The sequence below is a fragment of the Pinus tabuliformis genome, chromosome J (genome assembly GCF_031772625.1).
Source record: "Pinus tabuliformis cultivar Carrire ecotype Pingquan chromosome J, CPIR1, whole genome shotgun sequence".
Taxonomy (NCBI): Eukaryota; Viridiplantae; Streptophyta; class Pinopsida; order Pinales; family Pinaceae; genus Pinus; species Pinus tabuliformis.
The window spans coordinates 284,891,683-284,963,771 of record NC_142295.1 but is presented as its reverse complement, the minus strand read 5'-3'; the positions used below and the strand labels follow the sequence as shown (position 1 = coordinate 284,963,771).

General features: G+C 38.8%; 1 protein-coding gene across 1 annotated transcript; it reads left to right on the top strand.

Annotated features, from left to right (window-relative positions):
* The first annotated feature begins 17,731 nt into the window (after positions 1–17,731).
* On the top strand, positions 17,732–20,437 carry LOC149226889 (ethylene-responsive nuclear protein / ethylene-regulated nuclear protein (ERT2)). The gene is made up of 2 exons (XM_089377630.1): positions 17,732–17,894; positions 17,942–20,437. The coding sequence occupies exon 2, from the start codon at positions 18,213–18,215 to the stop codon at positions 19,794–19,796; it is 1,584 nt and encodes a 527-aa protein (XP_089233756.1). The 5' UTR covers positions 17,732–17,894; positions 17,942–18,212; the 3' UTR covers positions 19,797–20,437.
* The last annotated feature ends 51,652 nt before the right edge of the window (positions 20,438–72,089 follow it).

Genomic DNA, 72,089 nt, shown 5'->3' with positions numbered 1-72,089 from the left:
ATGAGACGAATCTGCTTGAGTAGCTGCAAATGGCATGGCCACATCAATGGGACATAGTGGCTAGAATCCCAAGCAAACCTGAAAACAGTTGTGGCCAGTCGAGTTGTGGAGAGCTCGGTTATATTTATGTTGGACATAGGGGAGGCTCTCATGCCATGTACGTGGATGCTTTGAGTTGTACATGGGGCAGAATGTGTACAATCATCATGTTGATGACCTCTGTTTGGCCATCAGTTTGGGGATGGAAAGTTGTGGACTTAGTGAGCTTGGTTTCCATCATCGACTAGAGACTACACCAAAATGTACTGAGGAACCTGTTGTCCTGATATGAGATGATAGACTGTGGGATCCCAAAGTGTACCCACACTCATTCAAAGAAGAGTTTAGCAGTGGCTTCCACTGTGATATTCTTCTTGCAGGCAACCATAATGGCCATCTTCGAGAATCTGTCGATGACCACAAAAACACAGTCGTTTCCATGCTTAGTAGAAGGAAGGCCCGACATGTAATCCATAGAGATGGATTCCTAAGGTTGACTAGGGGTAGGTAGCGGAGTATAGAGCCCTTGCTTCTTGATGGTCGGTTTGGCAATGGCGTAGGTAGTGCAGGACTTGATGTACTTCCCGACATGCTGACGAAGATTCAGCCAATAGAAATACTTCTACAGTACTGCCACCATTTTCTCGACCCTGAAATGCTTAGCGGTCCGACTGTAGTGTGCTTTCCAAATCATCTTGGCCTACTCGCTTGAAGGAACACAAAGGTGTCCCAGGTGGCATAATAGGGCATCCTGGAGGTGAAAATATGGAACTTCTGACCCTCCAAGAGCGTTTGGTATGTGTGGCCAAATTCTGGGTCGCTTTTGTAGAGAAGTGGCCAATCAGAAGTCTCATGCCGACAAGAGTTGAGCACGGTGGTTAACGCCATGATCATTGGTTGGCTGAGGCAGTCTGAAACATTATTGATGTTGTCCTTCTTATACTTGATATTCAAATGGAACTATTGCAGGTATGTGACCACTTCTGATGGTGATCATTCTGCAACTTCCCTTGTGTCTGTATGAACTGCAGGGGTTGGTGGTCTATGTGGATGACCATTTCCTTCCCTAAAATGTAATGTTTCCATTATCGGTAGGCCTGCACAATGGAATACATATCTTTGTCATAAGTGGGATACTTTCGAACTGTGTATGAAAGTGTCTCACTGTGATATGCCACTGGATGCCCCTGTGAGTAAGGACTACCCCAATAGCATAGTCAGAGGCATCTGTCTTGATCTCAAATGGTTGTTTCAACTCTAGTAATGTGAGCACTGGTGCAAAGCAGAGGCGATGTTTCAACTCTATGAATGCCTTCTTTTGAGATTCAGACCAAAAGAATTTTTCTTTCGCTCCTCCCTTGGTGACTTGACTCAAGGGCCAAGTGATATGAGAGAATCCCAACATGAACCTGCAGTAGAAATTGGTAAGACCCAGAAAGATGCAGAGCTTTCTCAGAGTGGTTGGAGTTGGCCAATCCCGAATGACTTGGATCTTGGATGGATCCACATGCACCCCTTGTTCTTCAATAATGTATCCCAAATACTGAACCTGGGTCATGCCAAAAGTGTATTTCTCTAAATTGTCACATAGCTTGTATTGCTGCAGTGTTTGGAGAACCTGTCGGATGTGGTGGAGGTGCTCTTCCCAACTCTGGCTGAAGATCAGGATGTCATCCAAGTATACCAATACAAATGAGTTGATGAATAGCCGCAAGATGTCATCCATCAACCTCATGAAGGTTGCAGGAATGTTCATCAACCTGAAAGTCTTAACCAACCATTAGAAAAGGCCCTCCTTGGATTTGAAGGCAGTCTTCCACACATCGGAGGGTTCGATTGGTACTTGGTGATATGCTGATTTCAAGTCAATCTTGTTGAAATATTTTTCCCCCTTTAGTTGGTCCAGAAGGTCATCAATCCATGGGATCAAATACCTATTCTAGACAGTGATGTTTTTCAATGACTGATAGTCAATACAGAGTCTCCAAGTCCCATCCTTCTTCTATACCAACACGATCGGGCTCCCACAGGGCGATGAACTCGGACAGATGTGACTTTTCTGCAGCAGCTCCTAAATTTACTTCTTGATTTTGTCGTTCTCCATAATGGAGCATCGATAGATTGGTCCATTTGGCAGCAACGCACTTGGGGTCAGATCGATGGAGTGCTTGACCTAATAATGCAGAGGCACCCCTACGGGGGAGGTGAAGATGTCTTCATACTCCTCCATGACCTTGTCCATATGTTGTTGTAGTGAAGAGGGGCCCTATCTGGAGGTCGCGGCCACTGTCTTCTTCTTTCCTGAGGGTGTATCATCAGGAAAACAAATTTCCCGGTTTTGGAAATGAGCTTACTGCATTGTTTTGCAGTAATCAAAGAGATGGCGGTAGGCGGTGCTACCTTCGGTATCCTGTACAACTTATTTCCCGAAGTAACGATAACAACACAAGGCCTTGACTCATACACAACATGTTGCTTCCATAAGTATGGTTAGCCTAACACTACATCATAACCATCAAGAGGAGCAACATCACATAATACCTCATCCGTAAAGGGCTTGATGTTGTATGGAAGGTGGCACTACTGGCTCACGTGAAGATCTCATCCTTGGTGAAGCTACCCGATGGTGTACATTGTGGATGTGTTGTGGTCGGTAAGCCCAACCGCTTCACGACCTCTATCGAAATGAGGTTCTTTTGGCTCCCACTGTCGATAATGAACTGTAGTGGGGAACCCTTTACCCACATTTGGGAGTGGAAGAAGTGCTTCTCCTCCTCTGGATCTTCGGGTTCCTCCTTCTAGATCTTCATGGTGGCAACAGTGGTGTTGGGCTCCGCATCGATAATATTCTTCCCTTTGTCATTTCCCTTGTTAGGTTCTGACTCAGAGTCGAAACATGCATCTGATTCTGAAGCCTTTAACTCGGCCACCAGTGACTGCTTGGCCCAACACTCACTTGTGTTGTGAGTGGAGCTCTTATGGAATTCACACCACTTTCCCGTGTCCTTATTTAGCTTTATGACATTGTTCTTTACTTGTGGCTTTAGCGAGTTGTCCTGGGTTACCCCGCCTTAGCTTTGTCCTTTGTTCTATCGTTTGGGGGGTCCTTTCCCTTGCCTTGAATTCACAAATCCAAAGTCTCACTTCTTCTGTTTAAACTTTTGCTCGATCTTGATGGCATATCGGTATGCCATGCTGAGCAAGGAGATGTCGAGGAATTCCATCTCGTCCTGAATGTACCTGTGTAGGCAGCTGTGGTACTTGAGAACCAAATGCTTCTCACAATCCTTGATACCAAACTTTGTGTGAAGGAGGAATGATAGGGGATATTTGTCGAATGAGTTCAAGAAGGAAAAACCACCTACCTTTGATGGAGAGATGAAGAAATCATAGGATGTGGAGGCTTGGTTGCTTGGCATGCGGAAATTCTTTAGATTGCATGATTACTCAAAAAACATGAAAGCAAGGATAGCCCTTTTCAGTCTCAAAGGTAAAGCGAATATTTGGTGGGAAGATGTGAAGAATGTCAAGGACATACATGAGGATGAGTTGACTTGGCATGCATTTGAAAGGCTCTTCAAGAAGAAGTACTTGTCTGAGAGGTATTATGATGACAGAGCTAAGGAGTTTTATGAGTTGCGGATGGGTTCTATGACAGATGAGGAGTATACTAGCAGATTTTTGGAGTTGTTGAGATATGTTCCTTACCTCAAAGAGGAGAAGGCCAAGGTTCAGAGATTCATCAGTGGATTTCCAATTGCATACAGAGACCAGATTGAGTTCAATGAGCCTAGATCATTGGAGGAGGCCATCCAAAATTTGAAGCATTGTTATGAGCAGTCGAAGTGCAAATTTGAGCCTAAACATGACTTGAAAAGAAACGACAAAGCTAAAGGAAAATGGCCACCAAAGAGAGGAAGACCTTAAGATGCAAGTGAGAAAGATAATGCAGTTCCTTACAAGAGATTCAATGCAATTGAGAAGTGACAAGGACAGCAGCAGGCTAGAGGCGGTGGTAGGTAACCATTGCAGTGTTGGATATGTGGTAAGGATCATCGTAAGAGGGATTGTCCACAGTATTAGAGTGGTGGTAGACCCCAGATCTACAGTTCCCAGGAGGCACATATAGTTGGTGATGTTGGTCATAGTATTCCTCGAATTTATGAAGTTATGGACAACAGGCACGCGGATCATTAAGCATCGATCATTGAGATGGACGGTAAGTTTTGTGATCAAGTTGCTTCTATTTTGATTGATCCTAGATATCACTATAGTTATGTTAATCCTGACCTGGTGAATAAGTGTGGTTTGAGAAAATAAGTGCATGAAGAATCTTGGTTGGTACAGCTGGCTACTGGTACAAATAAGCGAGCTCACCATTGGGTAAGAGCTTGCGCATTTGAGTTAAATGGTATGCCTACAATAGCGCATTTGAATGTACTTCTATTGGGATCGTATAGTATGCTTTTGGGTATGGATTGGCTATACCTTCACAGAGCCAAAGTGAATTTCTTCGATAAGGCAGTTGAGTGTGTGGATGATAGTGGGGAAAGAGGACCTTGCAGGGAAAGAATAAGCCTGCATTAGTAAGGATGGTTACTACTATGCAGGCTAAGTGTAGTTGCAGAAAAGGTTGTATGATGTTTGCAGTACACATTTCCAGTGACAAGAGTAAGGAGGTTGAGGGTGCTGATGTGTTGAGTAGGTACCCAATATTGCAGTAGTTTCGGGATGTATTTTCTGAGGACATTTTAGAGTTGCCACCTCACAGGGAGGTAGAATTTTCTATTGAGTTAGTGCCAAGGGAAAATCCAACATCGAAAGAACCTTACAGGATGAGCACACCAGAGTTGGTAGATTTGAAGTTGCAGCTAAAGGAAATGTTGGACAAAGGATACATCAGACCCAGTGTATCAACTTAGGGCGCACCAGTGTTGTTCGTAAAGAATAAAGATGGTACTCTTAGATTGTGCATTGATTACATGTAGCTGAATAATGTAACGATCAAGAACAGATACCATTTGCTAAGGATTGATGATTTGTTTGGCCAACTAAAGGGAGCAGTAGTGTTCTCTAAGATCGACTTGAGATCGGGATACCATCAGGTACGCATCAAGGAAGAGGATATCTTCAAGACCGTGTTCAAGACTAGGTATGGGAATTATGAGTTTATTGTTGTTCCATTCGGTTTGACTAATGCTCCAGTTACATTCATGTGTTTGATGAATAGTGTGTTGCATCCTTATTTGGAAAAGTTTGTTATTGTATTCATTGATGACATACTGGTATATTCTAAGAATGAGGAAGAACATGTCGAACATTTAGCAACAGTTTTGATATTTCTAAGAGAGCATCAGTTGTATGCGAAACTTAGCAAGTGCAACTTCTTTTAGAATGAGGTACATTACTTAGGACATGTTTTCTCTAGGGAAATCATAGCAGTAGATCCAGAAAATATAAGGGCCATCATGGAATGGGTAGCTCCTAAGAATGTAGATGAGGTGAGATCATTTATGGGATTGGCAAGTTACTATAGGAGGTTCATCAAGAAATTCTCATGCATTGCATATCCTATCACATCATTGCAGTGGAAAGGTAACAAGTTTGAATGGATAGTGGATTGTGAAGATAGTTTTGATCAACTTAAGCAATTGTTGACACATGCACCAGTGCTAAAGATTGTGGATACAGACTAGGAGTTTGTTATGTGTATAGATGCTTGCAAAAGGGAACTTGGTGGAGTTCTCATGCAAGAAGGACAAGTAGTTTGCTATGATTCACGGAAACTAAATGAGCATGAGAAGAACTATCTAATGCATGATCTTGAGCTGGCAACAATTACTCATGCATTGAAGATGTGGAAACATTTTCTTATGGGCAGGAGGTTCACATGGATGAGCGATCATAGTGGGTTGAGGTATTTGTTTGACCAGATGAATCTAAATGCCAGGCAAGCTAGATGGTTGGACACCCTTAGTGAGTTTGACTTCGAGATCAGATACATCAAAGGGAAGGAGAACTAGGTTGCAAATGCTCTTAGTAGGAAGGTACAAGTAAATCATATAGCAGCTATAAGCTCTTATGGGACAGAGTTACATGAAAGGATTTTGCAGGCACGTCAACGAGATGAAAAATACATGGAGATCATGCACATGTTACAGTAGAGTACAGGTACAGGTACAAGTGATCAGGATGCAGTCTATTGTCTCATGGTAGATGGCTTGGTGAAGTTTCGAGACAAGATCTATGTGCTAAATTGCAGTGAGCTCAAGAAGCTTATATTGAGGGAGTTTCATGTGAAACCGTATTCGTGCCATCCAGGATATCAAAAGAAATTGAAGGTGGTAAAGAAGTTATATTGGTAGAATCTGAAGAAAGAAGTGGCTGAGTTCATGGCTAGATGCTTAGATTTTCAGTAGGTAAAGGTGGAGTGCAAGCATCCAGGCGATCTACTACAACCTATAATGATTCTGGAATGGAAATGGGAGGTCATTTCCATGGATTTCATCACAGGGCTTCCAAGGACAGTGAAACAACATGATTCTATTATGGTCGTGGTTGACAGGTTGATCAAGGTAGCTCACTTCATTCCGATAAAGACTACATATTCAACTAGTGAGGTAGCACGTGTGTTCATCAGAGAGATAGTGAGACTACATGGTGTTTCAAAGAAGATTGTATCATACAAGTATGAAAAGTTCACTTCCAAGTTTTGGAAGGAGCTATTTGCAGGCTTGGGTATAGAGTTGGCCTTCAGCACAACTTATCCTCCGCAGAAAGATGGTTAGACAGAGAGGGTCAACATGATATTGTAAGATATGTTGAGGATGTATGTGATGCACCAACAAAGGAAATGGGAAGAGTATCTACCATTGGTTGAGTTTGCATACAACAATGGTTATCAGGAGTCATTGAGGATGGGTCCTTTTGAGGCATTGTATGGGTAGAGTTGTAACACTCCCATCAGCTAGAGTGATCCAGTGAACAAGTTGCTTATTCGACCGGACATGTTGGCAGACATGGAGTAGGAAATGTAGGTTACAAAAAAGAATCTAAAGGCAGCACAGGATAGAGATAAGAGTTATATAGATCAACACAGGGTGTTCAAAGAGTTTTAGGTTGGGGAGCATGTGTATTTGTGCATCAAGCCCAATAAAATCTCTTTGAGGATTGGTTCATGTGCCAAGTTGGCACCACGACATTGCGGGCCTTTCGAGATCCTTGAGAGGATTGGACCAATGGCATATCGAATTTCACTACCTCCAACATTGAACTTCCATGATGTTTTCCATATTTCATTGCTTAAGAAGTATATAAAGGATGTTGATCATGTTATTAATTGGTATGTATTGCAGGTGGAGCAAGAAGGAAAGTTCCAGTCGGAGCCTCAGTGCATATTGTAGCAGAAACATCTCATGCTTAGGAACAAAACCATAGAGAAAGTTAAAGTGTAGTGGAAGCACTTTGGGTCTGAAGAAGCTACCTGGGAGATGGCGGATTAGATGCAGGCCCTATATCCTTCATTGTTTTCCAGTTGAGGCAAAGTAGTTTTGGTTTGATGTTGGTTTATGTTTGGCATATGTTTTTCTCATGTTTTGATATTTGTATATGTATATGTATATGTATATGGATGTAAATACCGCCATGAGCTAAGTTATAAAACTCTAATAAGTAGTATGTGTGTCATGTTATTATGGTTATTATCTTGTCATGTTGTCATGATGTTTTTCTTTTGAGCAGGATCTTCATTGTAAATACTGCAACAAACTAAGTTATAAAGCTCCATAGGCAGTATGTTTACTTTTCAGCTGTTTTGTTGAAGTCTTGGTGTGGTTTAACACCGAGGATGGTGTTCCCCAAGGGGGAGGATTCTGAAACAACCCTGGTGAAAAGTTCATGTAATAAAAGTTAATAAAGGCAAAATAAGACCACAGTTAAGGGACACTTATTCCAAGCTGAATATTGGGAAAATATATCCTAGTGGGCATCATTGGATGTGTGTTTTGGCTAAGGAAAATTGGCAAAGGCTAAGGCAAAGGAATTAAAAGGCAAAAAGGCATTTTTGGCACATTTATTTACGAAAATAAAGGAAATTAGGAGAAAAGGAAGGTAAAAGGTCACAGGTTGCATGTGAGGAGGAAATTAAAGGAAAATAATGGTAAATGAAGAAATTAGAGGCCTCATGCATAAAAAGGCTTTTGAAGATCAGTTCATGGCTTTTGTTAGTTCAAGTTTGGAGCTCTCTCATTGTTCTCTCTCTCTCTCACTCTTGGTTACTTAGAGTTTTCTTGGATCACTCTAGTTTGGAGCAAAGGAAAGGGAAGGCAAGGAAAGGAAAGGAAAAGCAAGCAAGGAACAAGGAAAGGAAAGTAGGATCAAGCAACTTCAACTGGAACACTTGCAGGTAACCTTTTGCATGTGTGATTTCCTAGCTGGTTTGGAAATGCATGGCTTTGCATGTTGGTATATGGTTCTCTTGCTGTCGGTGGCATAGTATTTCTGAGTTATGACAATGGTTTTCAGCCTAACCTAGCCTTTTTCTGGATGGTATGTTTGGATGCTTATTTCGGTTTTGGAACTTTGGAATTGTTGGATGGATTTTGGAATCTGAGGCAGAGGTGGTCTCAAGGTTCATTCCCAAAGGCCTAGGAATCCCCTGACTAGTTTTGGCAAGCTACATGGTAAAGCCTAAGGGAGCAATATCGGTTTAGGGCCTAGTGATCTGGGTTTGGATTGTGGTAAAGTCTGAGAGACAAGGAAACAAAAAATTCCTCAAGGACAGTGACAGATTCTGGATGTCATTCAAAGTTCTGTTCGGTTGTGATCGGAGCACCAGTTTTGGTGTGATCATGATTGGATGAGGGTGGAGGTGGTTTAACCTCTGGATTCGCTTGATTGTTCTTGGATTGGTTGTTTAATGAGATCCCACATTAATGCTTGGAATATGGCATGGTGGTGACTGGGTGAAAGAGAGATTTGTTTCAACCATGTTTATGGTCGAGTGGTACGTGGAAGTCCCGAACCGGGTCGGATTTGCCTATGATTAATAAAAGCTAAGTTCACTTACTTTTGAATTAATTTATATGTGGATTTAATGGTTGTCATATCTCTGAGATTTATATGGTTTTATGCTAGTTATAAGCATGGTTGAATGACCGGTTCATGTCATGGTTATTTCATATATTTACTTGTAACTATTAAATGGATGGATGCAAGACCTAATTGATGATGTAGTAGTTCAATGGAGAAGGAGGTGATCCTTTTGGTTATGTTTCATAAGTTGTTTAAGTCATTTATGCTCTGTCTTGTATCCTAGACTTATAGGTTGCATTGATGTCAAGTGTTTGAAAAAATGTCAGACCCGGTTGGGGATGCTCATGCATAATCTGAGGGTGATTTTTGATTGATCGACATGGTTATCATGTTTTTAATGATTTCTAAAAGTTACAACAAGTTCTGGGCAGAGGCCAGGATTCTCAGCTAGAAAAGTGACTCAAATTTCAGGGTCATTGACACAGAACTAGCAATTATGGACCACAGTCACTGGTAGGTAGGCCTGTGAGTGTGACTTTAGGTTTTTGGTTTCTCCCTTTCCCATATCATGAGAGCGACTGAGGCCTAAGAGCTACAAAATAACAAGGGGACCCAGGGACAGGCTATCTGAGTGGCTAACTTGTCTCCTAAGAGTTTTGTTAATGATGTTGGATGACTGTATGTGATGTTTCGTCGATTACACTTCCTTAAGGTGACATAGGAGGTTGAATTGGATCATAGTAACCTCTCTTCTCATGTTTACCCTGGTTGGCATGGTTACTTTGGGTAGACCTAGGAGGGGGTGTTACAAGAAGCAGGACTAGGATTTCTTGAAAAGGGAATTTTCGAAAAAAAATAAAAAATAAAAAATAAAATAAAATAAAATAAAATTGGTACTTACATGGCATGGATGTCTTTATTACAGTCTACAGGGCACCAACTAGGAGTTTTTGATCAAAGGGCAGCCATCTATGCGGCCAGAGAAGGAATAGTCAGGTGATGTGCATAGATACATTCAACTTTTTTGGACCAAATTTTTACCTCAGCGTTGGCAAATGAAAGTTTAAATCATGTCATTATTTATGTTTTATCATGTAAAAAAATCTCTCATGATGTTTTGTACAAGTTCAATGTATTAGGAGTGTAAGCAAGTCTTTGAGTAATAGTCAAAGATGCTTTCCTAGTTTCCAGAATAGTGGTTTTTCCTTTCCTATCTTCATGAAATTAGTTCCATCTATTGGGGATAGGTCGGTTTAGACCTCCTTTGATCTAGAAATAATATTTTGTATTTAGTGCATGATCTTGAATGTAGAAAGGGTTGATTGTGGAGTAAAAGAAGATCTTTCCTTTGATATTGTAAGCTGTGGAGTTTCAATACAAGTAATCAATTCAACAATACAGGGACAATTTTGTTTCAGGATTCTTGTGTTAGACAAATGGTGATGTTTCTCTTTTCGTAAATTTTTCTTTCCTTCTAGTTTTTACATGGATTCTCCTTCTTAATTGTTTACAAGAAGATTATGAGTGGAATTTACTCACAATACTCTGCTCTGGCTTGTCAAGCAATTTTAATGTTTTTCTTCTAAAATTAAATATAAAATTCATCTTTGTATGCTTTATATTTAACAGATCCTTACCCTCATTCATCTCACCCATACTACAACAACTTTGTAAGATCCAGGAGTTTTCCTACCTCACCCTGTTTCAAGCTGCTTTGTTCATTTGTGATTGATTGCTGAACATTATTATGAATCCATGCCCAATGGACCTCTCCTTTACTCTGCAACCACAACTTTAAAACCTATCTTTTGATCTTCATAACTAGCCTCAAATCTGAAACATTCAGTCATCTAATTGACTGTAAATTCAAATAGAGAGAGCCCTCTCTAGGCCAGAAGGGCTAGATTATGGTCCAAAAGAGGTTTGTGGTTACCTCTGCAATTTTCCTCCTCAAACTAGGAAAATTGCAAAGTGCTAACACCCTGCAACTATTCACACATGTTAGTCACTTGTTCCAAAGACAAAGATATCATATGTATTAACTTGAAATCAGCCCATAACAAGACTAACAACCATTTCCTAATTAACCATCAACTCAAAATCATTAGTCATAATACTACAACTAGCACCCACTTATACTCAAGCACATATCAACTGTCTCAACACATATTGAGTTAGCTCAACCATCTTAAAACAAGACCATTCCTTCATGCAATCTTATAGACGCATGCTCATATCATGCACTTAATCAAACAATAAAACAACTTGTAAACATACCATGTTAAATAAACCAAATAGATGACATAATCAAACTCATGCCTCAATATATCTCAAGGGAGGCTATCATATTTACACAAGTCAGTCCAAATTAGTACAACATAATATCATAAGTATATCAACTCATACCTAAATATCATAACTATAGCCATCTACACAGGCCACTCTAGATTAACACGATACACATAACATCAAGATCTTAGCTGCAATGACCATAGTCTTCATGTGTATGACCGCAATGCATATAGCAACAAGTTACTATCATGCATGGTTATCTGACGCATGTACATATGACCACACTAAACAACTAGCTTCTATCATGCATGTAACCATGACAACAATAGAATGCCATGAATGTACATAACCATAGTTATTATAAACACCATTAACCAACATAACTAGTTACCCAACATACAAACATGTATGAGTATCTACTCTTACCCTGAGGTCCAGTGGTGCGACCTCACTCTGATGATCTGCATCTCCTACTCTATCTCGGAAAAGAAAAAAATGTCAGCCTCATAACATACCAACAACATCATTAATTGTGTAATGACCACCATGATGCATGTCTGACCTACCATGCATGCATAACCATATACATGACAATGAATGCATAACCACATGCATCTAGCCCATTCAATCCAAGTGTTGAACCATTCTCTGATACCACCCTATAACCGCTTCTTCCCACATTTACCCACTTTCACCAGTTTCCCGGGGTAAACATGCGCTTAGGGTCACTATGATAAGACTCAACCTCCCCTATGACCTTAAGGAAATGGAATCGACAACTTTTTACTTTACTGACTTCCCTCAGGTGCCACAGGACCTCTAGGAGCTACCCAACCCCTCCAGGTGTCCAACTCCTAAGCTAACTCTCTTTTTCATTGACCTGGGATCTAAGTCACTCCCTTGAAAAGGCCTCAAAGCGACTGTAGGCCTCCAACTGCTCCCATAGGCCTGCTTCCCAACAACTATGGACATTTCCAGTCAGTTCTATGCCAGGGACCCTAAATTTAGAGCCACTTTTTCAAGTCTAGGACTTAGACCTTTGCCCAGAACTCAATGAAACTTCCAGAAATGATGAATAACATGGAAACAAAGCTTTTAAACCAAGAACTTGAACAAGGACTTGACTTGACCCCTCCCAACCCGGACATGCATTCTATTAAACACATGTTAGACATCCAACCTACAGGTCATGAATGCATATCTGAACATAGGGATTTGAAAATTATTTGAGGCTTACCAAGAAGGACTAATTCCTTCTCACAATAGTTGTCATATCACCAATTAGGTCATGCATTCATTAACCATACATTCATTAATTAAAATATGATAAGAGCCATACTTAAATTTGTCCTATAACCATGGTTATAACTAACATATAATCAGGTAGATAACAAATATAAAACAACCATTAAAGCCACAAAATAACAAGTATAATTACTCCTCAAAGGAAAGAGAAACTTAGCTCTTATTAACCATATGCAAAAGTCAACCAATTCAGGGACTTCCACGTACCACCCGACCATAGATTGGGTTGAACCAAATCTTTCTTTTAGCCAATCACCCCCGTGCCATATTCCAAGCACAAATGTGGGATCTCATGAGATAAACCAATCCATAAACAATGAAGGGAATCTAGAGATTAAACCTTCTCCACCCTCACCATACCGTGGACTCACCTAAATCGGTCCCAAGATCACAAAACCAAATCAAGGTTGGATGCCTTAGAATTTATTCACCATCCCTTGAGGAGTTTTCTTGTCTCCACCCACCTGTTGAGGGCTTCCCAAAGAAAACCATCTCCATCCCCAAACCTTGGGATTTTCCTGAGACCACCTCTCCCGAATCCAAAACCTTCCAGAAATCCAAAGCTCAACCAAGAAAGAATCCCCTAACACCATGGCTATCCAGAAATGCCAAGGCAAGGCTCAAACCACTATCGAAACCCAACAAAACCCATGCCACTGATAACAAAGAAACCAAAAACACACATGGACATACCATGCATGCCAAAACCAACTAGGAAATCATACATGCAACCTGTTACCTGCAAGCATTCCACCTAAAGCTACTTGATCCAACCTTTCCTTGCTTAATCATTGCTCTCCTTTGATTTCCTTGTCCTTCCTTTGCTTACTTGTCCTTCCTTTGCTTTCTTGCTTTCCTTTTCCTCTTGGTGCTCTTCTCCTCTCTGAGTCTAATTCCAAAAAAAGACTAAAAGAATACTATGAACTAATCCTCACAAGCCTTTATTATTATTAAGGCCTCTATTTTCTTCAATTTCCATTATTTTCCTTCAATTTCCTCCTCACATGCAATCTGTGACCTTTCACCTCCCTTTTCTCCTATTTTCCTTTATTTTCATAAATAAAATGCCAATAATGCCTTTTTGCCTTTTCAAAGCCTTTGCCATTTACTTTGCCAATTTCCCTTAGCCATAATAAACAACAAGTGATGCCCACTAGGATGATTTGCCCAACAATCAACTTGGAATACATGTCTGTGACCTTGGTCTTATTTTTCCTTTATTAAATTTATTACATAAACTTTTAACCTAGGGTTGTTACAAGAAGTGTAGTAGCTCTCCATGCTTTTCCTGTGTCAAACTTCTCTTTGGATGGTTTCCAAGAATGTAGCCTTGACAAACTCCATAATGTATTCAATGTTAGGTAGGCATTCAACCATTCCTTCTTAACTAAACTATTCAAAATACATGTAGTTTAGATACCAAACCTCTCACACCACAACCCACTCTCCTCATTTCCATGGGTAAGAAGAGAGACAAAATTTGTTTTTGGAATGAAGAGTGGGAAGGAATACAACTTGAAATGATGATCAACCTTTCCAACCATCTACCACATATAAAACTATCATTGTATCTATAGTGAACTTAACTTCCCCTGAAGTTGAGTGTGTAATCTAGTAGATGGATATAAGACGTATAAAGAGATTAGGTACATGAAGCACATTATTAAATCTCCCATGGTCTATATCAACTCTTCCTTCTCCATACATCTCAATAGGAAAATCATTCCTCATCAAAATGGGTGGTCCATCAAAAGTTTCCAAGTGTGAGAAAGTATGAGATAAAGAAGCCATATGGTGAGCGACTCCTAAATCATTGAATCCAAGTGTTAAGAGAAGAAGTGAGAGCAATAAAGGCATGTCCCTTACCTTTATATTCTAGTGGCTTATTCCCCTACTTCTTCTTGGCCATTTTTTGGAATGCACTCCTCAAGATTATGCTAATGAAGGACTTGTGCCATCAAGGCAATTATCTTATTCATGCATGAGCTCTTAGGATGAAATCCTTTGCTACAATAAGTGCACTTATTATTTCCCCCCTTGGAATTTGAACTCTTCTCAATGGTCTTTTGCTTTCCTTCCTTCTTATGCTATGGTTCCTTTTTATCCTTGTTTTTTTCTTCTTCTTAATTTCCCATGCTACAAGCACATGAGCCCTAGATGACTTTAAAGCCCCCACATGAATTAGTTTGTTTAATCTTGAATTAAAGACTCCATAAAGTTATCCAAATAAAGCATCTTCCAATTTTACCCATGGAGAGTTTAGTAATATAGAGTGAAGAAAAAAATATAGAATATTCGTGTCCTAGCTTTGAAAGAATAAAAATAATCAACTACTCTTCCTTTCTATTGATGCCATAGGCATTGTTACATGATGGAGCAAAGTCTTGAACTTGGAACATAAGTCCTCTAGGTGACTGAAGTTGCTTGGGATCAATGATATAAGCTCATTCTCAAGTTGATGTCCTATCAACTCATCTAGCTTGCCAAATAATTCCTCCAACTTGGTCCATACCTCATTGGGAGTATTATAAGCACTAATGTGAAAGTTGGGGTTAGGGGAAATTGACAAGCATATCATTCCATGGGCTTCATCCATCTCGTTGAAGTAATATGACTTCTCTACAATTGAATTGGGCTCTACTTTAGTCCCCATAGTGATCCTATAGAGTCCCTTACTACATAGTAGTGATAATACCTTTGGCTTCCACTCAAAATAATTGAATGGAGTTAGAATCACATAGATTGCCGGTTGATCCACTATTTGGGTTTTCAAACTTGTATAACTTGCAATAATATGCTAGTATTCCTTACAAACACCTGAATGCTCTGATGCCATGTTGGATTTAAGCACAAGCACGAGATTTATTGTGTAGAACATACTACACTAGCAATTGCATAACAAGAAAGAAGAGAGAATGAAATTGCACCGAAGAAAGACTAATTAACCAAAGAAACCAATTCAAAATTGCTCATAAACTCTAGTATGTATTTTTCTTGACATGAATACACTTAAATGACCCACCATGATAGGGAACTCATGCGTACTAGGCTGGAGTTTCATACTTCATGCACACTAGAAAATAGAAAAACACTTTTCTTAATTAGCTAGTAGTCTAAAATTAAGGTAGGAGACCCAAAAATATAGTGAGAGTCTAAAATAGGTTGACTAAACATAAGAGAAGTAAAAAATAAACTATAACTAAAGTGAAGACTCCCTTATGCAATTCCTAGCTCATAAATAGCAAGAGACCTCCAAAATTAAGACTGTAAGTCAAAGGATAAGGTTGGTAGGTGAGTGGATATGATTGTGGATAAGGTAGTCTCTCAAAACAAGGGATGTAATGCACATTAGTTATTAGGGACCTTATGGATAAGGTAATACACAATAATGGAGAGGAAATCACCATGTCACTGCCCAACCATTGCCACATGTCATCCTATGTGGCAATCCCAACATAAAATAGACATACTAAAAATAACAAATTCTAGAAATAGAACATGATCTCAAATGGTAGGGAATGTCTACTAGATGAAAAAAATGGTTAAATGTGGACCTAGTTAAGTACGGATGAGGCCCTAAAAGTGCATTTACTCCAACATAAGAGATCCTTTCCTCCATTGAGAGTATGTCTACAACCACATAGCTAATGTATAAGAAGATGTTAAACAACATGGAAGACAAGTGGTTTCCTAGCATTGCTTCAAACTCTAGCAAAAACCACATTTGGCTCAAGTTAGAATGGCATATGAATGCTTAATCTTGACTAGATCATTGAGGAATGAAGGGAGATATCACTTTGCATCATAATGATAACATTAAAAAGATATTGGATATGTTTATTGAGAAATAGTGGTGTGATAGGGAGCTAGAGGGAAAAATACATTAAGATATTATAAGGAGGTGATAAATTCAAATCTCAAAAATCCTAGGTATCTCACTATCTTGACTAGTGTAAGAAAAAAATAAACATTGCTAAAACAAGAACAAAATCTCATGAGTTCCATATTGAAAATTAGCATTGGCCAATTCCCAAAATTGCTTGGGATGAAAGAGTTTGTCACCTTTGTGACACTAAGAGGGTAGAAGATGAAAACCACATTTTGTTAGATTATTCATCATATACTAAGATTAAATTTAAATTTCAAAATATTAGTCACAATACCAATCTTCTTGATAGTTTAATTGAGTAAAGCTATGGTGATCTTGGAATGCTTCTTTTAATATTTTTTGAGTATAAAGATACGATTATGAAAAATTCCAAATAATATCTTACTTTTTAAGATTCGATAAACAAACTATTTAACTTGCTAGGCTGGATCTGTTTCTTCAACTTGTCCTGACGATGAACCACACTAGTTGGTTCGAAACGCCTCGACAAATGGTATTCCATGTGATTTACGCCGAAAAATCTCTCATAAACTTGATATGGATCACAGAACTCTATAATTAAACCATTTTTAATCTAAGTAAACATTAATTATCATTATCATCTATATTATTTTTAATTAATTAAAAATTAATTTAAAAAAATTCTAAAATTACTTTTAGTTAATTACACTTATTAAAACTCTAATCCCTTATAAACCCAGAAAACTCTCATTAATAAGTAATTTAAAATAATATAATATTTTAATAAAAAAACAAATAAATTTAATAAATAAATTTGTAAAAATAAAAATAAAACTATAATCCCTCATAAACCAAGAAAAGTCTCATTAACAAGTAATTTTAAATAATATAATTTTTAATAACAAAGACAAATAAATTAAATTTATAAATTTAATAAATAAATTTGTAAAAATAAAAATAATAATATGTTTGTTTAATAAATTTGTTAAAAAGAATTATTTTGAAAACAAAATATTAAAATTTTGATCCATTAGATGTGAGTTACGAAACCCAAAATATAAAAAAAATGATCATTGGATGAGTTGTGAGCCCCACTTTCAAAGTTTTGGATTCATTAAAAGATATGCAAAACCCCTAGTTCCACCATTAACACAACTGTAAACCAAATTAACACCCAATTTCCGTCCAAATCGCGCTGGAAAATTCTTCCGAATTCCTTTCGGAATTCGTTTTTGACGGCCTTGTCCAGAGGTGAGACACCTACACTGGGCTTTGAAACTGTAACAGATTAATTGTCGGCTACTAATTCACCACCCACTAGCCCCATTCCAATTGTATAGAATATTTCTTTATTGTACCCTACAAGCAGACAAAGGCAGAACTGTTCACTATTTCTTTATTGTACCCTACAAGCAGACAAAGGCAGAACTGTTCACTAAAAGAGTGTGGGGATAACGGCCCTTTTGGTATCTATAATCTCTGCAAACTCAGCCCATGTAGGGGAAAATCCAAGGTTCTGTGCCTGTGAACAGATATATATGTACATAGAAGTGATATCTACCATCTGGCTTTTGTGAAGAGACTGTGATCTCACAGCAGTCCCACAGATAGATACAGACTGTACCATAATCTGTAGGGCTCTCCCATAAAAAGTAGGTTCTGGCATTTCAGAATTTGGAGAAAGGTCGGCACGATGTACCAGTGGGTGAAGGGAAGAGTCAAAAACTTTGAGGCCAAGAAAGATAATTGTAAGGTCAATGGCAGGCTTCAGAAGTTAATTTCAGAGATCAAATCCAAGAGGGACTCCCTCGCAGCGGTCCAGACAGGGTTCCCTTCGTCTGTTGCAAGCTTTGTGGCCAATAGCAATTTGGGTTGGATGCCCAACAATGGAGATGCCCCTGCAAAGAAGAAGCGCTGGCATTCAATGAAGAAGGCGTCAAAGAAAGCCGAGGCGGAGAAGGCACGGGATCATTTGGCTAAGGTACATGCCCCCCCTCCAAACCCACAATATGTAGGGCAGTTTTCAGCCCTCACAGAATCTGTAGGTGAGATCTCAGAGCAGATTTGCATCGACCCACAGTTTACAGGTTCGTCTGGCGATAACCCTCAATCTGTTGATCAATTTGCCAAATATCCACAATCTTTAGTTCAGCTTGGTAAGGACCCACAATCTTTAGGTCAATCTGGCGACGATCCTCAATCCTCAGGTCAGCTTGACAGTGAACCGCAATCTGTAGATGTGATTTTAGAACAGAATTTGAAGGATCAGATCGTGGAACAGGTGGATGTTGTAGGACAATTGACTGCCAATCCTGCTTCTGAAAATACTGACAGATTATACCCTGTGTCCAGACAACTTTTTGCCGTCATTTTGGTGATAATTATGTCCATTTCTGTTGTATTGGATACAAAGAAGGCCGCAGTGGGAGTCACTTTAATTGTATTTTTGGTTCACCGGGTTGTATTTAAGAGCCAGGAATCAGGTTCAACAGCCCTCTTTTTTCCATCAACCAATTTTATCCCATCCATTTTGCCATCTATCTGTCGCCGCAAAGGATATAGCAATCCAAGCCAAGAAGAGCCTTTTCCATGTGATGACCTAAAGTTGGACTGCAGGAATAAGGTCACAAATAAGGCCATTTTACCAAATAATTCCTCAGAACCTTGTACCAGTACAACCAAAGCAGCCCCTGAGAGCTTTGCTGATTTGTCGGTTACTCAAAGGATCGACACATCTACTAATATAGCCAAACAACCTCCCCAAGGGAGCAAGATGTCCAGATCCAAATTATTTAAAAAATTAGTTTTCCAGAAATCTGCAAGTGCGCCGACTAGTCCCCATCCAATAAATGAAGTGGTGCCTACAGGTAAGGCGTTGAGTAGCCCTGCCTATTCTTCTTCCAAGTCTTGTTCTACATCCCTTATTGTTGGAAGAGAGTTGACCGGTTCTGAATCTAATATGCAAAAAGAATCAAAGGGAAAGAAAGATCAAGCATTGAAATCTGGGCACTCCCTTCCCTTTCCTGGCCGGACATACTTGGAGGAGTGCAGTTCATACAGGATTGAAGTTGAATGTTCTGAATTCAGTTATATTACGATCTCAGTTCTGTTGATCATTGTGCTCATAGGACTTATGATGGGGCGTCTGCCTGCCATGGTACTAGCTCTTTCCTGGTGCCTTTTCATGAAATTTGTTGAAATTGCGTGGCATTATTTTACAAGGCAGAGTCGGGATAGCAGCGTTATCTTGAAGGAAAGAGGCAGATCAGTCTGCTGAATAGCATAATTCTCGGTGTTTCAGTGTTTTCTTTCATAAAGCATGCTGCATGCACCAGTGACCTATCTAGGTAGAAATGGCGATGAGGCTTTCCTGCTGTTCATAGCCTTGTTTTCATATGGTATATCAGGCCAAGACCCCAGAAGAGGTGACACAATAGGTTGGCATTTTGCAAATGTATTGAGTGTGCAACTTTTGGAATCTGGAGCAAACTTGGAAGCCTTTTGGTGTCTGCATCCTCAATTTGAACTCTGGGCTCAAGGAGTGAGGTGGGATCCTGCAGTTCAGCACAACTTAATATCGGATAGATGTACAAAAGCTAAGCATGATGGCATGATACTCAGAATGTATTCACAATTCTAAGTTGGATTTTTTCTGCTATGGTTCATAGCACACTAGTTAGTTTATTAAAAGAGGTACGAAGGAATACAATCCATGAATTGTGAATTCTAGCATGTAATGTTTGTTTACTGAAAAACAATTGCAAAATTAACAATTGTAAATTCTCCCTGGGATGCTGATGAAATTTCAGCTTACGGGATATAAACACCTGTTAGTTGCAGGAAGCCAGACTACGTGGATTGTATACAGCAGTAGCACTCCTGATACAAAGATTGCAGTTGCATATAGAGTTTAATGCACAGGATCTTTTGGTTTAAAGGTTACTGTTTCACTACATAGATTAATAAGTCCATGGGCTCCATACAATGTCCATGCTTGTATGATATCTAGCTCACTTGTTTTTGGTTTTGATACATAGCAGCTATATGGCCTTGCAGTTTCCATTCTAATTGGGTTGCCTTTTCACTCTTTCCTTGTCTTGTATAGCTGATATCTTTTACAAAGCACTGAAACATAAATCTCACATTTTTCTCTTTATATCAGCTTCGGATAAGATAGAATGGAAAGTGGGAAGATTTTTTGAGCTGGCCAGAACTCATGGCTGTCCAAGGGTATTTAATATTTATGTAAGCAGCATGCTTGCTTATGGAAAAGGACACTTAATCAAATGGAAAGTTCAACTAACCTACTACTACACCTCCAAGTTCCTTATTGATGCTATGATTGTTGGTGGAAGGTAATTGAAACCAGGCTGGTTTTTGTTAGACTCCATTGCCCTTGATATCTTCTCTGGTTATCATACAAAGTTTAATATATCACAAACCTGGATCATGCCCAGGACAAGTAAATTGTAAGTTTAGATTAAAAACTAACTTGAATGCATAAATTCATCTATAATTTCATATCTTATATACAACTAAAAAAAGATTACAAGTTTCTAGTGTGGGCACACAAAGATAATTTTATGGCAAATATGTCTTCTGTCAAAGAGTGTCAATTTACCAGCAAGCACTTCTCAGCTTTAGTCTAACAAAGAGGGATCATCTGTCACAGGCATGTGAATTTCTAATTACATAGAGTTTCAATTTGACATGCGTTTAAGTCTTGATTGACTGCAAATAGGAATCGGTGTTGCTGATTTGAGTATTTATTGACTTTGTTCTGTTTTTTAATTTAGAACAGCGATAAAGTGAGATATGTTTGCACCTGTGCTGTAGATGAAGAATATAAATGGGAGTGATGTGATAGCAGAAAGAGGGCAGTGGCCAACCAATGAATTTCTTTGAAGCACGGCTGGTCTAACGACAGCCGTCACCAAGCACACATCTTGTTAGAAGTAGGTGTACTGCCACCCAGTCTTCAGTCGTCTATTAACTACAATGTTGCTGTAAGGAGATTTTAAATAATAAATTCCTTGCAAGACTTCATAATTGAAGGGACTCGGGTGTTATTGAATGAAGTGATTTCCTGCTGATATCCTTTAACCTTTCTCCCTTTTCACCAGAACCAGAATTGCGGACCAGATTCGAGACCCTACGATTGCACGAATCCATATTTCGGTCTTAGAATCCAAACACATCTCTTATGTCTGAAACCAGAAATGCTGGAATCTGAAGAGAAGAGTCTTATACCGCAACCAGATGGACAGATAGTAAGACAACCATGTTGCAATCTTGCAACGGATTCGCAATATAGTTTAACTAGAGTTTTCCAGATATACTAGAAGACATGAGGCCTTTAGAAACAGTGTAATGCCATCAGTGAAATAAATCTTAGTCTTTGCACCGGGAAACCCAACCCCTTGTTACTTAACATCCCAATTAGAATGGTTATAAGAATTGTAACTTTGCACCAAGTTCCCTCAGTGAGATTGTAGAATGTATGGTTATGGATACATTCTGGTTAATTGCTAGGTTCAACCATGAAAGGCCCACTTCCATGCCCACTCTGGTTTCTACAATTCACTAGATACAATTCTTGTTTTCTCAAAGATCCTTGCAGTCTTCTTTCATTGAAATATTGCAGCTCCCTAGTTATCAGGGTAGTTTGCCCAACCATTGCAACGTTTGTTACATTGTAATGGTCAAATGAAATGATTTATTTATTTTATGTAAATAAATTCTTTCAATGGAATAAGTTAGTGACTTATGCAGGTGTCTGTATGGTAGTCTCAAGAAAGAAATTCCTCTGTAGTTGTAAATCACGAGGGGATTTTTTCTCCTTACATTAATGCAATTTAGTTTGTTGTGTGTTATTCTAATCATATGGGTATCTTACTGAACACCTTGTTTGGTATTTTGGTTAAGGATTCAGGTTCACAGTGAAAGGCTCTGAATTATTCCTTTTTTCTAGAATGTTACTATTTTAGATTGCACGTTTATGACAACATGATAGCAATCCAAAGTTGATTATGACAACACGTTATCAGAGGGATCATGAATATGGCAACATGATATAAATGCTGCATGTTTTGATTTTTGGAAATATTTTGCTTGCTATTTTAAAATTTCTGTCACGTCCATAATAATTGCAAAATACACCACTATGGATTTCTGTCCACATTAATTTTCACTTTCTCCATTTTGGCCTTTATTTTTAGAAATTGCAACATTTTCATGTTAATTTTTCAAAGGTTTGCTTTGTTATGGTTTGAAAACCATTATGATTGGGAAGTATAAAGATTTGGGAGATTGAAAATTCCCCCATTATGGTGGTTTTTATCACAAGAACCCACACTTAAATATTCAAGTCTTTGAACAAGAAGAAGCTTAGGATATCTAAGTTGCCCATTGTGACCACAACTACTTTCCTCTTGCTTTACACTGGTTCATTTCCAGTACCTCGGGCGAACTCAATTTAATCAATTTAAGATAAATTGGGGGAACTTAATAGAACAAGTTCCTTGGCATTTAGGGCTATGGAGTCAAGATAACAGAGAGGCTTATGATATGATGGAGAATATTAAATACGACAATTAGAAAAATTTGCTAACACTAATAGGATAAATCTAAGCAGAATGCAGGAACTAATTGAAATGCTCCAAAAATATTATTTCAGATATCAATAATCATTGATTAATGCACCATACAACTATGAATCCAATTGGAACAGCAAGACAGAGCTCGGCAATAGACAAAAGTATTATTTCAGATATCAATAATCATTGATTAATGCACCGTGCAACTATGAATCCAATTGGAACAGCAAGACAGAGCTCGGCAATAGAGAAAACAACGAGCATATTTTTTCTTGAAAGTTTGATTAGATCAAACAGCATGAAAGGACTATCTAATGGTGCAATCTATCGTCTACTCTGGGCCAAAAACCATACACAAACATGTAAAACAACATTAAAGAAAAGGGTTGAATGACATAATATTATTAGCAGCCCTGTACACTATCTGATTTATAAAAATGAGAAGAGAAGATGAAAGCACAACTTTTTCTTGAGCCCCATCCGACACTTGAAAAAATAAATCAACGTGGCCTTAATGGATATATCTCTCCACTTGATCGCGCCCTTGTAAATCAATTTAGATCTTATCCTTTTATAAGTTTTCATCAAACCCTTTTGTGAGTAGTAAAATAGTCACCTTCTTTCTTTCCACAAAATAATGTTAAATTTCCCTTTGCGATCTTTTTTCTTTTCTATGTGGTTTATGGATTTCAGAGATTGGTAACTGCTACATTCACAGGGTATTTGTACTAGGCAGTTCTACTTGAAGGGATCACTTTTTGCTGGCTCAACTATGGAGTCTGACCCAAGAGTGTCGAGAGAATTGAACACTTTTTGCTGGCTCAACTATGGAGTCTGACCCAAGAGTGTCGAGAGAATTGAACTTGTGACTTCTCAATAGCAAAAGTGCTTTAACAACAAGAACTTGACCAATTAAACTAACCCTCAAAGCTCTTTAGGATCCTTTTTTTGCTAAATGCTCTTGTAGATTTAACTCACTTGCCATGTTTTGGGTCCATCAAAAACCTCTCAAAAACACGTGTTCTTCATTATGAATATTTTATTTGTTGTCTAGGGGCATGTGCCACATTTCTAATTAACATTAATAACTTCAAGCAAGACAACAATTTTTTTAAGGTGTTTGGACTATATGACATCCACTTTATTCCAACTCCCATATAAGATGCTTATGACACATTTCTAATTAACATTAACCACTTCAAGCAAGACAACAATTTTTTAAAGGTGTTTGGACTATATGACATCCACTTTGATTCCTACTCCCATATAAGATGCTGATGAAGATGTCAAGTATCATAATACCAACATAGAGCCATCTAACTCTGCATCTACCAAGCACTGAGAGGGATCAAATCTCTCAAGATGCAAACCTCTTTCCGAGTGCAAAACGTGAAGAAAGATTTGCACCTCGAGAGATTTGATTCCCTCTCGGCTTTTGGTATATTCAGAATTAAATGGATCTATGTTGGTTTTGAGCAAAGCACTAATAAAATGTTATATATATATATATATATATATATATATATAGTTGACATTGTAATATTTTATTTATAATTTGCACTCCCCACATTAAAATGTTCATATATGGGTTTGGTAGATTTGGAGTTGGATGTAATATTTTTTTAAATGTCACGATCTTGCTCTCTCTCTATATATATATATTGAAAACTTTTGTTATTAATATTTTTTTATTCTCTCTATATTGAAAACTTTTGTTATTAATATTTTTTTATTCTCTATATATTGAGAACTTTTGTTATTAATATTTTTTTATTCTCTCTATATATATTGAAAACTTTTGTTATTAATATTTTTTTATTTTCTTTCTATATATATTGAAAACTTTTGTTATTAATATTTTTTTATTTTGTATTCATGTATTTAATTATTTTTATTGTTAATATTTTTTAAAATGTTACATATCAAATCCATATTAAATATGGAAAGAATTACAAATCTCTCTCATACTTTGAATTAGAAAACATCTATTAATATAATAAAATCTCCTCTTTTTCTCTAAATATGTTTGATGCTAAAATCTTTTACTCAACATACATATTGAAATATTTGATCTATAACCCAGACTAAATGTGTATTTGTTAATAATAATTTTTATCATATATGTCAACTCCATATTAAGAATGAAATAAATTACACATCTCCCTAGCAATGGAAAGTGAATATACTATAACAAATACACATTTAGTCTGGGTTATAGATCAAATATTTCAATATGTATGTTGAGTAAAAGATTTTAGCATCAAACATATTTAGAGAAAAAGAGGAGATTTTATTATATTAATAGATGTTATCTAATTCAAAGTATGAGAGAGATTTGTAATTCTTTCCATATTTAATATGGATTTGATATGTAACATTTTAAAAAATATTAACAATAAAAATAATTAAATACAAGCATACAAAATAAAAAAATATTAATAACAAAAGTTTTCAATATATATAGAGAGAAAATAAAAAAATATTAATAACAAAAGTTTTCAATATATATAGAGAGAATAAAAAAATATTAATAACTCTGTTTTTCTCTATATAAAGTTGATATAAAATTATGTTATTTAATATGAACATTGAAATATTTTACTTGCGTCTGATAGTAAAATATTTTTTGTTAATAATATGTTTTTGTTTTAAATATTACAATTAAATAGAAAGTAAAAAGAATCACACAATGTTATTTCAATAATATTATTTTTTGTCAACTCCATATATGGTGAATAAATTGCATTTCTCCATTTTTTTCCAATTACTTTTTCTCTCTATATAAATTTGATGTAAAATTAAAATGGAAATCAAGTATTTTATTTATGGCCAACATTAATTTTTTTGTTATTACTATTTTTAATTTTTTAATGTAAGTATTATTTATTATTTAAAATGTGATGTTATGTGACAACATCTTTCCCATATTGGGTTGTAGAGCGCCTTTCCGCTCTATCACTTTTTAGCTTTGATATTTATGCCTTCAAACTCACTCTAACCCTCCATAAGCCATGTGCTTCTCCTAAGTGGATGTTTAACACATTCCTTGCCTACAAATTTGTGGCTTGGTAGACTTCTTCATCCAAGCTTCTTGTATAAGGGGCCAATTATCACAAGCTACGTTGTCTTAAGGCTCCTTTAGTTAATTGCTTTAAATGCTACACTAATGAGGGTTTCACATATTTTAGAGGCCACCATAGACATGAAAATGGGCCTTCTAATAAAAAATTTCCTCCATTTAAGACATGACCATGGTCCAATATCATGTTCCTTACCGATTGATGTATCCTTGCACAAACTATTGATCAAAAGTGAACAATTGCAAACTCACTAATTCTCAAATTGTTAGGCAAGGTTACATTGACCGCACATACCAACATGAAGGGACTCCTTTTTATGATTTTTTGCTAGTTATCTAATCTGTGTAAATGGAAAACTTAAGCTCGTTGTGCCAACTCTTATTATCCCCAAGAGTCTTTGTTATGATATTCAACATGTCCTTGCTTTTATATTCTTCCAACCCATCCCCTCGTGGGTAATATTTGATGAGTCAGAAAGGATTATATACAATAATCAAGACAAAATTTTAATGATTTAGTAGACTTGAAAGCTTGGGTGTTGTCCGCTATAATATTTGCGGGGACACTAAACCTTGTGATGATCTTTTCAATGAATTTGATTATCACTTTGCTAATTGTATGTTTTTGTTAGAGATGCCTCAAATCATAGGGTAAAATAATTAGTTGTAGTGATAACCCATTTAAAACCATTGTTTTCTTTTTTGCAACTATGGTTCATGGACACTGAGTGACCGCTACATACACGGGTAATAATCCAGGCAGATGAACCTGAAGGGATCTACCCACTAGCCTAATTTGTCAGGCCTAACCCCCAGGGTGTCGAGGAGATTTGACTCAGTGACTTCCCAATTGGCAAGGTACTTAGCAATGAGAACTTGACCAACTGAACTATCCCTTGGGGCTCAAACAATTGTTCTTGATTTGCATGAAATCACAATAATGTCCAAAGCCCATCATTGAAGGGTGCTTCCACCACCACTCAATGCAATAGTAAGTGTTACACAGTAATTTGTCACCATTGGTCACCGTCCCTGTTACCCCTTTCCCGTACTTTGGAGGACTCATTCCGGGAACTGTGAGCAATGACATAACTTAAAAACACTTGCATTATGTTCCCCTAAGTATGGACTTCATGTGCCCTGAAGACACCTCCTGCAAAATATCCCTGAAAAGTTCCCTTTTTCCATTAGCGCGGGTCCACAATGTACTACCCGTGCCAGTGAACGAGATCCTTAAAAGAAGGTGCGACCATTGGTGCTCTGTCTTAGAGTAACACCCGCGCAAACCAAGTTTGGAAAAGATTTTGAACAAATGCGCGCCCAGATGTTTTTTCCCTTCAAGTCATGAAGTCTTTTGAGGATAAAGCTCATCTTCTAGATATCGAGAGCCATCATTTATCCCTTACATCTATCCACAGCGGCTTTTTGGAGATAATGTCAATCCATAATGGGTGTCTTGATGCATTGTATCTTCCTCCCCTTCTCCATCTATAAAAGTCTATCCTCATGCATTTGACAAGCTAGTTTTTGAGTAGTAGTGATAATGCTTGTCTTGAGTGATAGTAAGAGTCTTGGAGCATAGGGAGGTTATGCTGCCGGAAGTCTGAGAGAGAAAGGTCTATTGCAAGACATATATAGCTGCTCGTCCAGCCAGAGGAGAGATTCAACGTCAGAACTTTGGTTGTATCTTCTCTGTTGATTATTCATTAATGAACGACTATCATTATGGTTCCGATCTTATTGTTCGCTATGATAATGTTTGATCTATATCCTTTCTGACTGATATATAGTTGTATTTAGTGGATTTTATGCTTGTATTCGCTTCGTTCTTTGCATGTGCAGGTATCCATTCGCGGAGATCGTGAGGATCATGACCTGCCGGAGCAAGGGAACAGGAGTATCAACTCTTTTACGACATTAGCATTGGACTCCAGGTTGGTTCTCATAATCCACTTTCAGTTTGCAACTAGGAACTTGCATGGTAGCGTTAATTGATTGTTGCTAGACCCATTTTGGGCTAGTGGGATCGCTTCTGTCCACAGAGGGGATTTACCTCTCCAACAGTAAGGCTACCACTTTTGCTTTTCTACGAACCATTAAGGTTGAAAAGACATCACAAATGTGTGCACATCAAAGAATACACTACCTAATAATATCATGTTGTCACTCATTGCATTGTGGGTTTTAGTTGGTAAAGGTTTCCCAAGGGAAGTGAAGTTTGAAGCCACCTTCCTAGGCCACGGAAGATCTCAGGGCTCAATCATACCCTCTCCATTGCATAGTGCTCAGAAAGGGCTTTCCAATGGTATATGGAAGTCCGAAAATGAACTTCTGGATCATAAGATATGGCCTGTTGAAGTTACCCATGGATAGCTAGAAGACAAGGAGAAAAGACTTATCTCATCGCAAATCGACTATCGGCGAGGTCCGGGGCACATGCTTGTTGGGTGCAGGAATTGCGCTTAAGCAAACTCCTCAACACTTAATTGTCAACCTGGGGGTTTCGTAAACTTAGAGATGAAGCACAGGCAATGCTAGAAGTGGTATGAACTTTTCCTGTTCCTAATCCTACTTCTTAAAGGAAATGCTTGCAGAATCAGACAGAAAACAATCGTAAAGGCAATTGACACCAAAGCAACTCTAGTGTTGGAATGTAAAAGAACAATTTGCAAGTAAATCAAGTAAAGGAGTTTTCACACAACTGAAACAATCTTAAATGCTGGAATGAAATGCTATGTTCATCTTCAGATGGATGGCTAATAGTCTGACAAGTGGGCCCTTGTAGAGATCTATTTTCCTCTTGATCTTCCTTCTACACAAACAACCTATTCTTGCACTGTTGCAATCTGCTTGCACTAGTGCAAGTACAGTGTCTCTATGTAAAAGTATATTTGACCTCCCTTACTGAAGATTTAGGTCTTGGTGGAGGTGCTCTAACCTTTAGGGCTTAGAGCACTCTGTTTCTGTTACAAGAGACCAACTCTTGCACCAAGGCAAAGTTTCCTTCACCCAGTTTCCAACTTACTTTCGAAAGGACTGAAAGATGTGCTAAAAAAGAAGTGCAACTGCAAATGAAATCCTAAAGTAAATTATCTGTGGAAAAGAAATGCTTTAATTAATTAAATCTTGCAAAGGAAGTGAACTTCATAAAATGAAAGCAACTCAAAGGAATCAAGACAGTAGTCTAAGTGATCTGCATGTGTCAACTAACTTTGATAATCCACTCGAAGTGTTTATGTTCTTTGTTCATAAGGCATAAAATGCAAATATAACGCGTTTATGATAAATTCATGCCACTGTTCTCAGATCTTCTGGAGATATACTTTTAATGCAGAAGACAATTACTGAAGTTAAAAGTTCATTCGCTTGCAAAATAATTGGAAATAATATGCAGGGAAGTAATTCAATGTTTGCTGCAAAATGAAGAATTGAACCAAAGCACAGGCAATCACATGCACTGGTGTAGGAAAGAGCTTCCTGCATGATCTGAACGAAAGCGAATTTAGACAAGGATTGAAAGTAAAGAAAATGTGAGAAAGGAATTTCATAAACGAAATAAACTCAACTATTCCCAAAGCCACGGATCCGTTTCACACTTCAACTACAAAAGAGATTTAAATCAGAATTTCAGAAATAAATTTCAGAACTGTCACACCACACAGTAGCAAAATGAAATATTCACACTGTCTTTCTAAATAACGGAAGTACAAGGGGTAAACGAGCTGGGTTGGCTAGGCCCTAGCCAACCAGCTCGTTTCCCGTCTAAGGAATGAAAAGGCTCAACACTCAAATATGCATCAAAGATAAATTAAACATTGTGTATGAAAATCATGGCGGATTTCTTGTATTACTCGATTCAGCAAATGTACATAACAATGCAAGTCCAACCCCAGAGCTGAGGTGATACCCAAATTACATGAAAATGAAATTATAGTCGATGGTTCGCTAGCTAGTCCTACCTATGATCTATATCTTATACATCCTTTTGGCCTTAGCCGTTTTCCACTAATTACAGACATTTTCTTATTTAGGCCTTTCGGCCGAACAGACTAAAAACCGAAATTACAAAATCAGCCAGCAGTTATAATGGAACATGTATCTCGCTTGGCCATAGACTAACTTTGGAAAACATTCCCTGATTACGCGCCACCGGTATCCTTCTTCAGTTCATCAACAACTAAACTCGGAGTCAAGGATCAAACCCATCCTCGTGGAAAGATTTGGCTCACAGAAATCTCAGACAGTCCTCGTGGCGGTGCAAGAATCTACTTGCACTAGTCATACTTACTCATAATTAATACTAAGTTCATCAATTACTTCTAGGAAATTAACATAAGTTACAAGAGGTATGTAATAGACATGAAATCCATATAAAAATGATCAATAAAGCACTTTAATAAATCTTAATGTAAAATACGAAGCATGTGTATGAATAGGTAGTTATCTTGGACTAGTGCAGGAATGAGAGGTTTATGTTGAGATAAAACAGAGGTTAAAATGGGGTAGAAAATAGGGCAATTTGGGACACCAACATCCTCCCATCCCTAAGCTGTTGTGTGTCCTCACACAACGTTTTACCTTCTGCAAAAAATCCTAAAAAGTGAATGGCCAGCTCCTCAATCCTAAACTTCAATGTTTATTCTTGCTTTCACTATCTTGGGCCTTTTGTCTCAGGTTCTTCGCAGCTGCTTAGTCACCTTCTTGAGGCGTTTGTAGCTTTTGGAGGCCCGATACTTCCATACCTTTACTTGCTGCCTCTACCTTTTTACCTCTGCAAGTAACTCCACCTCGCTCTGCTTCTGCCAATTCTGTTCCTTCATGACCTAGTTCAAAGCCTCCAGGTCATGAACTTGCTACTCCAAATCCACTATTCGACTGTTGAGGTAGAGGGTGGAGGGTGCCGTGCTAAGATCTTCAGGTGTGAATGTCTTCTTTGCAATAGACTCGAAACAGGTCCCATTGTCGTCAAGGTCAAATGTCTGCATTATGACGTCGCTGGCGGTTTCTACACTTGGGGTTTTCTTGTCACCGAGGGTTTTCATGCCCTCCACAATCTTTGTGCCAATGGTTTCAGTACCTTGTGCATTCAATTCCTCAGGGATTTTAACACCCTGTTCTTCCAATTTCTCAGGGGATTCAGTACCTTGTCTTTCCAAATCAGTAGGGGTTTTAGTTCCCCGTTCTTCTACAATAACAGGGGCTTTAGTACCCTGTCCTTCTAAAACCGTAGGGGCTTAAGTACCCTATCCTTCTAAAACAGTAGGGGATTTAGTACCCCATTCCTCGAAATCATTGAGGGTTTCCATGTCTGGTTCACTAAAATTATCACGGGTCTCTACATGCTGTTCCTCTTCATCCTCATGACCCTCTGCTTCGACTTCACTAGTAATCGGTGTTGTATTCCTTTTCCTTAATCTGATAACAAAAGTTGACGACAACACGTCGTCCTCCGTGTTCTCTTCATCTTCCACAGTGTGTGCTATTACATCTGCAAGCACTGAGAGATTATGAACTGTAGGGGAAACTTGGGGTGATTCTTCGATTATGATTGGAGAGCTTGACTGGTTCGTCCCTTGGGAGACGGTCTTTCTCCTTACCAAGGTTCTGGTCTTTCTCTTCTTAGCCAAGGGTGGAGTATTTTCAACAGTATTTTTCTCTACTTGCACTGGTGGACTTTCATCTCGCTACTTGGCAGGAGACGATGTCTCTGCTTTCCTCTTCTTACTTGTACTCGTGCTAGCAGGGTTCTCTGCACCCCTCGCTCAAAATTGTTTCAAAAATGCTCTCCAAGTTACTCCCTTTTCTTCCAGCTTCTTCTTGACCAGAATCGTGATAAGCTCATGATGGTAGAGCTTGGTTGCAACTTGGCTTGCATTTCCACTCTGCACGCCTTTAGCCATCTTCCAAAGACTCCTAAGCAAGTAGTAAGGGAAATTAATCAATTTTCCTTACTTGAAGTGCAACAACAACCGAAAGTGATATACAAACGCCAATGTATAGCGTCCCTCCCCAGTTACAAATTTCTACAATATAAACAATAGGTCTTGCCACTTCCCGACCATGGCACTCTGTGGAAGTCCCTTCCTCTAGTCGACCTTAATCTTCTTGTCAACCACGAACCAGTGCCATTGTTTCTTCGCGAATCGCTCCTTTTTAAACTAGTGCTCTCCTATAAGTGGCAAGCCTGTGGCTTGCGCAATAGAATCCTCTGTAACTTTGAACTTCAACGATCTGACCCTGACTCGGCCTCCTTTGAATGTCCTTGCAAACTCCAGTACCATAGCCATGTCGAACCCATCAAACTTGTGTAGGAATGGCAGGAACCCAAATTCTTGCAATAGTGCAAGACTGTTCCTGTACTCTGCGGTTTGCTCAATCTCCTGCAAAGACATCAGCTCACTCCTTACAGGTGGCATTTCAAACTGCACTTCACCCTTTTTTATCACACCCTCAAAATAATTTTTGTGAGTGACTCCAACGTTTGCCAAGAGCTATATGCCAGAGGTTCGTCACCCTCCATCTTTTTAGACCCATTCACTCGGTTATGATGGAATAACCCTTCATATCAGGCGTAGATTCTTGTCAGCCCGCTACGAGAATCATAATGATTGGGTGCAATGGAGGTGTAGGTGGCAGTGGCGCAACGGTTACAATGATCAAATTACGGGTAAGATAATAATGGACAAGAAATGCGGAATTATTTCAAGGAGGGTGAATACCAGCTATCAGACAACAATACTATCCCATAGTCAACATCATAATTTAATTAAGACATATTTCAGCACTTATTAAAAAGATTAGATTTCAAAACCCTATACATCTTGCACTTTAAAGAATTTTCCTACGTTAGTAAATAATGAAACAGAGTATTAATTAAAACATGCGATGCTATGATATATCAGTGCACATGTACACGAAAGTACAGATCCATAAATATCCTTGATAAAGCACTCCAGGACTGTGTGAATTTTACTTGCTTTCACAGTCAGTTGTGTTCCTGCACTAAACCTGCTTGCACTGTGCATCTTGCACCAGAGACTTTTACCAAAACAAAGAATCTGATAGAACATACTTCTGTAGCTGGACTTAAAAAATTTGCCTCAATATACAAGAAAAATTTATTCGCCATCCTTTGGTGTTTCACGAGCATGCCTTCTGGATTGACTGCATCAAATTCTGCAATCAATTTATGAGGGAATAAAGAAGTGGGAAGGGGGTAAATTTTAGAATGGGAAGGAATATTACAACAGGGATTCCAGAAACAATATCACCAAGAGGGATAAACGAAACGGGATGTGGAAAAAATTCAAGGGAAAAGAGGGATTTTACGAAATCAGGCAAGGGTAGTTTCTTAGAAGAAAGAGGAAGGTAATTCATTAGGGATTTTAGAAAAGAAACTAGTGGGAATTTTCGAAATGGGAGATAGAAGAAAGACAACATTTTTACCTTGAAATCTGCCTGCACTGGTGCAGGAAAAATAATTGCAACGAGAAGTAAGCATTTACTTGAAATAAAAATGTCCATGCTAGTTACCCCAAACTTGGGTAAGTGCTCAGTTTCGTGAACCTGCTTCTTCTTGGTGGCAACCAGCATATCTAAAAATCAAGTAACATTCCCTTTTTATTAAAATTTCGATCTTCCTGCCAGCATGCTAGTTTTCAGGTTGATCCTTCTGCAATCATGTCAGTCAACTGATTTTTATAATTACAAGAAATTTTTTATACCTTTTATATTTGTAATTTATTATTTTATTATTTTTTTCAATAAGGATAAGAAAGAATCAAATCTTCAAAAGGTTGGTGTTACCACCTACCAACTCCTTTTCAAATGGCTATTGGACTTGCTGCATAAAATCTCCTTTAGTAAGGGGATGAAAATATACCTTCAATCTATGTCCGTTTACCAGGAACACAGAATTCTGTCCATCAATAGTTTTGATTTCTACAGTTCCATTTTCGAACACTTTGACCACCTCATAGGGTTCCATCTAGCGTGTATGGAATATTCCTTTAAAATATTTGAATCTCAAATCGTAAAGGAGTACCCAATCACCTGGTTGGAACTGCTTATTCTGAATGAACTTGTCATGCCACTTTTTGTGCTATTGTTGAACCAAGATGTTCTACTGAGCAACATCCGTTCGGAATTCATCTAGCTCGTTTAATTGTAAAAGACGTTGCTTTTGTGCTTCAGAGATATCTAGTCCCAATAGGACTGCAGTCCTGAAAGTCTTGATCTGGAATTCTATCGGCAAGAGGACTTGTTTTTCATACACCACCTCATATGGTGTGTGTCCTGTGCTGTTTCTCAAAGTGGTTTGATAGGCCCATAATGCTTCTGGTAATTTGTCAGCCCAGTCCTTTCTATGCATGTTTACTGTCTTTGTGAGGATGGACTTAATCACCTTATTTGTGGACTCTATTTGACCATTTTCTTGTGGGTGATACAGTGTAGATTTCCTATGCCGTATTTTGTACTACTCCATCACACCCTGTACCATATTAGAAATAAAATGCGGTCCATTGTCAGAAACAATTTCTCTAGGCACACCAAATCTAGTAAAGATTTCAGTAACAAGAAAATCAACAATAACTCTTTCAGTAGCAAAAGAAATAACTTTAGCTTCTACCCATTTTGTAACAAAACATGTACAAACCAAAATATGCTTTTTATTTGATGATGCTGGATTTATTGTTCCTACAAAATCAATGGCCCATTTTTCAAAAGGCACAATCATAACCTGAGGACATAAAGGCATTTCATTGGTTTGATTAGGCTGGCCAACTCGTTGACAACTGTCACACCACTTGACACATTTTTTGGCATCTTTGGACAAAGAAGGCCAAAAATAGCCAGCTCGTAACACTTTGTATGCAGTCCACTTATCAGCGAAGTGACCCCACAAGGTTCATCATGGACAGATTTTAAAATATCAAACACTTCTTCCTCTCTTACACATCTATGGATAATGAGATCTACTATGGTGTAAAAGAGGTCTCCTTGGATCCAGGAATATGAAACACTTTTCTGAATGATATTCCGCTTTTCACAAGCGGATAAATGAGATGGTAATTTTCCGGTGACTAAATAGTTAGCTACATTAGCAAACCATGGGGATTTTGTTGACACAACAAAAAAATGTTCGTCAGGAAAATCATCCTCAACAGGAATTGCTTCACCAGGATGATTTAATCTTGAAGTATAATCTGCTACTACATTTGATTTTCTTGGTCTATCAACAATAGTAATATCAAATTCCTATAACAATAGCAACCACCTAATCACTCTATTGCTAGTTAATGGTTTATTCATCAAATATCTTATTGCGGAATGTTCAGTATGTACAAAGACTTCATATCCTGTAATATAATGTCTGAATTTATTAATAGAAAAAATTAGATCTAAAAACTCTTTCTCAGTAACCGTTGGTGAGCCCCAGTATTGCAGCAATAATGCTGCAACTCCTGGAACTCCCTTCTTTAATTTTATCAACTTGGTAGTTCGTAAAAAACTTGAAAGCGACGGTGCTGTATGCACAAGTACTAGCTCTTGCAGCAGCTGTCACTTGGTCAGCTGGCACAAGTCCTCTAGGAGCTTAAGCCAACTTCGATGAGCTCTTAGAAGAAGCTTTTTAACTGATGAATGAAAGCTAACTCAAAGGGGCTAATTTACTTGCAGAAAGAAACTGGAAAGCGGAAAGGAAATGCAAACCCTAGAAAACCCTAATTTTACCAGCTAGCCCTACTGATGCGAAAAAGAGGATGCAAGCTACTGAAAGAGATGCCATTGACTTCTAGGAAGGTAAAATGCATGTGTCTAAGTTATCACTATCTGAAGAAAACATCTTTTTGTATTTTTGAATAAGTTGTCACAATTATCATGCATACAATTTAACTGTTTTTGACTGTGCAGAGGTGGATTGGCGAGAGGAAATGCTTGGAAGAGGTCAGGAAGGTTCAGAGAGGGCCTAAGGGGTCCCTAACACCCTTCCAGAGAGTTTCACAGAGTTTTTCTATCAAGAAACCTCATTCGTGAGCTTCTACAGGAAGTCTGCAGGGGTTCTATAGGATGTTTCGAGAATTTCTACAAGATGTTCAGAAATTTCTACAGGATGTTTAAAAATTGGATTTTGGAGGATGGGTGAGTGAGGGAAGATGCATGAATGGATATGGAGGTAGGATAGGGGTCTGAAGTGGCCCAGGGACTGGTGGATGGAGTGGTGAGAAGGTGTAGATAGCTAAGTTGGCTCAAAGAAGGCTGAAACAATGATGTACAAAAACTAGGGTTATGTGAGCAAATGTGGCAAACGTGAGGTAAGGATTCTAAGTAGAGGGTGGAGTGGATGGTGCTGATGGAGAATAAGCAGATGAAGGAGTGGTACAGGTGCTCTGCAAGTCGTTTTTCCAATCTGAACCAACAAAGACTTGTAAATTCAAAGACCTAGTTACGTTGACCTAATTTGCTAGCTGTCAGTAAAGAGAATGAACAGAAGTGTGACCTGCAATGAAACCATGTATTTTAACTCATGCAACTAAGCAAACGAAAGTCTGAACTTATAACCAACTTCTACAAATGAAGATCAAACACTAGTGATTGCATGGCAAAGCAAAATCAGTGTTTTTGTGGGCAGCAAAGTCATCCTAGTCACAGCTCCTGATCCCACTGAGGGAGAGGTGAAACCACAGATGTTTGTTGGCCCTTTTCTTGAAGCTTTTTCTGTTAACAACCTATCAACTAAATCTGAGCATGAAAAGCTATTTTACTCATCAAAAACAACCTAAATAATAAAACAAGGTTTAAATCTAAATAACAGATTTTATTCTAAGAAAGCAACAAAGACACATGAAAGTAAACAAAGGAGGTACTGGGCACTTGAGATGGGCCCAACCCCAAGAGCTACAGCCTCCTAAGAGAGATTTAGCGCTGGTGCAAAGCTGGATTCATCTTTATTGAGCAAGAAATGTTACATTCCAAAAACTGTCCACAAGGAGAACTTGAAAATGTGCTGAGAGCAAAGCTAATCTACTGCCTAAAAATCGAACTACAAGCTAGCTAACTTCTGCCTACACCATGACTAAAAATGACTACAAAATGACTATAAAGTGACTAACTGAAATGAGGCCCTAAGCCCTCTTATTTATACAATTGAGGACCCCAACAGTCCTCCTAAACTTTAGGGACTCGGCTGCCTAAAACTTGCAGTTAACAGCAGTCCTACTTGACTTGCTTGGCTGCCCTTGTGGTAATTGATTTGGTGGCCCTTGAACTCCGAGCTGATGATGGAGTATTCAAGGTAAGGGCCCATAAATGAAGGGGACACCTTCCTACAAATCCTCTCCCTTGTTCTCCCACGAATTTGGCTACCAAGTGCTCATTAAAACCTTCAATTTTGTCTCCAAATTGACCAAAAAGGCTACAAAAAGCACACATTAGACTTGTTGGCATAATGACTAACCCAATTCACTCTATTAGCATAAATATAATAAAAAACATGCAATAAACTAATGAGAATGGTGGATTAATTCAAATTAGGAGGTTAAATGAGCCCATATAATTATCCATTTTTGGGGCTCATTATCACCCCCTACTGAAAGTGTTGCTCATCCTCTGAGCAACCAATCTATCTCCTCATCTTTGATGGCCCTGGTGGCCTCCCTATCATGCTAAGCTTCTGAAGTGATGTCCTCTTCTCAGTCATGAAATCATGCTTTTCTCTCTGCTTCTTCCCACTGCCTGCTCCTTTTCCTAGAGAATTCTCAGCTTTGGTATGATTGTGCAAGTATATTCAATCAGATGGTGGCAATGGTGGTGAAAGGAGATGAAACCAGTGGAGGATGGAAGAAAAGAGTGGTTGCATGCCTCCTCAACAGACTTCAAGCTTCAAATCCCTCTCCATAATCGATTCTGGCCTGCCCAAAGGCTCTAAATGATGTTTCTGGTAGAAATACAGAACTTCCTGTAGAAAGTCCTGTAGCTTCTTGTAGAAGGTTGAATCATGACTAGATTGTGTCCAAACCCTGAAAAAAATGAGTGTTCATGGAGGGGATGGATGTGAGGATGCCTGGGAACTTGGTAGGGACCCTTTTTCTTGTGTTGGGAGGCCCCCTTTCCGCATGGTGTTCCTGCAACCTGCAACAATTTCCAGGGATTAAACTTGTTTTTTTTCCTCTCTGTTTCTTCCTTCTTTTTCTTTCTTGCTTTTCCTGTGGCTTTTTTCAATTCGTTGATTGCATGTTGTACCATAGGCCTCAGGAATCAACCGAGTCACCACAATAATTTCAGGTTTGATGTCCAATCCTTGATGTTTTATTCTCAGCAATATTTCATTCTCCAATGCACGAACTTGATCAAGTATATACACAACCTGTCCACCAGTATCTGGCATTCCTAAAACATTTGCTTGGCCAAAATAACGCTGAGGGTAAAGAATCACAACATTAAAGACCATAGGAATCCTTCCTAGAAACGTTTCTAAAGTTGATGGATCAGGGGCCTGCAGAGTCTTCAAGAGCAAATGAACCGTATCCAAGACATGTTCTGCATTGTCTCCCCATCCTTTTTCCAATCCCATTTCTTGTAATTTGTATTCAAACTCCGTATATGGTGTATTCTTGGGGAACTTTTTAAGATGTTCCTCTGCCGTTACCAAGACTGAGCGTAGCTTGGACAACCTTTGTATTCTCTCATTCAACATCAGCTTTAGGCCTCTGTAGCTGTGTGCTCGAAGGAAATCCAGCAAGGGCTGCATGCTTTCTCTATCATGAAATAATCTTCAGGACAAATGCCGATTGAGAAATTGAACTCCACTACCAATGGAAGATGGCTGTGTTGGGCGAGGAAAAGATTCATTGAAGGGCTCAAGGTCTAGCTCCAATGCATATTTATCCTTGACACTTTCATCCACAAGGTGCTCCTTGAATTCCAAATATTCAGCCACAGAAAGCTGTTCAACAGCAAGTTCATCAACATTGACACGGACATAATCCCACACACCAGGCCTTCGCCGTACTGCAAGAACAATCCATGGTGGAAGAATGATGGCCTCCTGTGTGGACCTTAACACATCTCCAAATAGCCCATCTTTGAGCATTTGAAGTTCATCATTCTCTCTGAGTACCTCTGTTAGTCCATATAATAAATGATGAGGCTGAAAAATCTTCTTCCCTTGTGCTACATATCTCTCTTGAGGCTCCAATTTGATGAAGAAACTCGGCTTTTCTGCTCTGGAAGGCTTTGCTATACTTCCCTGTAGAACGTCTTCCTGTAGAATGCTGGCCGACTTCTGTAGGATGTCTCTGCGCGTTTGAACGATCTTGGTATGCGGGGGAATTTTGAACAAGCCGAAAACTTGGCGAAGGACGTCGGTTTAACAAAATTCAGAGGTAGAGGATTCAACCGAAGAGTTTTGCAAGTGTAAATGAACAACGGTTAACGTGGGTCTTCAGCCGAGCATTTCTTTAATTACTACGTGATTTGTGGTGAGGTGGCAAAAACGTGTGCTGTCTTTATTTGAACTACAGTGATGTTATAAACTGTATGTTCTCCTCTATCTGTTAATTTTTTACGTCTTGTGCACTGGAGTTCAACACATCTACCACTACCTGTGTTTTTCAAATTTCACATGAATGACCATATATGTATGCTGCGTGATTTTTCCTTGAGCGCTAGAGAATTGGATGTTAGGTTAACCTTGCTATATTCGTGGCTTAATTCCACCATTCCATTCATTCATGCAGTTTTTAAATTAGATTTATGCAATAGAGGAACGAGTTTCAGTCACATACCTAAAGTCAAATGGTTGTTGTGAGGTGTTTTTTGCTGCTGCATGCATCTGTTTTGGTGGTTGCATGATGGCTCCTTTGTGATATAAGCTCTTTGTTGTCTGATGTGTGGTTATTTTTCTTGTGCAGGTATCCTCTAGCCGGATCTAAGCTGCAGGAGTTCATTTCCACGTTCAGATCTGCACCCTCAAGCTGCTGCTGCTGAATTTTCACAGGACCGAAACTTGTTTTCGCCATTGCTCCTGAACGATAGATCAGATCGATCTAAAACTTGCTGAGCATGTTCCTATCATCATGATGCACCTCCCATAGCAAAATTGTGATCAATGGATGCACAGATTTCGAGAAAAATGGAAAATGGTTGAAGATTTTAGAGATCAATTTCTCAGAAACCGTGCATCGGAATTGGCTGAAACTGCTTGGGTAGGTTACTATCACCCATGTGCATCTCTTCATGAAACAGGTTTTGAAACGGATGCACGGATATGGAGAAAACGCAAAAACGGTTGATGTTGATGGAGGCTGATTTCTTGGAAACCATGCACCGGAATTGGCTGAAACTACTCAGGCATGTTGCCATCACCCCTGTACGATTCCCCGTAAAATGGTTTTTCAAATGGATGCATGGTTTTCAAGTTAGGGCAAAAACAAATTCTGTTCTATGTATTTTTTCTTCAAAGCATTCTGCAAGTTTTTGCATGGTGAAAAAGAATGAGCTTGGGCTGTGATGCAGGCATGGAGATGATGGAGGAGGAGTTTGAAAATTGCAGGAGGACTTCTGAATCCTTGAGGAAGCTACCATGTTCACCAAACTACTTTTTTTCAATCCATTTTTAACTTCTTGTAATTTCTACAGGAACTTCCTGTAGAAAACACAGTTTTGAGGAAAGAAGCACAATGACATGGAAAAAATGATGGAAAAGGGTGAGGGATGGAAAAATAGATGTGTGCAGGCCTCATGGACATATTCCCAGCCTTCGAGTCCTCTTCGGAGATCAATTTGGCTATTTTGTAAGCTTCCTGTAGAAGACACAGAACTTCCTGTAGAAAACACAGTTTTCATAAAAGAAGCACAATGAGGTAGAAAAAATGATGGAAAAGGGCGAGGAATGGAAAAATGGATGCTTGCAGGCATAGCCAATAGATTCCAAGCTTTAGATTCCCTTCCAAAATCGAATCTAGCTCGCTTGAAGGTTCTACATGATGTTTCTTGTAGAAATACAGAACTTCCTGTAGAAGGCACAAAAATTCCTTTGTCTTTGTTTTGAGTGATCCTCCTAACCTGCAATGTCCTTCTTGTAACCTGCAATTATCCAATGGAAATTATGTTTATTTTTATTTCTCTTTTTCTCCTTTTTTTTTTTGAAAAACAACTACGGCGCCTCATGGAGGTTTTCACCCTAATTGCCTACCCTGGGCGCCTCCAAGGGAGGTTTTCACCCAGAGATCTTATTCTCTTTTCTCTTTTTTCTCAACCCATTGACTGCCTCATGGAGGTTTTCAATCAATGAGCCAATCTAAGGCGCCTCCGAGGAGGTTTTCACCTTAGATTTTTATTTTTCTTCTTATTTTCATTTTTTTTCTTTTTTCCTTTTTTCTACCCTACCCTACTTGAAAAACAAAATCATTTTCAAGAATAAGAATACTTCCAATGGAGCCATGTGCACATCGAGATTAGTAGCAAAATGATGTGAAGGCTCACAATGCTTGCTTTGACAGCTATCTAGATTTCAGAGACAAAATGATCTGACTTTGAAGGGATCAAACATAGCTGAAGAAGAGAGTACTGCTGCAACTTAGTGATCGTTTGAAACCATATGTCAATATAGCTCTGATATCCTTGGTCCTTTTGCTGATCTAGATCATTCTCCATATCTTCTTCTATCATGACCTTCACATCTTCCTCTTTGTGTTGATTTTTCTCTTGACTACATGGAGGGTTTGATGGTAACCATGAGGGAGCTTTCTTGATCTTTGCTTCTGATGTCTTCTCTTCATCAAGTGCAGCCCATGGTGCTTTGATCTCCTCTTTTGAATCTTCTTTTGCCTTTGGTCTTTCAATGTTGTCAATATAATCTCTGTTTTGCAATGCTCTTCCTGAGCTATGGTGAATATTATTAAGCTCAAGAGGAGTCATTTGGACATGTTGTGCCTCAGCTTTGCAATTAGGTTGAGCTATTCCAATGTGCGGGTTTGGAAATGGTGGTATGGGTAGTTGAGTGGGGGTGTATATTTGAGATGGATGTGGATGGGGTTGTGGTTGGGTAGGCATTTGGGGTTGCCTTGGTGGAGCAGGAGGTAATGGTTGTGGATGAGCAGGTGGTGGAGGAAAAGAAGCGAGAGGAGTGTTGTACTGGGGCCTCCACCCCTGATGAGGTGCATTCCACTAAGGCTGTGGTTGAGAATAAGAGTGAAATGAATGAGCAACTGGTTGGGCATAATATGGATCTGTGAAGGAACAAGGAGGAGGTGTGAACCAGAAAGGATGAGCAGGGGGACCCCAAGAAGGCATGAAATTGGCCTGATAGGGGTCATAATAGGTCTCGGGTGTCCCTTGCAGTTCCTGCTAGTAAGATCTAGGTCCATGCGGCCTCCTTTGGTTCATATAATAGAGTGATTCAGTGGCTCCTTTGGCTCTCTGATATGCAACTTTGATTCTGGGTAAGGAAGGGCACTGATCTGTAGGATGGTATTCTTCACAGACAAAACACACTTCTATGGAGTACAATGGAAATTCGTTCCTAGGATGCTTTCTAGTGCACCTAGGAAAAAAAATGGCCAAAGCCTTCTTGGCTTCTTCTTGCTTCTTTTGGATCCGCAAGGTATCCAGTTGCATGGCAAGAAACTGCCTTACCTCGCTCTTGAAATCTTCCATCTGATTTGCAAATTCATTTTTGGATAAGGTATTGCTCCCAACATTTTTGCTTGTAGCCATTTGCTCCAGAGGAATGGTTTCTTCTTCTTCTTCCCTTGAGGTTCTTCAAATGTTTCTTGCTGTCCACCTAAGGGTTCTTTAATCACAACCATCGAAGAAGAGAGAATGCTGGCTGTGTGAAGCAGTGGAGGTTTTGTGCAATCATTTTTCTAACTTATCTCTACTCCTACAAGGCATGAAATGAAATCTTTTTGGTTGATTTTTGTTTTTTTCTACTTCTACCTGCAAAAATGAAATAGATTAACTGCAACTAACTATCTTGCGAAAATGAAAATGCAGAGTTGAAATGAAAGCAGGAAAGGACTAATCTATCTTGCTCAAATGAAATTGCAGGAATGAAATGCTAGTCTACGCTTGCGGAATTGAAATGCTAATCTACGCTTGCAGAAATGAAATTGCGGAATTGAAATGCTAATCTATGAAAGCGAGAAATGCTAATCTACTTTTGCATAAATGAAATTGCATAATGGAAATGAAATAAACTACTTAGCAGAAGATTGTAGTGGAAAATAGAAGAAAAGCAGCAATCACCAATACTCTGACGCTTCCCCAGCAACAGCGCCAAAAAGAGTGGTGAGGCCCAGTATTGCAGCAATAATGCTATAACTCCTGGAACTCCCTTCTTTAATTTTATCAACCCGGTAGTTCGTAACAAACTTGGAAGCGACGGTGCTGTATGCACAAGTACTAGCTATTGCCGCAACTGTCACTTGGTCAGCTGGCACATGTCCGCTAGGAGCTCAAGCCAACTTCGATGAGCTCTTAGAAGAAGCTTTTTAACTGATGAATGAAAGCTAACTCAAAGGGGCTAATTTACTTGCAGAAAGAAACTGGAAAGCAGAAAGGAAATGCAAACCCTAATTTTACCAGCTAGCCCTACTGATGCGAAAAAGAGGATGCAAGCTACTGAAAGAGATGCCATTGACTTCTAGGAAGGTAAAATGCATGTGTCTAAGTTATCACTATCTGAAGAAAACATTTTTTTGTATTTTTGAATAAGTTGTCACAATTATCATGCATACAATTTAACTGTTTTTGAATGTGCAGAGGTGGATTGGCGAGAGGAAATGCTTGGAAGAAGTCAGGAAGGTTCAAAGAGGGCCTAAGGGGTCCCTAACAACCTTCCAGAGAGTTTCACAGAGTTTGGCTATTAAGAAACCTCATTCGTGAGCTTCTACAGGAAGTCTGCAGGGGTTCTACAGGATGTTTCAGGAATTTCTACAGGTTGTTCAAAAATTTCTACAGGATGTTTAAAAATTGGATTTTGGAGGATGGGTGAGTGAGGGAAGATGCATGAATGGATATGGAGGTAGGATAGGGGTCTGAAGTGGCCCAGGGACTGGTGGATGGAGTGGTGAGAAGGTGTAGATAGCTAAGTTGGCTCAAAGAAGGCTGAAACAATGATGTACAAAAACTAGGGTTATGTGAGCAAATGTGGCAAACGTGAGTTAAGGATTCTAAGTAGAGGGTGTAGTGGATGGTGCTGATGGAGAATAAGTAGATGAAGGAGTGGTACAGGTGCTCTGCAAGTCGTTTTTCCAATCTGAACCAACAAAGACTTGTAAATTCAAAGACCTAGTTACATTGACCTAATTTGCTAGCTGTCAGTAAAGAGAATGAACAGAAGTGTGACCTGCAATGAAACCATGTATTTTAACTCATTCAACTAAGCAAATGAAAGTCTGAACTTGTAAGCAACTTCTACACATGAAGATCAAACACTAGTGATTGCATGGCAAAGCAAAATCAGTGTTTTTATGGGCAGCAAAGTCATCCTAGTCACATCTCCTGATCCCACTGAGGGAGAGGTGAAACCACAGATGTTTGTTGGCCCTTTTCTTGAAGCTTTTTTCTGTTAACAACCTATCAACTAAATCTGAGCATGAAAATCTATTTTACTCATCAAAAACAACCTAAATAATAAAACAAGGTTTAAATCTAAATAACCGATTTTATTCTAAGAATGCAGCAAAGACACATGAAAGTAAACAAAGGAGGTACTGGGCACTTGAGATGGGCCCAAACCCAAGAGCTATAGCCTCCTAAGAGAGATTTAGAGCTGGTGCAAAGCTGGATTCATCTTTATTGAGCAAGAAATGTTACATTTCAAAAACTGTCCACAAGGAGAACTTGAAAATGTGCTGAGAGCAAAGCTAATCTACTGCCTAAAAATCGAACTACAAACTAGCTAACTTCTGCCTACACCATAACTAAAAAATGACTACAAAATGACTAACTGAAATGAGGCCCTAAGCCCTCTTATTTATACAAATTGAGGATCCTAACAGTCCTCCTAAACTTTAGGGACTCGACTGCCTAAAACTTGCAGTTAACAGCAGTCCTACTTGACTTGCTTGGCTGCCCTTGTGGTAATTGATTTGGTGGCCCTTGAAATCCGAGCTGATGGTGAAGAATTTGAGGTAAGGGCCCATAAATGAAGGGGACACCTTCCTACAAATCATCTCTCTTGTTCTCCCACGAATTTGGCTGCCAAGTGCTCATTAAAACCTTCAATTTTGTCTCCAAATTGACCAAAAAGGCTACACAAAGCACACATTAGACTTGTTGGCATAATGACTAACCCAATTCACTATATTAGCATAAATATAATAAAAAACATGCAATAAACTAATGAGAATGGTGTATTAAGTCAAATTAGGAGGTTGAATGAGCCCATATAATTATCCATTTTTGGGGCTCATCAACCGTATAATTGAGTTCAACAGGTGACAAGTTTTTACTAATGAAATAAATAGCATAAGATTGTTTGTCTTCTTCTTGTCCTAAAGCTGCGCCAATAGTAGTATCCGGGGCATCAGAGGAAATATGGAATGGCAGGGACCAGTTTGGTCCTCTCAAAACTAGTGCCTGGACTAATTTTTCCTTCAATGTCTCAAAGGACTGTTGGCAAGCCGTGGACCAAGAAAACTCACTATCTTTAGCCAAATGTCAGAAAAGGGGGGTAGCTATCCTTGAGAAATTCTCAATGAATCTCCTATAGTAGCCCACATGTCCTAGAAAACCTCTCACTTCCCTTTGAGTTTTAGGTATAGGAAGACTCAAAATGACTTATATTTTTGCAGGGTCAACCTGGATACCTTTATCGGAAATATGATGGACAAGAACCACTCCCGCCTTACACATTAATCTACATTTCTTATCACTCAAAGCGAGATGAGCTTCTTGGCAACAAAGAAGAACTTTTTCTGGATTCTTGAGGACGTCCTGTAATGAATCACCAAACACAAAGAAATCGTCCATATAGATTTCCACACACTCAAGTTCATTAAAAATAGTCAAAACTGCCATTTGAAAGGTAGCCAGGGCATTGCATAGCCCAAAGGGAAGTACTCGATAAGAAAATGTACCCCATGGACATATAAAAGTGGTTTCGTCTTGATCCTCAGGTGTTATCTGTATCTCGTTATATCCACTAAATCCGTCTAGAAAAGAAAAGTACTTCTTACCATCAAGGGTATCGAATACTTGATCGATGAAAGGAAGGGGGAAGTAATATTTGAGAGTGGATTTATTCAATTCTCTGTAGTCAATACAAATGCACCATCTCCCATCTTTCTTTGGGACTAATACTAATGGAGAGACCCACCGGCTGTCAGAAATGGGATAGATAAAATCAACATCTAAGAGTTTTTGCAATTCTTTCTTCACAACGCCTCTTAGAGCTGGGTTCATTCGCCTTTGGGGTTCTCGGACAGGTCAGGCTCCATCCTGAATATATATATCGTGTGTACAAGTTTCAGGAGGGATGCCTTTCATATCTTCATAACCCCATGCAAAGGCATCGATATGGTTTCGCAACAAATTCACAAGCTGCTCCTACTGAGAAGGATCCAAGTCTGAACTGATATACAAGGATTTACCTGGACTAATCTCAACAAGAGTAGTATCAGGCTCAAGAGTACACAAAGGTATCGCTAGAGATGGTGGTGATGGAGGTAGAGAGTCATATCTTTCCTGAAAATCTAGACTAAAAATGTGACTCAATGATCCAGATTTAAGTAGGAACGCAATAGATTACAAAGATAACCATAAATACAGAGATGCGATAACCATAAAAACAGAGATGCAGCGGAAATAATACTTCATTTCATTAATGGAGAATACTGAAATATGCTTACAAATAGAAATAACCCTGCTAGGGCGATGGTAGCTTATCTCTGAGAAGAGATGTGTCGGCTACATGCCTCTGAACTGTTTCAAAGTGTCTTTACAATGAGGCTCGAAGGCCTATTTATTATTGAGAAACAATGGAAAACCCTTCACATTCCAAAACCTAACCCTAGAAGATGAAACGCCAAATTGTGGGCCCCGTTTTGGGGTGAGTTGGACAGCCAACTTCCCGGGGTCGCGAATTGGTCGTATTATCTCCGTTTGACGCGCATGATAGCCCGTTGGAAAGATCTCTCCGAGGACTATGACAGAAAAGACAATTTTTATCAAAAAAATCGCTGGCGGTGGATTTCCCAAAAAACGTCGTTTAGGGCCTCAAAACGGCTCCAGAAGTTTAAGACCCGAAAAACTGCTAAAAATAGTAAACTGTGCTATAATTAAGGAAACTGAAAAACTGAAAGAGAGTTGTGGGGGTCCAAATGGGATAGGTGGGTGGCCACCAACGTCCACCTGGATCATTCCTCCCCCCTTAGGAAGCAATGGTCCCCATTGCGTTGAGTTCCTCCCTGAGATGAGGAAGCTTCTGCTGAGCTGGGTCTCTAGTGAGCTGTTTTGCAATCTCTGATGTGTCCAGAAATGGTGGGAAGCATGGTCGGCGATGGTCCACATTGAACAATCGGTGCAATCGAAGGAATGGAGGAATGATGTGCTTCAAAGCATTGTTGCCCACAGCCTTGTTACTGGTGTAAGGACCATGTCGAAGCGATCTGAGTTTCTGATGGGTTCTAGTAAGGCGCTCCCTCTGCAAATGTAACCAAACTTTGTCGCCCACCTGAAACTTGTGTGGTACCCCTCCGGGTAAGGAGAAGTTGTTCCTGTGTTCTGTCAAGACTGTATCCCTCTATTGCTGCTGCTGTGTGGAGGAACCCTTCACAGGGGTCATGGATGTAGAACCGATCTTCCCCTTACTTTGGGAGCGAACCAGACATAAAATAAATTTCCTAGTATGTGAGATGAGCTTGCTGCCTTTCTTAGCAGTGATCAAAGAGGTGGCGATAGGTGGGGCTACCTCCGGTATCCTGTATAATGAATTATCCAACGAAATGATGACAGTGCGAGGCCTTGACTCATACACAGCGTGTCGCCTCCACAAGTATGGCTGGCCTAATAGTACATCACAAACATCCAGAGGTGTAACATCACACAATACCTCGTCTGTGAAGGGCTTGATGCTGTAGGGAAGGCGGCCCTACTGGCGAACTTTGAGATCTCGTCCTTCGTGAAGCCAACCGATACTGTACGGCTATGGGTGTGGTGTAGTTGGTAGCCCCAACCGCTTCATGACCTCTGCTGAAATGAGGTTCTTTTGGCTGCACTGTTGACAATGAATTGCAGCGGTGAACCCTTCACCCACATCTGTGAGTGGAAAAGACGTTCCCCCTCCTCTGGATCTTCGGGCTCATTTTTCTGGATCTTGGCAGTAGCAACAGTGGCGCTGGGATCCACTTCCCTTTGTCATTCCCCTTGTCGGGTTCTGACTCAGAGTCGGAACATGCATCTGATTCGGAAGCCTTCAACTCGGCCACCAGCAACTGCTTGGTCCGACACTCACTTGTGTTATGAGTGGGACTCTTGTGGAACTCACACCACTTTCCTGTGTCCTTCTTCGGCTTCGTGGTGTTGTTCTTTTCTTGTAGCGTAGAGGGGTTGTCTTGGGTCACCTCGCCTTGGCTTTGTCCTTTGGGCTTCGGATTTGCAGATCCAAAGTCTTGCTTCTTCTGTTTGAACTTTTGCTCGATTTTGACAGCGTATCGGTATGCTGTGCCGAGTGATGAGATGTTCAAGAACTCCATCTCTTCCTGGATGTATCTGTGTAGGCAGCCGCGGTATTTGAGTACCAGATGCAGCTCAGAATCTTTGATACCCAACTGTGTGCGAAGGGTATGAAAAATATTTGTGAACTCTGGTACATCTTGGTATCGTCCCTGCCGCAGTGTGGTCCATTTGATGTATTTGTCCTCATAGCTTTTTACAGGGTAGTACTGCTCCTTGATGGCATCCCGGAAGTCATTCCAAGTGGGGGCGGCTGAAAACAGTGAGCCTGTACTTTCATCCTTCTGCTCGCAGTATGTTTCCCACCAGTCCTTGACGTGGGGGGCTGCTTTGAGAAGAGCGAAAACAATCTTTTCCCGGCTTGAAAATTCATGAACAGAAAAATACCCATCTAGCAGATTTAACCATTTATCTACGGCATCTGCGTCTATTAGACCCTCGAAGATGGGGATTTCAAAATTAACTTGTACCTTAAACGGTGTGGCATTTCCAGAGTAGCTGTTGGAAGCCGATGCGTCGCCTCTGGGTAGCCGCTGAAGGATCTGCGTAAAGCTATCCATCATCGCGTTCCTTTGCCGCTCGAGGGCTTCTTCGAGCAAGATTCTGATAGGATCTCCTGCCCCCTCGTCTTTCTGCTCATCCGCCATGGGAGGTCGTCGAGATTTGCGAGGCTCTTGCAAAGGTTCGACCAATTCAAGCCCTAACTCCTTATATCCCGACCTCGTTGGGGACATGCAAAGAAAAACAGAGAAAAAGCAGACCGCTCTGATACCACTGATCCAGATTTAAGCAGGAACGCAATAGATTACAGAGATAACCATAAATACAGAGATGCGATAACCATAAAAACAGAGATGCAGCGGAAATAATACTTCATTTCATTAATGGAGAATACTGAAATATGCTTACAAATAGAAATAACCCTGCTAGGGCGATGGTAGCTTATCTATGAGAAGAGATGTGTCGGCTACATGCCTCTGAACTGTTTCGAAGTGTCTTTACAATGAGGCTCGAAGGCCTATTTATTATTGAGAAACAATGGAAAACCCTTCACATTCCAAAACCTAACCCTAGAAGATGAAACGCCAAATTGTGGGCCCCGTTTTGGGGTGAGTTGGACAGCCAACTTCCCGGGGTCGTGAATTGGTCGTATTATCTCCGTTTGACGCGCATGATAGCCCGTTGGAAAGATCTCTCCGAGGACTACGACGGAAAAGACAATTTTTATCAAAAAAATCGCTGGCGGTGGATTTCCCAAAAAACGTCGTTTAGGGCCTCAAAACGGCTCCAGAAGTTTAGGACCCGAAAAACTGCTAAAAATAGTAAACTGTGCTATAATTAAGGAAACTGAAAAACTGAAAGAGACAGTTGTGGGGGTCCAAATGGGATAGGTGGGTGGCCACCAACGTCCACCTAGATCACTCAATGACTCAAAATTAGGCACGATGTCTAGATTGTTCAGGAAGTCTTGAATCTCACCCTCCTGTGAGGACTCAACGTTCTGGTGTATTAAGGAAACACACTGAGTCTCCTCATCACTACTGTAGTCTAACCATAAAGTGTCTTGGAGCTCCTGAATGGATCTAGCGGGTGGATATAAGGTGACCTTCTTTCTAGAATCTCCATGGGAAATATACATATCACCAGAACGACATCTGATATAAGCGTCGGCCGTAGCAAGCCATGGTCGTCCCAAGATCAAGGGATGCCCTCCCACATGGTTATTTGGCTGAAGCATAATGAAATCTGTGGGATATTCCTAAGAATCTAGGGAAACGACCACATCATCCAACACCCCTTTCGACTTGATTTTATATCTATTCGCCAGCTCAAGCACAATGGGAGTAGGACAAATATGGACTAATTCAAGTTGATCCATGGTTTGCTTGGTCATAACATTAATGGCTTCCCCTAGGTCTATAAGTACATTGGAGACAAGGACATCACCTATCTGAACAGGGACAAAAGGGCTTCCGGGGTCAGTATATATTTCCATGTGCATACATCCCATCATTAACTCTGCTTCTCTACCAACAAATTGAATAGTTTGAGGTTCCAATCTTCTCCTTCCTGGCTTCTTGAGACAAAGTTCCCTAATGATTTTTGTACAGATGGGGATCTCTTTGATAGCTTGGAGAAAAGGTACCCTTATGAAAAGGTTCCTAAGCTTAGAGCCAGGCTAGACTCAGGAATGGGGTCTTTCTTCTCCACAACTAACCTCTCTGGATAAGGAGGTTGGTTGGAAGAAGATGACAAGGGATCAGAATGTACAAGTATAGGCTGAATGGTGTCATCTTTTTCAGAATGGTCAGGAGTTTCCTCTCCTTTCTCATTGATAATCACCATAGGTTGTTTTTGATTTTATGAGGTTACTACCTTCCCTGATCTCAATTGGAGATCATTGACTCCAACTGGCATAGTTTGATATTTGGATGAAGAAAGCAGGTTCATAGAATGGATCATTTGTACTACTTTATTATTGGGGTTGGGTAAAGGTTGAGCAGGCAGTTGAGAAGGTCTAAATGGTGGAGGTAAAGGTAATGGTGGCATAGGTTGACTCAACTAAGGTAATGACGGTTGAGGAATTGGGTAAGGTGAATATGTAGGAGGGTATGATTGCATAGGTTCAGGATAGGAATGATGTGAATGGTTTGGCCCTCTCCATCCTTCTTGCCAAGTTTGGGAGGGTTGTCCATATTGATATTGGTTCCCATGCTGCCAATGTTGAGAATGACTAGTGTTAGGATAGGAATATGAGTGTGCGTTATAACCAAAAAAATGTGGTGGAGGTTCAGGAACCATACCTGCACTTTTTTGAGGCCAATTTCTTTGTGCTCCCATAGCATGCAGTGATTCAACTTCAGGTTGTCCCCCTTCAAGTACAGCTTTCAGCCCAGGTATGGAGGAACATTTTTCTATAGCATGGTTATCTGCACAAATTTCACATTTATTAGTTTCTTTAACATCAAGAGGACATTCTCTTAAAGGATGCTTTCTTCTACATTTAGGATAGAAAATAGACAATATCTCTTGCTCTTCTAGAAGTTTTCGCTGAAACTTCAAAGTGTCTATTTGTTTACTAACAATATTCATTATTTCAATTTTCATATTGTCCATTTTGTTTTCTAATCCACTAATTATAGCATCAGTAGATTCGGTTTTCTTGTTTCTATTCCGAATTCCTTTACAGATCTATATTGGTTCCTCAATAATTTCCTGCACAAGTCACAGATCTGATCAACAATTTTTTGAGAAATACCCCCTTGTCCTAATAGATTTAAATCATTTCTAGCATCATCAGTAAGCCCACGTAGGAACAAGGTTCTAATGGCACTTAGATCAAATTTATGCTTTGACCTTTCGAGGATGTACAAGAATCTCTCCAAGTAGTCCTCTAGCATTTCATCATCATTTTGCACAATAGTAAAGATTTCATCTTGAATATTTCTAGTTTTACAATATTCCTGATATTTCGATAAGAACACTCTCTTCATTTGCTCCCAATAATTTATAGTGTTTCCTCCTAGTCCCATGGACCAGCGAAGTGCTGCATCCTTGAGAGTTGCAGGAAACAACTTTAACTTCTGGGCATTGGATGGATAATCATAACTTCTACACAAAATATTAAACTCAAATAAGAAAGAGTCTGGATCTTCATGTACCTTACATTAGAAATGAGGAAGAGCTGATGGTGAAATATTTTTCATTTGTACTTGTATATTAGGATTCACAATCGGGAATCCGAAAGTGGACAGTTCCTCATTTACCTGATTTTCACCACTTCCTTCTACATGGTCTTCCATATCTGCGATTATTGTTCTTCCACATGAACCACTCTCAACAGGCTGAGAAGGCTGACTATGGATTCCAACAATCCCCTTCTTCCCCTTTATGGGCTGTGTCACACCTGGACCACTGCTACCAGAGCCTAGGTGGACTGTTCCTGCGTGATGAGTCTGAGTTTGTTTGGACTTTCTTCCTGCAAAATAAGGCCCAATATGAGTTTTGGTTTCAGATTTTTCAGTATTTCTTTGGCCCCTAGTGGGCTTCGGACCCCTACCTCTTTTAGGCATTCATTTCAAAAAATGACAAAACGAAATTCAAATAAAAACTGCAATTTTCAAAAAATAAATCAACACCTATAAATTCCTTCAAACAATAGAAGCACACTGCAGGAAAAAATAATAGCAGACTTACCCCTATTGCAAAAAATGGAAAATTCTTACCAATTCAAATCGCCTCCCCGGCAACGGCGCCAAAATGTTGGGTGCAGGAATTGCGCTTAAGCAAACTCCTCAACACTTAATTGTCAACTTGGGGGTTTCGTAAACTTAGCGATGAAGCATAGGCAATGCTAAAAGTGGTATGAACTTTTCATGTTCCTAATCCTACTTCTTAAAGGAAATGCTTGCAAAATCAGATAGAAAACAATCGGAAAGGCAATCGACACCAAAGCAACTCTAGTGCTGGAATGTAAAAGAACAATTTGCAAGTCAAGTAAAGGAGTTTTCACACAATTGAAACAATTTTAAATGTTCAATGAAATTCTATGTTCATCTTCAGATGGATGGCTAACAGTCTGACAAGTGGGCCCTTGCAGAGATCTGTTTTCCTCTTGATCTTCCTTCTACACAAACAACCTGTTCTTGCACTGTTGCAATCTGTTTGCACTAGTGCATGTACAATGTCTCTGTGTAAAAGTATATTTGACCTCCCTTACTAAATATTTATGTCTTAGTGAAGGTGCATTAACCTTTAGGGCTTAGAGAACTCTGTTTCTATGACAAGAGACCAGCTCTTGCACCGAGGCAGAGTTTCCTTCACCCAGTTTCCAACTTACTTTCGAAAGGACTGAAAGATGCGCTGAAAAAGAATTGCAACTGCAAATGAAATCCTGAAGTAAATTATCTGTGGCAAAGAAATCCTTTAATTAATTAAATCCTCTAAAGCAAGTGAACTTCATGAAATGAAAGCAACTCAAAGTAATGAAGACAATAGTCTAAGTGATCTGCATGTGTCAACTAACTTTGGTAATCCACTTGAAGTGTTTATGTTCTTTGTTCATAAGACATAAAATGCAAGTATAACATGTTTATGATAAATTCATGCAACTGTTCTTAGATCTTCTAGAGATATACTTTTAATGCTGAAGACAATTCTTGAAGTTAACAATTCATTCGCTTGCAAAATAATTGGAAATAATATGTAGGAAAGTAATTCAATGTTTGCTGCAAAATGAAGAATTGAACCAAAGTGTAGGCAACCGCATGCACTGGTGCAGGAAAGAGCTTCCTGCATGATTCGAGCGAAAGCGAATTGAGACAAGGATTGAGAGTAAAGAAAATGCGAGAAAGGAATTTCATAAACGAAATAAACTCAGCTAACTCCCAAAGCCACGGATCTGTTTCACACTTTAACTACAAAAGAGATTTAAATCAGAATTTCAGAAATAAATATCAGAACTGTCACACCACGTAGCTGCAAAAGGAAATATTCACACTGTCTTTCTGAATAACGGAAGTATAAGGGGTAAATGAGCTGGGTTGGCTGGGCCCTAGCCAACCAGCTCGTTTCCCATGTAAGGAACGAAAAGGCTTAGCACTCAAATATGCATCAAAGATAAATTAAACACTATGTATGAAAATCATGGCGGATTTCTTGTATTACTCGATTCAACAAATGTACATAACAGTGCAAGTCTAGCCCCAGAGCTGAGGCGATACCCAGATTACATGAAAATGAAATTACAGTCAATGGTTCACTAGCTAGTCCTACCTATGATCTATATCTTATACATCCTTTCAGCCTTAGCTGTTTTCCACTAATTACAAACATTTTCTTATTCAGGCCTTTCAGCCGAACAGACTAACAACCGAAATTACAAAATCGGCTAGCAGTTATAATGGAACATGTATCTCGCTTGGCTGTAGACTAAATTTGGAAAATATTCCTTGCTTGCGTGCCATCGATATCCTTCTTTATTTCATCAGCAACTAAACTCAGAGTCAAGGATCAAACCCGTCCTCGTGGAAAGATTTGGCTCATGGAAATCTTGGACAATCCTCGTGGTGGTGCAAGAATCTACCTACACTAGTCATACTTACTCATAATTAATACTAAGTTCATCAATTACTTCTAGGAAATTAACATAAGTTACAAGAGGTACGTAATAGGCATGAAATCCATATAAAAATGATTAATAAAGCACTTTAATAAATCTTAATGTAAAATACAAAGCATGTGCAGGAATAGGTAGTTATCTTGGACTAGTGCAGGAAAGAGAGGTTTATGTTTAGATAAAACAGAGGTTAAAATGGGGTAGAAAATAGGGCAATTTGGGACACCAACAAGGCTCGGTTTATCGACGGTTCATGGTGCTAAACATCAATATCACAGTCCCACATCCCACATATCGGTAACCCCGCAGTCTCGCAATATAGGCTTATCAGAAATCGGTAGGGCGGTACCGCTAAAAACCTTGTTGAGTTGTGATTATGCGATATAGTGTAAAATCGCTGAGGAAGGCCGAAATCATTTTACAAAGGAAATCTATGCAAAACAGGGACCGACGAGCCTTCTTCTCTCTCCTCCACGTGGCGGAACGACTTATCAGCGATCGATCAGGTCGCATTCCCACAGTCCCGCAGTCTCGCATATCGACCATGTCGTATTCCCACAGTCCCGCATCCCCCAACCCCACGATCCCATAGTCCTGCAGTACTGTGACCCCGTAGTCCCACAATCCCGTGACCCCATAGTTCGTAGTGTTGCAATCCCGTAGAACCATGACCCTGCAGTATCACGACCTTGCAGTCCTGCAGTTCTGCGATCCTGCATCCCACAACTTCACAGTAAATCCCACATATCGGCCATTGGCATGGCGGCGGGGTTCTAACTTTAAAAAACCTTGCGGTATCGTTGATTTGCGATACAATGTTAAATCGTCGGGGAGGGGCCAATTCTATTTAACAAAGGAATTCACGAAAAAACCAAGGCTGGGTAGGCCATTTTCTCTCTCCTCCAAGGGCGCCACATGGTGCAATATGATCAATCCTTATGGCTGACATGGAAACTAACGACATCAATGACATGGCATTACGGAGGACACGTGGTGTTCAAATTCGGCATGTTCAGGGGTCCTATAGGGGCATGTTCGGGTGACACATGTCACCAGTCATAAGGTGACATGTGGCAGTGATGACATCACCCTCATAGATCGATGATTGGTGGTTGCACAGGTTAAAGTGCTCCTCCACCTCAGTCTCTTTTAGCGTGCGATTGTGATAAGCGGGGATCCTCCCAGACGTGATATATTATGTGATCGGGCCTATAAAGCTCCCGTGTCTAGATAGTCGACCAACACTAAGAAATAAGGTGAAAGGCCCCCCTCTCCAAGGTTGCGATTGCGATACCTTTGGTGGGCTCGATCCCGCTAATTGACGATTGCAAGTTAGAAAGGGAGATGCTAAAGGTAAAGCGTATCAAGCACCGAGATGCAGTATTCTATGTAACAAAGGAAAAAGGCCCCCCGGATAGGAACCCAAAGTCCTTAGTGCTCGAGGGCTAAGCCCTTGGTTATAGCCGCCGGCCATATTATAAGAAAAGAATAAAGGGTCTAACCAAAGGTGGCCAAGAAGCATCAAAGCCTGCCATTCTACAACGCTTTCAAGAGTAAACGTCCCGCTGCCTTACAACCCCAATAGCATGGTACATGGCTCTTAAGGCAAATGGGTTGGTAGCTGTGGCATTAAAGTAAGTATGACACCGAGTGTTGAAGATAGTATGTGGGGCTCAGTAAGATTTAATGGCTCGTCATGGAGCCTCACTCCTCTACACAATGAAGGATCGCCGAAATAGGAACTTACAGTCAACCCATTCCATACTCCATAGAACAAGGAATTCGAGCAGTAAAGGCATAAGCGATGGGGTTGGTTGAGCAACATAGGAGGCCATACTGGGAGAAAATTATAGCCTTAGGCAAAGGCGATCAGAGGATGAGCACAAAGACTTTTCATTTACTTTTTTGTCTGGTTGTTTACTTATTTTTGTCCTATAACAGGCCTTCCTTCAATGTGGTCATTAATTCTGTGATATATTTTGGGCCACAAAGACATCCTAGTTGAGACAGCTAGTCAACTTGACAACTGAGATTCGACCGAAGATATTTTTGTTGTAATGAATGTCCATGTTCCCCTCTCCAGAATAAATAGGAGGAAGTAAGACTTCACAATGGTTCAGAAATTCTAAAGAAAACTCTACATGTAATTTTCAGACTGTATAATTTCAGGATACATATCTTTCAGAATATGAAGAAATGGTGGTGATTCCCCCTTCAAGTATTACAATATGTTATCCATCTGTTAAAACTCATTATGTTCATGTTTCTTCTATGAATTCATACAATCACAGATGTTAGAAATATTTCAAGACTTCCTCATAGATTCGCTAGTATTAAATGTTATGCATGTGCTTGTAAGTTTCTCACAGATTCATTTGTATCAACATTGTTAATGCTAGTGCTTGTATGGAATATTGAAATTATGTCTTTAAGAGTTTCTCTTCATGAATCATATCACACATCCTCTCTTCTACCCGTTATATCTACTTCTAACTCAGATAACTATAGGAATTCTTAAAGCTGCAAGCTCTATGTGTTAAAGCATAGAATTCTTGATGTTTTAAGCTCCATATGATGAGTTACTCTTTCTCCTTATCCTCTATCATTGCTCTACAAAATATTATTAAACTATAAGTCCTTGGACTACTTGGCCTCTGTTTTATGCATATTTATGAGATTTGTATATGGGAAGAAGTACCAAGAAATTCATGTCTTACTTCTTTAGGTGAATGAACCAACCCATTATATATATATATATATATATATATATATATATATATATATATATATATATATATATATATATATATATATATATATATATATATATATATATATATATATATATATATATATATATATATATATATACTATATATGATGTCTCCAATTCTATAAATCATATGAGATACACAAAATCTAGATGTGCCCAGACACTGGTCTTATAAGCAATCCAAGGTTGTCTCTGGGAGCTACAACATCTTTTGGCACCGTTGCCAGGGAACATATTAAAGGATTTTTCCCCTGGGGACAAATTGAACACTCTTGGTGTAGGCGTGCGAAGTCTGTTCTTATTGCATCCACATCATCTTTTGGCACCGTTGCCGGGGAACGTATTAAAGGATTTTTCCCCTGGGGACAAATTGAACACTCTTGGTGTAGGCGTGCGAAGTCTGTTCTTATTGCATCCACATCACCTTGGTGACTCCACACCCCCCATTATCATTCATCATCTTGGCTTTTAAAATACCTTACACTTGCTCAGATACATCTCAACAGAAAGCCCCATTCGTATCTGACCCAGAAAAATTAATTTTCAAGAAATTCTGGAAAGAGAAAACTCCCCCGGCTGATACTACCATCTCACCAGCCTTTGAAGCTTCCTCATCCAACTCTCAGCCCATTGTTACTCACTACTCAGGATTTGTTCCTAAGACCTTGGTATACCCTACATTCAGTCTAGCCACTCCTACCACTATGTTTTTGGGCCAAGTTCCTCAGTCAAGTCTCAATCCCCCTCCATTAATCTAGATGGCTCTTCTGGGGTTTTTTCCAAATAAATATGCACCTCTTAATTTACCCCAACCTCTGATTGCAATGTCCCAAGACTACCTAAAGCATCTTCCTAGGTTCAATGGGGAATGTGATAACATGACACAGAGTCACATTGAAACCTTCAGTTCTTTCTCCGAGAACATAAACATGGAACAACTCGATGTGGTCATGATAATTTTTGTACAATCCCTCGATGGAGAGGCTAGAAAGTGGTTCAAATCCCTATCCAATGCCTCCATCACTACCTAGGAGGAACTTGAAAACTCTTTCACACATAAATGGGGTGAAAAGAGAAACCATGAGTACCTCCTCACAGAGTTTAACGTCATAAAGAAGAAGCCCAAAGAGAATATCTCATAATCTATAAAGAGGTGCAACAAGCAATACAATAACTTGCCAGCTGAGATAAAGCCTCCTCCAGCTGCAACCAGAGTAGCCTTTTTGGGAGCATTTGAGTTTAAGTTTGGCTTTACTCTAAGGGAAAGGAAGTCTATCACTCTAAATCAACTCCAAATCGATGCATTTGAGGTGGAGGCAAATTTCGCGTTAGCAAGAAAGTCAAGAGGAAAGCAAGAACCTATTGAGAACAAAAGAGGGAAAGAAGAGGCATATTCCTCTAGTCGAGATAGAGAATCAACAGAACTAAAGATGGATGAACTAGAAAAACTCATCAGGATTTTATCACAAAGGGTTGGAAAGCTTGGGATTGAGAACAAGAGCCTCTCCAAACATAATGCTCAAGTCAACAATGGGGGTTACAACCCGCAATATAGAAGACCTCCATTGCAAATACTTCGAAGGGAGAGAAAGGAGCAGCTCGACCAGATCCCTCATCCTTTATACTTAGAATATGGTCCTGATGAGAAATTTTCAGATACACAGGAGATACAGGAAAAATTATATTCCGCTTTCCCTGAAGAAGAACGTGAGAATATGTTTCACCACGAGGCCAGTCATGATGGAGAAGCAAAAAATGGGGATTATATAGATTATTATTGCAAGCAGTTTTCAAAGTTCATGCAAGCATAACCACAACGTAAATATAATCTAAGATCGTCAAAGAAGAGGTCAAGAGAACCAAAGCAACAAGAGGAAACAACTCCCCAAGTTATTCCTCCAGTATCAGGCAAAGGGGAAGGCAAGCTAAATCCTGATCCTTCCAAGATGAAAGTATCTACAAATAAGGAAAGAAATAGTGCAGAGGGACACATTGACAAGGAGGCACCTGCTTCGTTGAAAACTGTTAGTGGTAATGAAGAAGGAGCACAACCCAGAAGTATAGAAAAAGTCCAAACTACATTCAATCTCCAGAGGGAGCTTGAAAAGGTAAAGATTCTTGTCCCTTTGATTGAGATTCTAAAGAAGCCTACTTATAAAGCTCAAGTATCTCAATTCACACATCCCTCTACCTTGATACCAACCCATGATAGTTTAAATATCCAAGAGGAGAGGCCAATGGTTGTTTTTGGGTTGCATGTAGAAGAACCCGATCCTTCTATTGCATCTTTCTTCGTGACTTTGTTGATCCATGATATTTTATTACACAAATGCATATTGGACTCTGAAGCCAAGATCTTGGGGTTCCAAGGTGGGGGGATCTATCAAGCTAGATCTGACTTATGCCACAATTACCACTTTTGGAGGCGAGCAAAGGAGGTTGTACAGAGAATCCAGGTTTGTGAAAACTGTGACCCCAACTAAAGGTTCAGAAAACTCCCCATCTCATGGAAAAGAAAGCGACCTCTCCTGCCTATTCTTAGAAGAAGATGAGTTCATCTTAGAGAAAGCATCAGTACACCTAACAAGGCAATTAGACCACCAGCATACAAATGAAAATCAAGTGTGTAAAGACAGATCATCCAAGCCAGAGCTTGAGGCAACCAACAATGTGGCAGAACATAAAGCAGTGCTCCTCGTGTTACAGACAACAAGGAATGTGAATGTTGAATGCTCGGTTGTGCTTGGAAGCTTTGAGCTGATTATTAAGTGGATTAGATGATTTATAGAAGAATTTAAGGAGCTCAATAACTTGATTAGAAGGTTCGTGGAGGAGATCAAAAGATTTGAGCATCAATTACCAAGTTTGGAACACATATTAAAGTTCCCTTCCGAAGATTTTATGAGGTACATGCTGGTTTTAATTGCTGAATTTCTAGAGAACAATGGAATGAGTTCTGTTGTCGCGCAGAGTGTCTAAGCACCGCGACAATGCTCAGACCGGGGGCTGTCACCCTGATCCCCAATCTCTCCGTTTAAGTCGTCTCCCTAGCTAAGGGGGGTAGACCCTATGGGATAAAGGAAGACCAATTGGGAATCAATTGGCTTGGGAGACACAAGCGAGGGGATCAAGCACTTGATCGATACTTAAAATTTGATTAGATCTTAGATTCTTAAGACCAGTGCCTTCGCTAGATGAAGTGAAAATCGAATAATTGGTTTGCTACTGCTACTTAGGAAATAGAAATGTGAACAAACCTTTTAACAATTGCTTGAAAATACTTACCAAAATGTCTAGCATATAATGAGCATTAAATTAAATCCAAGAAATGATTAATTTCACCAGATGCAAGATATTCAATAGATGCACAATGTTCTAGAAATTAAATCTCAAAATATCAAATACTTTAAATAACTACGAAATTTAAAAGATAACTAGCTCAGATCCTAGAATTTAAATGATTATGCTTGAAATTCAAAATCTAGGAAATTGATCACTTTTCAAAAAATTCAAGCACATTTAACTATAGAGAAATGACAAACACAACAAAAATTTGTCGCTAGATCTTACCTTAGCATAAAAACACCAAGAAGAAACTTTAAATTTGCCAACTTAGTTATTCCTTAGGTGAATTTCTCGATATGTTTTAGCAAGACTAAATGTCACTAAGATAAGTAGAAAAAGATTTTCAATTTTAAAAGTGACCAAACATATCCAACTCACTAATTTTTTTTATTTTTTAAAGTCAAAAATAAAAATTATTATTATTATTATTTATTTATTTTATTTTATTTTTTTATATATATATATATATCTATCTATCTATATATATATATATATATATATATATATATATATATATATAGATATATATATATATCTATTTTTTTTTTTTTTTTTATTTATTTTTATTTATTTATTTATTTTTTAATTTTTATTTATTTATTTATTTTTTATTTTTATTTATTTATTTTTTTTTTTTTCAGAAAAAAAACAAATAAACATAAATCTAAAACTTAAACTAAATGAACTTAAACAAATTAAAATAAAATAAATATCAATCCTAAGTAAACATCAATCCTAAGTTCGTGACAATACACACGAATATATACAAAATCAAACTAACTAAAACCCTACAAAAATCAAATGATAACACAAATGAATAAGTGAAAATTGAAATGTTTTTTACCCAACTCAAAAAAAAAAATCAAGTCTAAAACCCTAGCTAAGTCATACGAATAGGAGCCCATGTGAAAGAGAAAATCGAAGTGTTGTGTGTGTTGCAACTGCAAGACGACGGAAGCAAGGTGAAGATGTGGGTGTATTGCAGGGATGCGAGGAAGAATGATAGGTTGAGGCGTGCATGGAACTGGAATGAAACTGCGACAGGCTGCTGAGGAGCGTATGTGTGGTAGCGTGAAGGATGGATGAGAATAGAGCTTGGAGACTATGAAGAGATTGATGCAGATAATGATGGTTGCGTAGAGGTGATGGACACGTGGTTTCAATGCAAATGGAGGTAGGTTCGAGGAGGAAGCTAAAGTAGAGGACGCAGGTCAGAGGGATAGCGTGGATGGCATGGATATCTTTGCTAGTGTGAGGGTACGACTGGGACGATCATGACTGCGTGATGATCTAAGGTAGTGAGGGAGGATGGAGCTGAGTGTTTGAGGGAAAGGAAATGCACTGCGGATTTGGACGGAGTAGCAACAGTGAGGAGAGGCGAGGAGTAAAAGGAAACTTGAGGAATAGGGAAGTGCAGGCGAAGGAGTATGGATGAGGGTGATGGTTTGAGAGATGGGCAACACGCAAGCTTGGAGGAAATTAATGGAGGGATGGCAGCTGGACAACGCATACAGTTTGGAGCAGGCAGCGGATGGATGGAATCGTACTGCGGAGGGATCAATAAGGAATGTCGCAAGTCTGATGGGTAGCGAGATAGGTAAGGATTTTACACAGTTTTCCTTTAAAAAAAATTTTGAAAATTTTTCCTTCAACAAAAATGAAACCCCGAGAAGCAGAACTGTACACCTACAAAAAACTAGTTTTGAGGCCGGATCTTACCCTCCAGGGCCTAGATCTGGCTTCAAGATTGAACATCACCTTCAGATCTGCAACCTACAATGACAAAAACAAAATGCCCAGAAACAATATATGCAAGGATGAAACTAAAAAAACCCAAAAACCAGCTAAATAATTATAGTAATTACAAACTGAAGGCTCTAAGTAGCTAGATTTATCATTGTGCCACCCATATATTTTTTTTAAATTTTAAATTTAAGATGTGGTGCTTCAGAAAACCCTTCATGCATCCACAACATAAGTTCTAATGATAAGCCCGAGATCAAAACTAGCTGGGCTCTTTAGAAAATGCTATCCGGGAGTTGGCTAGTCCAACTAAAGACTTCCTCGAATGCCTGGTGATCTCAAAATCAAGGATTTCCTGCACAACTTAATTCAACCATTAACATCAAGAGAGAAAATGACAACAAAATTCAGATCTAATGGAGATACCTACCATTATATTCAAAAATTAAACTATCATTCAAACCCCAGTGACCAAACAAGATACCTGTGCTTAAATCACTCTTCAATAAGCTATCATCAATGGCTGAGAATAAATATATGCATGAAAATAAAACATCTTACAACATTTCCATGAAGAGCAACATCAACAGAGATTAACCCCAAAGTCTTTCTTTATTTGCACATGAAAAATGATTACAAGAGAGCTTTCACTTAGCACATGACTCAAAGATCGAATGATCTCAACTGACAACTAACCTCCTATTTAAATGCAAATCTTCCAACGGCTAGTTCGAGTGATCCTTGTCAAAGCGATCTCGACCATTGATGAGGATCAAAAAATCTTTTAGTCTCATCCGTCAAAGTTAAATTATTGAGGAAATTCGAAATTATCAATAAATGCACTTTAATTAATTCAAAAATTAATTTCCTCAAAAATTTGACTTTGAATTAACCCTAGGGACTAAGGGCATAAAAATAGCAAAATAATCATTTAACCTTAGTCCCTGGACCTCTTAAAATTTAATTTTTTAAAGGACCCTTGAATTTAGCCTTTGGAAAATTTAAAATTACCTAGGACCTAGGACTTATGAGGGGATAAATTATTTTTATAACCCTCAAGACACTTAACATCATGATTTTTACATTTTTACATCTCAAGGGAGAAAACCCATTTGATATAGACCCTCACAAACTACCCAGTTCCGCGACACAAATATGATCTAGAAGATCAAGCAATTTGTAATAAAATAACCTAAACAAATAGTTAGGATTATTCCCAAATCACTTTTACATAGACTCAATCCAGCACACTGGGACTCCCCTAAGATTCTAATGACAAAATCCATTCTGGCTTTGGGGTTAGGCTGAAGGAAAACTCTGCTGATCATGGATCGGTGAGACAAAAAACCTTCCGGAACGTAGATCATCACTAGAAAATTAGGTTTACCTAGGAAATTACATACATGACACGGATCTGCTGAGATTATTTACAATTTACACATGCAGACTGGGTTTAGAATATAACATGATCAGGCTGATGATGATAGTTGAACAACACGGACACATTGATCAGGCGCTATCCCTTTTGCGAAAAAGGGGGTGTATTGCTATAGGTCATTGACACATAGTGGTCAACATTTGGCTCTACTTGGGGACACGTTGTTGCACTGTAGGAATGTGAGAATCCAAAATCTGCATCCACGCAACACACAACAAAACATAAGTAGCGTCCATCCAAAAATCATCCTAGAAAGCACAAGAAAGACATAAGATCTTCATTTATTAACTATCTAGTAACATGAAAAGTAAATCTAATCCTAAAATAGAAATGAAATGCTGAAAAGACAAGGAGTAGGGTTAGAAATACAATACAGAGGATTCCCCATGGCATCAGATGTCATCTTTGAAGAATAGCTTGAGCATTTGGCCATTCACAGGTAAGTTAAGTGGTTCGCCATCCAGTCTGCTCAAGTGGAATGAGTTTGGTCCAGCAATGTCTCAAATAATGTATGGTCGCAGCCATAAACTATTAAATTTCTTGTGTTTTCCTGGTTTGTCATTCTTGTGATCCCAAAGAAGTACCATATCTCCAACCTGCAAAGATCTAGATCGAGATGATTTATCAAAGCTTTTCTTAATGTTAGATTGACTCTTACATATATTATCAAAAGCTATCCTACAAGATTCATCTAACTCCACAATCTGATCAATTCTATTTTGAACAACATATTTATTAGTAGAAAAATGCTGAAGGAGCTGATAAGTTGGAAATTTCAGGTGCACAAGTAAGGTCACATCCAAGCCATAAACTAACTCAAAGGGACTTTTACGAGTAACGTTCTTTTTAGTGATCCTATCTGCCCATAAAGCATACTTGATTTTGCTATCCCACGATCTCTTATTATCTCCTACTATCTTCTTGATAATGGTTATGAGATTTTTATTACTTGATTCAACAAGACCATTACCCTGAGGATAGTAATTTGAGGAATGAGATAAGACAATTCCATATTTGAAACAAAAAGATGAAAATTATAAAGAACTAAAAGCCTTGGCATTATCAATAGTGATCTTAGCAGGGACACTAAATCTAGTAATGATATTATTTTCAATGAAATCCATAATGACCTTTTTAGTGACATTCTTAGCAGGGATGGCTTCAACCCATTTAGTGAAGCAATCAGTAGCAGTTAAAATCCATGAGTAGCCATTGCTATAATTTTCATAAAAACTTCCCGATGAAGTCCAGACCCCAATGATGAAAAGGTGCCTCCACAACAACAGGTTGTAAGGGTAGGGCGACAAGCTTCTGTTTCCCAGTGAATAGTTGACAAGCTTGACAACTTCTAACAAACTTATGCACATCAGAAAAAATCGAAGGCCAATAATGACCAGCTCTCAGAATTTTGTGGGCAGTAGTTCTAGCAGCATAATGACCACCACAAAACTCTGAGTGAAACTCAAAAATCAACTTCTTGGACTCAATTTCATCAACACACCTAAGTACTATACCCTCAGGATTTCTCCATCCAAGGCCATCCTTCATGAGGCAATACTTAATGGCTTTTAATCTAAGGTCCCTTCTCTTATGAGCGATTAAATGGTTACGACATATAAGATTTATCAAGTAATAGACAATATCCTTGTACCACTCATGCTCTCCTATTCTTTGCAACTTAGGCGAAGATGAATCGTTAAGACAAATCAAACCAAGAGCTTTTTCATTACCTTCAATCATCATTTGAGCCAGACTTTGGCCCTTGACTAACTTGGTGGGTCTAATCTCTAAATCATATTCTTGTATTTTAGTAACCCACCTAGCACGAGTCCCTAAGCAATCAGTTTGAGTTAATATATATTTAATTGCATAATGTGGGACAAAAGCAATGATTTTGGAGTAACCCACATAAGTCTTGAAATTCTTAAGAGATTTGACCAAGGCATAGGATTTCTTTTTCATGGTATTGTATTTTAATTCAGAAATTTGAAGCGCTCTACTCATGAAAGCAATAGGCTACTCGTGACCATCCTTATTTTTCTGCAATAAGACACCAACAATGGTATCTTCAGAGGTGAAAGAGAAAATCATGAAATCCTTAGAGTAATCAGGACGAACTAAAACAGGGGCTCTTGCAATAGTGCCTTTGATTTCCTAAAAAGCCCTTTTGCTGTCTTCTTGCCAAACAAATTTTACATCTTTATTCAAGAGACTCTAAATAGGCTTAGCTACTTCTGCGTAATTTGGAATAAACCTCCTAAGAAAATTTGTCTTTCCAAGGAAAGACTGAAGGGATTTAAGATTATGGGGAAGAGGCATCTTTTGGATTGCTTCAACTCTTTCAGGTTCAATCTTGATTCCATCTTTAGAAATGATGTGACCAAGTAATTTCCCTTCGGTTACTCCAAAAACTGACTTAGATGGATTTAAAGAAATCCTGTACTCTCTACATCTATCAAAAACTTGCCTAAGATGACTTATATGACTAATACCATCCTTAGAAAAACAGTAAAATCATCTTGATAAATTTCAATAAATTTCCCAATTAAACCCTTGAAGGCATAATCCATAACTCTTTGAAATGTAGCCCCAATGTTGGTTAATCCAAATGGCATTCTAATGTATTCGAAAGTACCCCATGGTGTGGTGAATGTAGTTTTGTGACGATCCTCCTTCTTAACCCATAACGGATTATATCCAGAAAAACCATCTAGCAATGACATCATTTGAGAACTAGTTACTCTTTGCAACATAGTCTCCATGTTCGACAAAGGGTAATTATCTTTCTTACATGCTAGATTAAGGTTTCGAAAATTGACACAAAAACTTGTTGTACCATTCTTTTTCCTAACAATCACCAGGTTGGAACACCATGTTGAATGCCTCGTTTGAGAAATAATTCCTACTGCAAGCATCTTTGAAAGTTCTTTTTGAACCAAAGGGGCTAACTTAGGATTAATCTGCCTAAGCTTCTGACGAAAGGGTTTAGCATTTTCATCTTTCAAAGGGAAAGTGTGTTCCATGACATCTTCCCTATAACCTTTTAATTCATCATAAGAAAATGCTAAAACATCTTGATATTCGTGAAGTAAATTGGTTAACTTTTTTCTTTCTTCAACATTAGTACCCTTACCAATTTTAAGAATCTTTGGGTTCATAGAAGTACCAATGTTTACCTCGACGTATTCACCTGGATCCATTCTATTTTCCTCTCTCAACTTTGTGGCATCATGCCGATCAAAGTGCTGCTCTAAAGAAACCACATTCCTAGGAGTAGGATTTATGATATGCTCATGATTATCAGATCCATCCTCCTCATAATTTATTCGAAAATTTTCAAACTCATCCAAATTATCAAGGAAACGAATCACTTGCTTTTCATCATTAAAGACTTGCCAATGCTTTGATTTATTTGGAACAAAAGGTCTAAATATAACTTCCATTTTAATCTTATCCTCAATTATCTCATCAAATAATTGCAAAGTAGAAGCAGCTACAACAAGCTCATCTACCGAACTATTATGCTCTCTTGGGATAACTTCAAGGTCAAGGGCATCAAAGTGTTCCATAATATCCCATATAGCATTTCGTTAATTCCTTAACCTTTGATTTTTACATGTAAATTTATTTTTAAGCTGCATGATAATTAAGTCAGAATCCCCCTTAATGCTAAGCAACTTAATTCTTAAAGCATTTGCCAACTCAAGACCCAACAACAAAGCTTCATATTCAGCGATGTTGTTGGTTACTTCAAATTCCAATCGATAGGCAAACTTGAAAATATGACCAAGGGGTGATTTTAACACTATTCCTACACCTTTACCATGCCTAGATGATGCACCATCAAAATACATGTACCAAACTTTATCATTGAGATCCATAATTTTTTTATCAACCTTATCATCAGGAGGAACTTTGAAATTAGGCATGATAGCATAATTCCCAATGTTGGATTGTTCTTTAATTATCTCGTTATGAGGTCTCTTAGGATCTTCAACATGGAATTTTCTCTCGGGCTCTCTATTAAGTCTCACAAAACCATCACCTCTAGGAGAAGGAATCATAGCATATGACCAATTCATTTGAATACTCCCTCCTAGATCAGAGGCCCATTTTCTAGATAAAAGCATACCCCAAGCATCAGGCACATCAACAACAACAATGTCCATAACAATCATAATGTCAGGGTAAACTGATAAATGAACTTGTAAATCTTTGATCAAACCATGAACTTCAATCTTCTTAGAATCCATGGCACATATGTTGTAGTAGGGCCTAGAAACTCTTAAATTAAGCTGTTCCATGACCGTCTTAGTCATGACACAAGCTGATGCACCAGAATCCAACATGCAATTATTCAATTTATACCCATTAACCATCAAAGTGATAAAGAAAGGCTGATGATCCTTGTTATCTAAATCTAAAATTTGCAAATATATAGGAGCATCGTGATAATCAACCTCTAGGGCTTTCTGTTGAGAAACATTAACTTGAGGACCTTCAATAGCTTTTAGTAACTTAGCCCTTTGGGAAGGAATTTTCACAATCTCAGAGACAGGAACCTAAATTTTCGCATTGTTAAACCAACTCCCCAAATCGACATCTAATCAAGAGTTTGAACCTGGGTTAAAAATTTGAGGGGGAATTTGATTCCCAATCTTATCCTTATCCCTTCTTTAATAAGTTAAACCTTTATCTCTAGCAATTTCCATGATTTGCTCTGGAGAAGGATTTTCACCATATAATTTAGCCATAATATCATCTTCATTTTCAAAATTATTTATACTAAAAGATGATGAGGGATGCATAACATCTCGACTATTTTACTTAACTTCCATCCAGTCTTTCATAGATAAAGGAAACTCTTTACCTACTACATTTATTTGATTACCTACCCCAAACATTCCATTATAAAAAATCCTTCTAACTATGGGGCAAGTAGCCTCCTCATGAAGAGCATCACAAGCCCGACAGTAAGGCGGAGCATCATCAACCAAATTAGTATGTTCAAGCGGATTAGGAGGTCTCTGCTCACTAGATTGACCCTTCTTTTGCCAATTATTATTTCGATTATTATTATTATTTCTAGGCTTGAAATTTTGCATTTGAGCTCTTTCCATTTGGACCAACCTATTCTGCAAAGTAGCTAATTCCTTAGCATGGTTAGAGGTTAATTTTTCTTGGTTAATCTCCATGCTTTCAATCTTTTGCAACAATTTCTGAACAAGGTCGTTATCAGGTTCTTGAACCTCTTTTCCTTTAGGTTCTTTCAATTTTGTTGAATGCCTATCAAAACCTAGGATTTCAGACTTCCCAGATGCTGCCTTGTCCTTTTCAATCTCTACGGCTAAAGCTTGACAATGCCTATAATCAGGAAGTTTAGCACGTCTCAACTCATAAGAGGGCTCAGGGCTAAAGGCATCAATATAAAATTCTCGAATAGATTTGTCGGTAGGTTTATAATCTTGAGGTAATTCCTTAATAATATCATTAAACCTTTTGTTAAATTCTTCAATGGTTTCATTCTCTCTCTTTTTGATTATGCTAATAGCTTTCACGAGGTGTCTTCCTTCTCTCTTATCTTGATACTTTTCCTTAAAGGCATTAACAATTGATTGCAAGGAATCAAATGAATCTCGAGGCTTTTATGTAAACCAATCTAAAGCATCGCTCTCCAAGGTTAGAACAAAAAGGGTTAAATTAACATCTTGATGATTAAAATCAGCAGCCCTTGCATATTTTCCCAGTCATGAACTAAAAGCTTTCACATGTGAATTAGCACTAATTGCATTATTTCCCTGAAACATAGGCAATTTATCCATCCCATGCTTTGGAATATCATTGGGATAACCTTAAATGTTAGAAAAATCGCAAGGGGCAAATATATCCATGATGTCGTGCTCGACCGGGCTAGTAAAAAGCAAGAAGATATCAGAGAGGGCTTCTTGTCTGAGGTTAACAAGAAGTGTATGAGAAAAGAGTTTGTGTAATCATACTCTGAGAGCCCTTTCAGGATCAGGAGCAGGATTAAGCAAACTACTTGGATGCCTTCTAGTATACACCCTTGCAGAGGATAGATAAAGTGGAGTCACCACCGGGATAGAAAGTGTAACACGGAAAAACTCGAAAGGAAGGAGTCAAGGACAGGAAAGGACAAGAGGAAAGAAATGAGACAAATGTCGAGGAAACCAAGGACAGAAAAAACTCTATCCCTGGCAACGGAACCAAAAAATGTTGTTGCACAGAGTGTCTAAGCATTGCGACAACGCTCAGATCGGGCGCTGTCACCCTAATCCTTGATATCTCCGTTTAAGCTGTCTCGCTAGGCTAAGGGGGGTAGCCCCTATGGGATAAAGGAAGACCAACTGGGAATTAGCTAGCTTGGGAGACACAGCGAGGGGATCAAGCACTTGATTGATACTTAAAATTTGATTAAATCTTAAATGCTTAAGACCAGTGCCTTCGCTAGATGAAGTGAAAATTGAATAATTGGTTTGCTACTGTTGCTTAGGAAATAAAAATGTGAACCAATCTTTTAACAATTGCTTGAAAATACTTACCAAAATGTCTAGCATAAAATGAGCATTAAATAATACATGAAATGATTAATTTCACCAAATGCAAGATATTCAATAGATGCACAAAGTTCTAGCAATTAAATCTCAAAATATCAAATACTTTAAATAACTATGAAATTTTAAAGCTAACCAGCTCAGATCCTAGAATTTAAATGATTATGCTTGAAATTCAAAATCTAGGAAATTTATAACTTTTCAAAAAAGTCAAGCACATTTAACTATAGAGAAATGACAAACACCACAAAAATTTGTTGCTAGATCTTACCTTAGCATAAAAACACCAAGAAGAAACTTTAAATTTTCCAACTTAGTTATTCCTTAGGTGAATTTCTCGATATGTTTTAGCAAGACTAAATGTAATCGAGATAAGTCGAAAAAGATTTCAATTTTAAAAGTGACCAAACATATCCAACTCGCTAATATTTTTATTTTTTTATTTTTTAAAGTCAAAAATAAAAATAAAATTGAAATTTTAATTCTCTTCTTTTAAAAAAAAAAAAACAAATAAAACTAAATCTAAAACTTAAACTAAATGAACTTAAACAAATTAAAATAAAATAAATATCAATCCTGAGTAAACATCAATCCTAAGTTCATGACAATACACGCGAATATATACAAAATCAAACTAACTAAAACCCTACAAAAATCAAATGATAACACAAATGAATAAGTGAAAATTGAAATGTTTTTTACCCAAATAAAAAAAAAGAAATCAAGTCTAAAACCCTAGCTAAGTCATACGAATAGGAGCCCACATGGAAGAGAAAATCGAAGTGTTGTGTGTGTTGCAATTGCAGGACAACGGAAGCAAGGTGAAGATGCGGGTGTATTGTAGGGACACGAGGAAGAATGATAGGTCGAGGAGGTGTGCATGGAACTGGAATGAAACCGCGACATGCTACTGAGGAGTGTAGGTGTGGTAGCACAAAGGATGGATGAGAATAGAGCTTGGAGACTGCGGAGAGATTGATGCAGATAATGACGGCTGCGTAGAGGTGATGGATGCGAGGTTTCAATGCAAATGGAGACAGGTTTGAGGAGGAAGCTGAAGCAGAGGACACAGGTTAGAGGGGACATTATGGATGGCGTGGATATCTTTGCCAGTGTGGGGGTGTGATGGGGAGGATTGTGACTGTGTGATGATATAAGGTAGTGAGGGAGGATCAAGTTGAGTGTTTGAGGGAATGGAAATGCACTGCAGATTTGGACGGAGTAGC

Excerpts from the sequence above, each read along its gene's own strand:
- LOC149226889 (XM_089377630.1), top strand. The coding sequence starts at position 18,213 with ATGTACCAGTGGGTGAAGGGAAGAGTCAAAAACTTTGAGGCCAAGAAA.